At 33.3% G+C, this 72,089-nt stretch overlaps 1 pseudogene; it reads left to right on the top strand.

Annotated features, from left to right (window-relative positions):
- The first annotated feature begins 22,541 nt into the window (after positions 1 to 22,541).
- On the top strand, positions 22,542 to 66,018 carry LOC143389216 (protein O-mannosyl-transferase TMTC3-like; annotated as a pseudogene).
- Positions 66,019 to 72,089: the final 6,071 nt, after the last annotated feature.

Genomic DNA, 72,089 nt, shown 5'->3' with positions numbered 1-72,089 from the left:
CACCAAGGTTCCTTGCTCAATCTTTACATCACGGGGGACATTTTATCCAAAATTAATGAAAAGAAGGGTAAAAGCCCAAGGAAAAACAACAAAGCCCCAAAAACTACAACAAATGACTGCGCCCTCATAGGTGAGCTGCTGCTGCTGTCGCTGCTGCTGCTGCCGGTGTCCACGCAGCTCCGAGGCCCTTTGTGGGGAAGGCTGCCCACGGACAGAGGGCCCCCCAGCCGCCAAATAATAGGAGCAGCCAAAAGGCCCCGCAACTCGTGGACACCGGTGGCGGGGATGCCTGACTGGAACGTAGCTGCCCACACCCCAAGACCCCAGCTCCGCCGCCCTACCTTGCTGCCTGAGGGAAGCTGCTGCCGCCCCTACTGCCCCCCACGCGGACCCCACCGCCTTACCTCGAAGCGGGAATGAAGCAGAGCCGGCACCGCCCCGGCTGAAGCCCTCGCGGAACCATCCCTGCTGCCCTACTTCCTGGCGGGAACAAAGCAGCCGCCACCGCTACCACAGCCCTAGCTTCCCCCAAAGCCGACCTCAGTACCGCTACCTGAGAAAGATGAACGCTACCTGAGAAAGAGGAACGAGGCGGAGGCAGGAACGAACCAGGCGGAGGCCGGAACGAGGCGGCCACCTGAGGAGAAGGAACGAGGCGGCGGCCGGAACGAGGAAGGCAGCGGCGGCCGCCGGAGGAGGAGGAGGAGGAGGAGGAGGAAGGCGGCGGCGGCCGCGGCCACCGGAGGAGGAGGAGGAGGAGGAGGAAGGCGGCGGCGGCCGCGGCCGCCGGAGGAGGAGGAGGAGGAGGAGGAGGAAGGAGGCGGCGGCCGCGGCCGCCGGAGGAGGAGGAGGAGGAGGAGGAGGAAGGAGGCGGCGGCCGCGGCCGCCGGAGGAGGAGGAGGAGGAGGAGGAAGGAGGCGGCGGCCGCGGCCGCCGGAGGAGGAGGAGGAGGAGGAGGAAGGAGGCGGCGGCCGCGGCCGCCGGAGGAGGAGGAGGAAGGAGGCGGCGGCCGCGGCCGCCGGAGGAGGAGGAGGAGGAGGAGGAAGGAGGCGGCGGCCGCGGCCGCCGGAGGAGGAGGAGGAGGAAGGAGGCGGCGGCCGCGGCCGCCGGAGGAGGAGGAGGAAGGAGGCGGCGGCCGGAAGGAGGCGGCGGCCGGACCCCGGCGGCGGCCACCTGAGGAGGAGGAGGAACGAAGCGGCGGCCGCCGGAGGAGGAGGAAGGAGGCGGCGGCCGCGGCCGCCGGAGGAGGAGGAAGGAGGCGGCGGCCGCGGCCGCCGGAGGAGGAGGAAGGAGGCGGCGGCCGCGGCCGCCGGAGGAGGAGGCCGGAAGGAGGCGGCGGCCGGAAGGAGGCGGCGGCCGGAAGGAGGCGGCGGCCGGAAGGAGGCGGCCACTTGAGGAGGAGGAACCGGCGGCGGCCGGACCCCGGCGGCGGCCGGACCCCGGCGGCGGCCGGACCCCGGCGGCGGCCGGACCCCGGCGGCGGCCGGACCCCGGCGGCGGCCGGACCCCGGCGGCGGCCGGACCCCGGCGGCGGCCGGACCCCGGCGGCGGCCGGACCCCGGCGGCCACCTGAGGAGGAGGAGGAACGAAGCGGCGGCAGGAACGAGGAAGGCGGCCGCCGGAGGAGGAGGAAGGAGGCGGCGGCCGCGGCCGCCGGAGGAGGAGGAGGAAGGAGGCGGCGGCCGGAAGGAGGCGGCGGCCGGAAGGAGGCGGCGGCCGGAAGGAGGCGGCGGCCGGAAGGAGGCGGCGGCCGGAAGGAGGCGGCGGCCGGAAGGAGGCGGCGGCCGGAAGGAGGCGGCGGCCGGGCCCCGGCGGCGGCCACCTGAGGAGGAGGAGGAAGGAAGCGGCGGCAGGAACGAGGAAGGCGGCCGCTGGAGGAGGACGAACGAGGCGGCGGCCGGAACCAGGCGGCGCCTACCTGAGAAGGATGAGGAACGAGGCGGCGGCAGGAACCAGAACCAGGCGGCGGCCACCTGAGGAGGAGGAGGAACGAGGCGGCGGCAGAAACCAACCAGGCGGCGGCAGGAACGAGGCGACCACCTGAGGAGGAGGAAGGCGGCGGCGGCCGGAACCAGGCGGCGGCAGGAACCAACCAGGCGGCGGCAGGAACGAGGCGACTGTCTGAGGAGGAAGAACGAGGCAGCGGTGGCAGGAAGGCGGCGGCCTCCTGAGGAGGAACCAGGCGGCGGCCGGAACCAAGCGGCGGCCACCTGAGGAGGAGGAGGAGGAACGAGGTGGCGCCAGGAACCAACCAGGCGGACTTTGCCGGCGCCGACCCCCGCGCCCCCGTTGCCTTATCTCCTGGCAAGAAGGAAGCAGCCGCTTCCACCACCCACAGGAGCCCAGACCCGCTGCCTACCTCGAGGTGGAACGAAGCTGCTGCTGCCGCTGCCGCCCTTGCAGATTCCAGCCTCCTGCCTGACCTCGCCGGGTGAGTAGTTTTGCTTGTGTATAACTACCCCACAATAGACTTTTGTCATTTAAGAGGGCTGCAGGAAATCTTTGCGTGTTATATTTAGGAATACAATGACAAGGAAAGTGTTACTTAGAATTTTTATTTTATGTTTATGAAAGTGTGCTTTTTTTCCATGTAAGTTTTTATTAAAATTTTATTAAAACATTTTTATTAAAAATAAAATCTTTAGGTAGCTCATTAAAGTTATTACCACACTTTGAGTTCATTTCACATTGTAATAGGGTATATCAGGACTAAAATATTATATAATAAATCTTAATAACAGAGTAGTAAGATGTTTTTTAAAAGTTTTGAATAGTTTCTCTTTAATTCCTGACTAAAACAATGGCTATATTATCTACATCAACATAGAAAAATAAAAAAAAAAATGATTCTAACTTTAACCCTTACTCTAATTTTTTTCTTGAGCTGAAACAAGAAATTACAAGACTTTCTCATACACCTAGTAGTGGAAGTCACTAAATTAGACACAGGTGATAAAATAAACAAACGTTCACACTTTTAACTTTGATAAAAGGGATTAACAAATGAAAATCTGAGAAGGTTTCACCTGTTGTAGAGCCATAATATTACTTTTATCAGCATCAAGCTGGGCATTTTTAAGTTTTTCCTTCAGATTATGTAACATTTGCTGATATTCAATTATTTCATCATCTTTAGAAGACAATATTAACTAGAAATAAACAAAATATCTGTGACACAAAAGACAAACTATTCCTCACTTACGGTTAACACCATTAGCACATTTAAAAAAACATAGGAAATACAAATCTTTGAACAAGAAAGTATGACCTTAATTCTCTTTAATGTGAAGTTGAAATAAAAAAGATTTAAAAATGCACACTGTAATTTTTACATTTTCAGAATTCAAATTTTAAAAACTCAACTCATAATTCCTTCCTAAATCAGAACTTATATGTTCTTCCACATTATTACATAAGTTTTATACAACTTATCTATGAAATTAGCATTAAAATGCCACTGAGAAGAATAAAGTATCATAAAAGTGGTTTTTTTTCTTAGAGGGATTGAATATCATAAAAATGTTTACGCTAAATCAATCTATACCTTTTATACATACCCAATAAAAAAGTAAGATTTTTTAAAAGAACTGAACAAGCTACTTCTAAATTTCTTGTAAAAGTTGCTCATAAAAGTCTAAAAACAAAAAAACAATGAGAACAGCATTTACTTATACATGAAATAATTAAACAATAATTTTAGATAACAGGTGAAATTAATTTCATAAAAGAGAGTCCAAACAAATCTAAAAGTCAACAGGAGTTTTTGTATGGTAAAAAATGGAACTATATTTCAGTATGAAATGAAATATTCAAAAAATGATGTTTCAGTAATAGGTCTGTGGAATCCATATTACAATTTTTATACCAAAATGAATTATATATGCTTCAAAGACTTAAATTCGAACAAGGAAACCAAAAGACACTAGGAAAAAAAAAAGAAAAGAAATTCGAAAACAAGTACTTAGAAGCCTTTCTAATTATGACACAAAGGTCAAAAACCATTAGAAAAATCATAAATTTAACTAATTAATATTCAAAGAAATACCATTTCATTGAATAATTGTCACCACCTCAATAACATACTTGAGTAGTCTGTATATTCTAATCTTGCACCAAAGAAAGTTTAGTAATAAATTATTTCTAAGTAATACCAGCACATTTTTTGAAAGAAGCTTCACATATTGTTGCATCCCATTTTTTTTTTTACAAAAATAATTTGGCATAAAGTCTGTGAAAATATGCAGCAAAATATTGTACTTCATATTTAAAAAAATACTTAAGCCAATACATAAGCAACAAACTGGAGAAATATACCAGCAACAAATATCACAATTACATATGGCAATTTATTTTACCAACCATACATGTATATTTAAAAAATAAAATACATACAAGGATATTTATTAAAACACTGTTATTAACAGTAAAAATTGGAAACCACTTAAATGTTACACACAAAGGAATCAATTATAAATACACATATGACAAAGAAAATTTAAACAGCCATTAAAAACAACAAAGCAATACTATATATACTGAGATAAAATAATTATTTAAAGATGTAAGTCAAAAAATTATGTTACACATATTATCATATGATTTCCCCACCAAAAAATTTAATTTCGTAAAAAAACAAACTAGTTTTTCCAAGAATTGGTCAATTATAGCTCACAGATAAAATCTGATATGCCACTTGTTTTTGTAAAAAAGGTTTCACTGGAAAACAGTCTTATTCATTGATTTGTGTATTGTCTATGGTGGTTTTCACATGTTAACAGCAGTGTTCAGTTACAAACAGACTAGATGGACTTAAATATTTACTCTCTAGACCCTTACATAAAATTTAGTGACCCCTAATTGATTTTTCAGGCCTCACTTCCATTGCCACTGTTTTCATTTAAAATACTTAATTATATGAGTTTCCTAGATGATAACCAATTCCCATTGCCAACAACATTTACATGATCCCTATTAAAAGCAATGACTCAAGAAGAGAGTTTTTAAAATAAGAATTACTCATTCAGCCATCTCATGTTTTTCAAATATATAACTATCAAAAATCCAGCTTCTGACATGGAAAGGCTGCGGAATTGGTTGAGATTGGAGGGTGGTAAGGAGAAAGAGGTGAATTTTGAAAAGGCTTCCCAAGTGATTCTGATAGATCTCTTCTCCTACTCTTAATCCCACTGATTAACCCTGACTTGAAAGCACTCACTCAATAACAAATGAGCAAAGACTACAAAGCTTTTCTGAGACTTATAACACCATCAATTAAAAAATAAATAAGTAAAAAACTTGAAAATTTTATTAACTTATAAGTCCTTTATACAAAAATAAAACTTAAATTTAAAACCTAAAATAGAAAATGAAAATGCTATTATATAAGTTGAGAAAAGCACCTTCCATTCTTCTACTTTTGCATTGACAGCTACCATGATTGGATCATCTTCTTCATTTTTTTGCTTTCAGAAGATCTGTAAGTTCCTTCACCTAAAAGGTAATAATTATTTCAAGAAATGGTACTAATTGTTGTAACATAAATATATTTATTACATATGAATATTTATATATACTCAGATGTACCACATTACATAATCTATTACTAGAGTAGCCCGTAACATATGATGGTTTCTGTATCTTTATACAGGTTGAGCAATACTAATCCAAAATTCTGAAATTTAAAAGGCTCCAAAATTATACACTTTTTGGCAATGATGGAATGCCACAACTGGAAAATTCATGCTGAACCTCATGTGATATATGTCAATTGAAAGGCAAGTACACTAAAAATATTGCCTAACATTTTTGGGGTATGAAACATAAATAAACTTAATATTTATATGTGGATCTTGTCTCCAAGGTTTCTCTTTACACATATACATATATTTCAAAATCTGAAAAAATTCAAAATCTGAAACACTTCTGTTAACAACCATTTCAGATAAGGAATACTCAACCTATAGTTGCACAATTTTCTTTAATTACTAGAGAATTGTATTTTTTAAACATTATTCTACTTTTTTTAATAAGTTTATGCCCATATAAATAGTAAACAATGTATTGATTTCTAATACATTTATATATATTTATATTATATTCATTTTAAGATCTAAAGCTAAATGATATGACTTTCAAAAGTATCAAGGGAAAATTACCTATTAAGGTCTAAAATGCATAAACAGGACTTCCATCTATATGTTTATTAAAATGTCACTTACATATTCCTAGATGGCAAGAATTACAAGATGTTTGTGAGGGAAATTCAAAACACATATGGACAAGAATATCATGAGGACAACATATTACAATATTAAGAAGAGAGACAAAATTCACATCCTAGAAAGTTAAAGTGCTTCCAATAAACAGTAATGAAACAACATGAAGTTTTAAATAAACTATCTTGACAATAATTCTTACTTGAAGTCTATAATGATCATTTTCTTTTTTTAACTGGTCCATTATATTATCAGTCTGATGAACAATAGCTTTCATTCTGTTATATTCATCGGTCATCTTTTCCATTTCCTGTACAGACTCTTCTAGGTTTTTTCTCATTTCTTGATTCTGAACTTCAATTTTCTCATTAGCTTCTGTTAAAGTCTAAAAAAGTTTATGATTTTATTATGAGTTTATGATTATGATTTTATTTTTATTTTTTGGCAGTACTGGGGATCGAACCTAGGATCTTGCACATGCTGAGTAAGTGCTCTACCACTGAGCTAAACCCCCTGCCCTAAGAGACACTATAATTTTCAAAAAAGTTTTAAATAAAGTCAAACTTAATCTAAGTTAAAATTAAATGGAGACATTAATAACGCACTGCACAAAAGAAAATTCTTTATGTACCTTTAGGATAAATTGACATTAATCAATTAAATTACATTAAACATCAAGAATATTGTACACAGGATTTCAATTGTTCCCAAAATAGAAGATAGGCTTATACAAAAAGAATGAATGAAGAATTGGAACTTCAAAGATGCAATTTATTTCATGATTTATAAGTACATGATGGCCAATTTATAATGAAGAATTACATGGAGGGCTAAATACTAGATTTCATTATAGTGAAACTAAAGTTTATAAGAATAATTGCTTTAAATTGACTTTATTCATTTTACCTGAATTTCATCCAGATATTGGACAAGTTCATAGTTCTTTTTAGACAACTGTGATCGATAGTCACTGTCTTCTCCTCTTCTTGATAAAAGTGATTCTTTTTGTGAATCTATTTGTTTCTGGTAGTCAATAATATCCTGACGAAGCTGTTCATTCTGAAGGTAGATCAAAAACAACAGTCCTTTAAGAAATTATCCGAAACAACAAAACTATATCCTCTAAATATTGCTCTCAGAACATATCTTTAAATTTCCAAGGTTTTACCACCCTTAAAGCCTCACCTTTTTCTTTAGACGTTTGTTCTCCAGAAAAGGACAGAAAAAAGGTAATTAGGAATGAGAAAGGCAATATATAATTAAAAATAATAGACAGAAATTAAAGAAAGCAAAAATAAAGAAACTTTAGGAGATTTGAGTACATTATTTTGGATAATCAAAGAAAGTAAGAATATTAACTATCAAATGAAATGAAATATTTTGATTATGCTACTACATTAAGAATAAGCAATATACAAACATTATTTGGCTCCGAAGAACCAAATAATAATTAGAATTTACAAAACTTTGTGAGAACAAAAATTATTAAAAAATGCTGAATAAAATAAGAGCAATAAGAACAGAAATCCACTCCTATATTCAATTAGCAAATTAGCAAAGAATGGATTATTGAATAGAAAGCAGGATTTTCAACACAGATCTAAGAGATGAAAGACCTGACATTTTGATTTATCTTCTAGTTCCTTGACACAAAATGGTATCATAAGATCAACCAATTTAAAAGCATAAGTTACTTGGAAGATTCCATTTCTGTTTACAATATAAATTTATGTAAACTTTTTTTTAACAAGTATCTTTATTGAACCATCACAACTAAAATTTTTTACCAACCTCTCTTCTTAATTTGCTGTTTTCATTTTCTGCCTCCTCATTTCGAAGAGCCAACTAAAATGGTAAAAAAAAATAAATATGATAAAATTCAACAGCAATTTAATACAAAAACAAGTTTTTTTGGTTTGTCAATCTAAATTCTAAATCCTTTCAAATAAAGTAAAAAAAACAATTAACTATAAGGACTTCAAATCAACCTAACACAAATAAGACAAAAATCTATTCAAACTAAGGATTAGAAAGGACAAGGAAGACTCAGGTTAAAAGAGTTTTAAAAAACCCATGCAAACTTAAAAACTAACCAGAACAAACAAAAAAATATAAATTAGTAAATAAATTAAAAATTTTAAACAATTATTCTCCTTTTTTCTTCCCCATTCCCAAAAAATCTCTAATAAAATTAGTAGTTTTCTGCCAAAGATCATTATATTTTACTATTCTTCATGTCATTCATAGCTAGAAAACTCTTTGCTTCTAATTACTTAGAAATATATGTCAATGCATTAATAGTTAAATGAAGCAACCTGATATTAGACTGGCCTAGGCTAATATCTCTTGCCCATAGATTTCCAATAAAATGTACACAAGGCATTTAACCTCTTAAAATCAGTTTTTTTCATTTCATATGCTGACATAAAACTAAATAAGATAAAGTCCCTTAATATAATACTCAGTAAATAGAATTTTAAAATAATATGTATATATCTATAGAGTTTTCTTCTTCACATCCAAATGATTTTACTTTTGACTGTTTTGTTTTCTCAAATAAGCAAATATTATTATAATTGCCATGATAATTTTTATCACCTACTCTTCAATAAACAATCTGATACTTTACTTTTCTATTTTCTCCTTCTTGAGAAGACAGAATGATAACGTTGTACAACCACATTTGAAAATCTACAATAAATAATCAAATGCAGTGTGTGAAACTTAATGGAACCTTGGATACTGACAGGTAGGTGGGGGTGCTATGAGAGAGATATTATTGGTCAAAAGAGGAAATTTGATTATGTACTAAATTATAATACAGAATCAATATTAAATTTCCCAAGTATGATAATTATACTGTGGTTATGCAGAATATCCTTTTTAACAGAGACATGCTGAAATGTTTTAAGTGTGAAGTTTCTACAATTAACTCTCATATAGCTCAGTAGAAAAAAAAGGCAGTGAAAGAGAAGTATTTCTGTGTGTATAAAGACAATGAAAGAAAGATAAAGCTAATGTTCAGAGTTATCAACTGGTGAATCTATATGTGGGGACTATGGATGTTTATTGTTTTTCTTACAATCTTCATGAAGGTCTGACATTTTTCAAAATAAAAAATTTAAAGAAAGTTCATAATAAAATGCAAAGTACAATTCAGATCTTAGAAGTTTGCCTGTTATTATTATCCTTTTATTTTCATCTGAAAATTAAGAAATAAACTATTGTATTCTGAATTGGAAAATTTTAACAAGAGAGAAGTCAAGAACTTAATAATAAAGTATTAATGTTACTGATGTTTTTTCCCCCTCAGCCTCTCAAATGTCACACTCTTAATGGGATTTCCTTCAAAGTATCTATTCCTCTTTCATTGCTTTATTAGGCATTTCTGAAATCCATTCTATAATCACTTTTCTGGCTTTGTTAGTATCTGTACTGATGAAAATAAATCCTCATCATCTGCCAAATGTCTTTCATGAATTCCAGATCCACAAGTATCCTTTTTGAATATGAACTCAAACTTAATACATATAAAACTAAAATAATAATCTTGGCCAGGCAAGTGATGTACACTTGCAATCCCACAGAGGGATTACTTGAGAGGCTGAGGCAAGAGAATCAAATGTTACAGGTCAGCCTCAGTGACTTAGTGAGATACTGTCTGAAAACAAAAAAATAAAAAGGGTTTGGGATGTAGTTCATTGGAAAAGTATCCCTAGGGTCAATCTCCAGTAGAAAAAAAATCTCTAAACTCCTTTTGTGTCTCTTCTTAGTAAAAGGAACTATCTACCTACCTATCCAGTAGCCTAACACATAAAAACAGGCAGACTGTCCCATTTATCTGTCTTCTCCCACCATCATTCACCATGTGCAAATACATCTACTTCTCTCAAATATGTCTATGCATCTTAATCCCATCAGCCATTACCTTAATTAAGCCATAATTAGCATCTGCCTGAATTAACACAAATGTCTCCTTACTAGTTTTGGTAGTCTTCAATTTACTCTCCACAAAGCAGAGTAAACTTTAAAAATATAGACCTGATCTTGATATCGTGTTCAAAAATTTTCCTTCGAGTACTTTTAGAAAAGATAAACAAATTCCTTAGGAACTGGCCCTTACTTCTTCAGAGGACTCTTGAGTATTAAAATTAGGAAGGTCGGAAAATACAGTGGACAAAAGCACAGACACTTGAGTAGGACTGTCTAGATTCAAATCCTGGCTTTATCATTTATTGGCTCTGTAACCATGGGCAATTACTTAACCTTTATGTATCTCTTAATTTCTTTATTGGTAACGTGGTAGAAATGACATCATACGAGATAAATTTTCAAATGAAGAATAATGAATTAATGAATAATGCATAATATATATGAATTAACATAATAATTCATAATTAATGAATTGATGTATATAAAGTACATGGCACTGTTTTATCTATATTCAAGCAAAAATGAACAATAGTAGTTCCAGAACATACTACATACCTTATATCTAGATCTCAAAAAATGCTGTATTTTCTACCCCAGAATGCTTATTCCTGTTGCTACATTAATTCCTACTTCAGGTCTCATATCACTTCCCAAATCTCAACACTGAGTGACAAATCCCTCCAGAGAGTATCCCAGAGTATTTTTTTTAACTTTATATATTTCCCTATGGTATTTTTATTATTGATTGTGAAAATCTTTGAGAGTTAGATAATAGAAACTCACTGGACTCGAGTAATTAGCAGTCTTTGCTATGCTGTAAATACTTAATAAAACTGAATGAATGGTTAAGGGCAAAGTAGAAACTGCCAAAGAAACCCAGTGCCTATTAATTTTTCACACAAAACTTCAAGATCAAAGCATCCATTTCATAAATATAATTCTAATGTCCTCAGAAATATGTGCCTCCAAATATAAAGAATTAATCCTCAAAGTCACTAAAGTGCCTGGTGTGTATGTGTATGTATACATATACACACACTTTTTTTTTTTTCTTTTGGTACTGGGGATTTAATCCAGGAGCACTTGACCACTGGGCTACATGACCAGACCTATTTATTTGTTTGTTTGTTTATTTATTTTTGAGCCAGTGTCTTGTTAAGTTGCTGAGGCTGGCCTCAAATTTACAGTTATCTTGCCTCGGCTTCTGAAGGCTCTTGGATAACAGGGATGTATTACTGCACCCAGCTTCCATTACATGTTAAAGATACAATGACAAAATGAATAATGATATAAAACCTTAGAGACAATATTATCAATATTTTTAAAAAGCAAAACCAGATGTTCTACAGACATCTTAACTTGAACAGTTAAGATTCATTGAAAAAAACATGCCTTACTTGTTCATTAACTTTCTTCTCTTTTTCCAATTCCTTTTCCATGTCCTCCAATTCCCTATCTTTTTGTTCCAATTGTTTTTCAAGTTGCCGAATTTCATCACGTAAAAATCGAGTGTCCCGTCTACCTGCAGACGGCTGAGCCATCTTAAAGTAATAAACCAAATGCTTAAATTAATTGCATTATATTTGGGTGTTCAAGTCCATCAACAAGGAAATAATTATCCTGATTTACAATTTCCATTATGCTTCAGTACCATACATTTAGAATAACATTACTTAAAGAATAATTTTTTATTGTATTTTTAAAAATTTTTTATTCTAATTTGTTATATATATGAGAGCAGAATGCATTGCAATTCATATTATATATATAGAGCACAATTTTTCATATCTCTGGTTGTATACAAAGTATATTCATACCATTCATGTCTTCATGCATGTACTTAGGGTAATGATATCCATCTCATGCCACCATCTCTTTTACCCCAATTCCCCCTCCTACCTCTTTGCCCTATCTAGAGTTCTTCTAATACTCTCATGCTCTTGCTCCCAACCCCATTGTAAATCAGCCTCCTTATATCAGAGAAAACATTTGGCATTTGTTTTTTTGGGGATTAGCTTACTTCACTTAGCATTATATTCTCCAACTCCATCCATTTACCTGAAAATGCCAGGATTTTATTCTCTTTTATTGCTGAGTAATATACCATTGTGTATATGTACCACATTTTCTTTATCCATTCATCTACTGAAGGGCATCTAGGTTGGTTCCACAGTTTAGTTATTGTGAATTATGCTGCTATAAACATTGATGTGGCTGTGTCCCTACAGTATGCTGTTTTTAAGTCCTTTGGGTATAGACTGAGGAGTGGGATAGCTGAGTCAAATGACGGTTCCATTCCCAGCTTTCCAAGGAATCTCCATACTGCTTTCCATATTGGTTTTACCAATTTGCACTCCCACCAGCAATGTATGAGTGTGCCTTTTCCCCTTCATCCTCGCCAACACTTATTGTTGTTTAACTTCATAATAGCTGCCATTCTGACAGGAGTAAGATGAAATCTTAAGAGTAGTTTTGATTTGCATTTCTCTAATTGTTGGAGATATTGAACATTTTTTCATATATTTTTGATTGATTGTATATCTCCTTCTGAGAGGTGTCTGTTCAGTTCCTTAGCCCACTTACTGATTGGGCTATTTGTTTTTTTTTGGTGTTAGCTTTTTGAGTTCTTTATATTCCCTAGAGATTAGTGCACTATCTGATATGTGAATGGTAAAAATTTGCTCCCAAGATGTAGGCTCTTTATTCACCTCACTGACTGTTTCTTTTGCTGAAAAAAAGTTTTTTATTCTGAATCCATCCCATTAATTCTTTTTTTTTAATTCCATTTATTCTTAATTTTAATTCTTGCTCTAAGGAGTCTTATTAAGAAAGTTGGGGCCTAATCCAACATGATGGCGATACGGGTCTACTTTTTTTTCTAATAGGCGCAGTGTCTCTTATTTAATTCCTAGGTCTTGAGGACCATTTTTTAAAGTCACTAACTTATTTACTCTGTGGTTCATGGGCAGACAACACTTTAAGCACATCCTGAACCACTAAGCCACTGAGAAAGGACTCTTAATTTAATTACTTAGAGTCTGTTACAGCTACTAAAGCACAGGCACCAGACTAAACTACAAAGGCATAGAATGTAGGCAATGAATTATCAAGACATCTTCTAAGCCTTAGAGGTCTGAAACCAGGCTCCGATCCTCCTGCACATCTTAGTGCTCCTGACTTGCCCCCTCTCTCATACCTGGAGTATTTAGATCAGAACTGTTATCTGCACTGTCTAGTTCAGCAGTCTCTACCTACATTTGGCTAGTGAGCATTTGAAATTCAGCTGTGCACAACTAAAGAAATGAATTTTTAATTTTAAGTTTAACAAACATAAATGTAAATACATACAAGTGCTATATCCTAACGTACTGGACAACCAGATTTAGGTTAGCTTTAAAAACCTGCAGTAAACCAAATCTAGTTTGACTGATATTTCTATTAATTTTAGGTCTTGGCCCAAAACATCAAAATCACTGGTTATCTAGCCTGTCCCATTTTTGCATCTTCAACATACACTTTTGCCATCTCTCTCCCATCACCAAATTTTCTTTCTTCCTCTCCCTCAAAAAGTTTTCCACTAAGGTTTCACTCAAGAAAAATTAATATTTTACATCTTCTGTTTCTTTACAGAATCCTCTTTTCCACCTTTTTATCTTCTGTGATTTGCTTCTCTTAGGATATTAATTTCGTTGGAACTCTTCTCACAGGAAGTTGCTCTTTCTTTCAAGAACAGATGTTGGTATTTTCCTAAATTTATTCTATCCTGCAACTAATTTCCATGTTATCATCCCTAACATTCCTCCACCATCCTGTAAAAACTCCAGCTGCTTTAGATGTCACAAGATACTATTCCATCTCTACATACTCACAATAGCAGCAAACCATCAAGTTCCCAGTTGATCCTTAAAATTCACTGGAATTTTATGTATGAGTTAACTCATACTCTCCCATCAAAAGCTGACCTAAGCAATTTACATATTCACATAACTTCGACCAGTCTTTTCTTTTTTTTAAACTTGTTTCTTGAATTCAGTCTGCCATACCTACAACAAATCCTTGTCTAAGCAGGAACATTTTCTCAGTTATCCCCAACAGACCTGTCCTTTGACCTCAAAGGACTCTATACTATAATCCCTTGAATTTACTTCCCCTTTCCTATCTCTTGTCTTCTCATCTACAATCTCATCTACAATCTCTCAACTTCTAAATAAACCTACAAACATAAGACCTTCTGTGTACATTCACTCTTCCTTCCCTCCTAATACAAAGGAAGAGGGTCTTCCTCCTTTCCAAGTCAGTCCTTTGTACCTTCTCAGAAACCTTAACATATTTAGTTCTTCAACAATATGTTCATATTTTAGCACTTAGCTTTGTCAAAAGTGACTTCTACCATATCCTTTTGTCACTGTTCCTCAAACCTTCACATCCTCCCCTTTATTTCAATTACTAGTAATCTTCTGGAGTATTCTATAAACTAGAAGCTCCATCTAGCTCTTAAGTATATTTATATTATCATAATTGGGTATTTAATTCACAACACATAAGTATTTATTACACTGAACAAACAACTGAGTACAATGTCAACTTCTTGATTTTTCTTAAGAAATAATAATCAAAAAATATTGAAATAATACAGTTAATGACAACTACTCCTTAGGAAATAAAAAAGGACTTACCTCCAGTTCATTTTCCAGTTTCATTACTTTCGTTTTTAATTGATTTTCTATTAAAAAAAAAAGGCAAATGGTTCAACTGGTTAGATTTACCTCAAAACAAATTTTGAAATGCATTTCAATAAAACAATAAGATTATTTAAAAATATTACATTATAACAAGATTATGTAAAAGTAACCATTATATACCATATCCACAAAATAGATCTAGAAATGTCTTCAAAACAAATTTAATTTATTTATTTCCTAGAATATATTAAATTTGATTTTCTACTATTCAACAAATAAATAGAATGGTTAACACAATAAAGTTTTTCTCAAGACACTTACCAAATTTTGCTTGTTCTTCTCCAGCTTTTTCAACTTCTTCCAAAGCTAACTCTACTTCTTGAGCTTTCATCTAAATATTAAAAAAATAAAGTTACTTGAATATACTTTTATACTAAAATGTGTTAAAAATAAAAATTGTTTTATTTGCTGTTCTAATCCTTAGTGCCTGCAATGGCTGGCACATGGGAACAGTCAATAAATGTTATTTGAATGAATAAATGAATGATTTTCTATCCTAAGGTTATAATGCATAGAGCTGCAACAGTTTGAAGCGTTTTTGATTCTTCTTTTAACCTCAACTCTTAAATGCAAGATTGAAACTTCTTCCTTTGAGATATCTTCACAAATATTTTGTCTATTCAATTGTTTCTATTCTAGTTCACAAATTTATGTCTGAACTCCTTCAAGATGTTATAGCTGTTCAGTTCCAATTCCCTTCATTTTCTCCTATATAACAGCCAATTTTTTCTTTTCTAAGGCATATTTTTGTATCTTGTCAATTATGATTTAAAAGCCTTCCTTGCCAGTAGCATACAGTACACCTTTAAGACCCTTAATAACCTATCGCAACCTGTCCATACAACATCTGCTTTCTCTACAACCTGCTACAAACTTCCTGCACTTGTTTCCTCAAATAAAAACATATTTCCTATTCTAATATTTACTTATAACCTCCAGCTTTAGAATCCTCTTAGCATCTCACCACTGCCTTTCACTTATCTAAAACTACTCCTCAGTCTTCATCATTTTACCAAATCTTCTGATACAATTTAAATCACCATTCCTTCCAACAAATCCCTACAACACTCAATGTCTGCATTTCTCATTTGGACTTCAAGATGTATGTTCTTATGTTATTTTTAAACATTCCTATTCCATTTCCCTAACACATTCTTTTAGGAAATTTAGAGTAAAAAATTCTCTTTTATATAAAATTTTCAATTCACATTTGTTAACTTATTTTTGAGTGTTGCTCTAGACATTACTAAGTAATTTCATAGAGATTACCTTATGTAATAATAGACACTGAAATCTAAGAGTCAAAGTTACTATTAAAATATACTGCATACAAACCTTCATTAATGACTGAGTAATTCTGAAAAGATGGATCACATTTTCTTGATTTTCATTTTTTAGGTCACTTACTTCCACCTAAGCAAACAGAAAAGCAACTATTTTATAACCTTTAAGCAAAATATAAGAACTCTTCCAATTTTAGCATTCAATGATTTCAGAGGCAACTTAAATTTATCACAATTGTCTCTGTATCATTTATTTATTAACCACCTTGGATAAGGAAATCAATAAATTGTCTGCCAATTCTTCTTGACGAGGCAGGTCATCTGGGTCAATTTTTATTATTTCTTTCCAGTTTATATTAGGTGACATCTTGAATTCTTTTACTGTGCTCCACTACCTGTAACAAAACAGGTGCGAATTAGCATCTTCCAGGTAAAAGGCAATATTGTGTTTACGGTATAAATGTAACTCTACAATGCTTTAGCAAAAAGCTATAAGGCCCTTTCATCGTAAAACATACAAGTATGCAAAGCAGCCTTGACCAAAAAGATAGCTTTCCGCACCGGCTAAATGAAACATAACTTCTTTGATAAAGCTAATCTAGGTCAGAACAATCTGAGTCCTCTTCTCCACGACCCCAACACCGAAGCTTGTGAGCACCCGATGGTGTTTGGAAGGATGAAAATGATCCCTGATTCTGAGAAGCAGGAATCGAGGGTTTTAAAAGTGCTCAAATGCGCAAATAAACAACTGAAATGAGTGAAGCTGTGCCACAGAAACGAACTGAGGCAAGAAGGCTGGATTGCAAACCAGAGGATAGAAGGGGCAGGGTGGTGGCCAGGCTATTGCGTGGGATCTCAAGCTAAAGAAGTCGCTTGCAAAGAGACTACCGCTTAAGAGGCTCCACCCACCTAGACCAAGCTTGGCAACCAGGTATAGTTCCTCATCCACCGCACCCACCACGACGGGCCCCGCCGTGGCCCGTAATGGCTCCTTTTCGCCCTCCCACGACGACTTTAGGTCCCGCCAACTGGTCGTGAGCAAGATAACGCGGCGGCGGGGGCTAAGCGACACCAGTCCCCACCCACGCAAGGCCGGAACAAGGCCCCGGATGCCTGGAGAGCCTACATTTTACGACGGTGGATGATGCTTTACGCTTAGTCTTCACGCCCCGCTCCTGGACTCCGGGTTGAGGACGAGGAATTTGACCAGAGTGAGGACTCGAGCTTCCAGAGTGCAGGTCTACCTTGCGACAGTGCATGCTGGGAAGTGAAGTCACTGAGAGGAGAAGATAGGGAGTTCCCGGCGTGCAATGCGGAAGGCTGCGACGGTACTGGGGAGACGAGGGAAAGACCGGGAGGCGCGGTGGCTGAAGTGTGTCCTCGCCGGTGGCCTGAAGGAGATAGAACATGACTGTGTCTTCGATGGCGTCAATCGCTGGGCCACTCTTCTTGAGATTTCCCTAAGCTGTGCCCTGGTGGATCCGCTCCCAGGTGAGGTCGGGTTGTGGGTCAGTGGCTAGGGAGGAGTTGAGGGCTGCAATCCCGGTTTAGAGAAGCCCCAACCCTTGGGGCTGAAGGGCCTGACCCGGTTCTGGAGAGGTGGGAAGGCACCACCTTCTTTTTAAGCACGTGCAAGGGGCGCTCAGGGTAGTGTCTCCTGTAGAAAACGGGTGGGAAAAGTTTTAGCTTCATTTAATATGGGATTTGCCGTGATGCGTTGAAGTAGGGGCTGCACAGCGATCATGGTTTAGGGCGAGTGAAGAATTCAGAGGACGCTGCATCCTCGACTCCACCGGTCTTATCCCCCCAGAGTACCTTTGCCTTCAAGGATTGAGGGGCTTCACGGAATGAAGACTGAAAAGGTAGTACGAGTGAAGGTTCTAGAAAGGAAAGGCAGTACTTATTTGGGCCACTGTGGGAGCTGGAAAGAGAAAGGCCCCCAAGATTCACCAGTACTGCTGCTGTCTCTTGGCTTGGTTCTTGAGGATGATAGTGCCTTCTCAGGTGTTTAACAATCTTACTTGTCCAAATTTTGATCATCTTGCTGCTTTCAACTATCTGTAATATAATAAGTAGGCAACTTTTCTTAGGAAGCTGAAGGCATGAAATCTAAGTGGCATTTCTAACTGTGTCGACCAATGTTTTCCCTTTCCATGTTTTTTAAAGCACATTTTTATGCTATAAATGACAGTAAATATTCCTTTCAAAAGTGGATAATAGACTGTCTCTAAACCGCGTGTTTGGGTAAAACAAAAACAGCTCAGGAAAAAATAAAAACATACCAATTTTGTGAAATAAATTTTTAAAATATTTATCAGATTTGTAGGAATTATTATGTATTTACTTTTATGAAAGATTATGTCAAATATATCATTTATTCTTTGAACCAGTCCAGTAAAATTAATATTTACATTGTTCTCACTTTTCATTTAAATGAAGAAGTTGAAGCTTAGAAAGGTTATTTCTCTGCTGTGACTTAAAAAATGTAATTAAGTACAGATCTTTCTGGCTAGAGGAATGACATACCGAGGCCTCCTCAGACATTCTGGAGAGCAATATTTGTGTACTTGCTCTTTAGACTTGCTGCTTTATTAAATATTACTCTCATTTTTTAACTTTCTTGCTCAAGAAATTGAATTGAATTCTTGAAACTTAAATAAGTATCTTTGTAATTTGGCAGAGATCAAAGTCAATATTTATCGATCACATGTAATGTCATGTATGTATTTACTACTGCATATTTCATATTAGGAATTTGTTATTTTTACAGCAGCACTTTGCTTTTATTTTCATTTATTTTCTTTTTACTCATGTATTAGATTTGTTTGTATTGGTCTTTTCTATCCTGCTTCCCTCACTTTCTCCTTAGTATTTATGTTCTCAACAATTCATATTGCCTGGTCTAATGGTAAGTTTTATTCTTATTTTTTTAGAAATGAGAATAGGTTCAGAGAAATTCAGTAATTTCCTAATAATGAATGAAGCTAAGATTGTAAATCTCAATGGCATTCAACTAAGAGCAAAGTCTTATCTTAAGTTTAATTCTTTAACTCATCCTAATATTTTTGAGTTCGTACACTGCACTACAGGGATACAGCAGTAATTAATTTTTCTGTGGTCTAGGTTCTTATGCTTTGTAATGTGTATCTAACTGTAAATGAGGAAATTTAACTCAGGGACAGTATAGGAAAAGGCTTAAAACTCTCCATTAATTTTCATCACTTTTTCTGCATCAGTTTTTGCCAACAGATATATTTATGTGACAATTTTGTAAATAGCCTTGTTACAGGAACACTTGCCTGGACCTGCCTCTTTTTCCTAGGCTTTTATGAATAGTTTTATCTAGCCAAAATCACTTGACAAGAAAGCCTTGCCTTTTATAATTGCTAACCCGATTCTGTGTTCTAAACAACTTATGTTCCTTAGATGTTACTTCCTTTTTGCTGACTTAACAAAAATATAAATGATCTTTAGAAATTTTGTATACTATTGTATATAGCAAAGGCTTTGTTTTACCTTGTTTTCAGGGAGAGGAATAAGTTTTCAACAAGAAGCTACTTGTCTTCCTTCGGCATGAGTAGACTAGAAAGATTAATAGGGTTCAGTGTGAATAGTCATGGCCCACAGCACATGCCAGAAGAGTTTTTCAAAGTTTAAGATAATAATAAAACACAGTAGACTACTCTTATTGTTAGTGATGGTATAATAATGAAATTTGGGAGAATAACTCAATTTCCAAAAAGAAAAAAATGAACTGGGAGGACTTAATCCTTTGTGTTAAGTATTGCCAAATTCATATAAAATTTTCCTATAGATTCATCTCCCCCCACTATACTATTAGATTTTGACAGAAAATTAGCACCAATATATTGTTGTTGGAAAAATTGTATTTTGAATTTTTTTTATGTATCTCATGAGTGATTATTAATTACAGTTGGATCTTACGACATTTCAGTTTTGTAAGTAATCTTAAATCAGTCATCCATTTAAACTACATGCACTTACAAGTGTTCTTATATGCTAGTTAAAAAACACAAACACAAATTCCTACAACTAAAAGCAGTGGTCAATTACATTGTTATAGTATGGCCTCCAATGAATCATGTACATCTCTCCTCTATCCCCTTTGTAACCTCTTGCCATCACCTCAACCTTTATTTTGCAGATGATTCTTAGGGACTATATTGACTTCACAACTGAGCACATAACATACACTAAGAGGACCACCTCTCTCCCTTTTTCTCCTGTTCCCTTGGGGAATGTTTAAAAACAAGTTACAATTTCTCCCACATTCATTTTGGATTCTTTCCCACTTTGCTTTGCAGTTGTCTTTATCTTTACATATTTACACCTGCCCTTTTTAAAAATATCTTCACTGTCATTTGAGTGTGGGGTCGGACAGGAGATAAGGCAAATGCTTTTTCAATCTCTCCACATTCTTCAAACAAAAGCATCATCAACTTTTTTGTGTGGATTAGTGGTGGTGTACAAGTCCATACCTTGAAACATAGTTAAGCACTTCTGGATTCAAGATGAACCCTATGTAATTTCTCTTTTAGTTGAAAACTGTACTTGCCCAAAGGATACAGCTGACTTCCCTTCTACTTTGTCAAAGAGGATTTTGCATTTTTTTTAAGTCTAGTACATTCTAAGTTCTTACTATCTGATCACAAAAATCCTTTAATTCCTTCTCATGTATTATACATTCTTTGTGTTTATGTATCCTTTTAAAGTTTACATCTGATTTTAAATCAGCACCTACTCTTCCTATACAGGTAGAACTTTTACTGCCGAATGAAGTTTTGATTTTATTTCATATTCTTTCTCTGACCTGGCCAGAACTCCAAAGATATATCTCAAATTTTAGATGGTTTGGCTCTGTGGATGGTGTATTTGTTTCCTATTGCTGCTGTAAAAAAAATTATCAAAAAATGTAAGAGATTATTAAAACTCGTTTTATTATTTTGTATTTCTGGAGGTGAGATATTCAAAATGGGTCTCAGTAGACTAAGATTGTGGTATCAATAGGGTTGTTCTCCTTTTACAGGCTCTAATGAAGAATATGGGCTTTTTGTTGTTTCTTTGTTTGTTTTGACTTTTTCACTTTCTAGAACTGGACCGTTCATTGGTTTATGGCCCCTAACCAGAAATCATTTACTCTGAGCTCTGTTTTTTGACTTGTCCATCTCCCTCTTTGACTTGTTAAGGACTCTTGCCATTATATTGGGACCACTCAGATGGATGATCTTTTGAACTTAAAATCCTTAAGTGAGACTTTAACACCTGTAAAGTCTCTTTTGCCACCTAAAAGGTTCACAGGTTCAGAGGATTGGAACATGAATAATTTGGAGTGTCATTATTCTGCCTCCTTCAGGAAGTAACACTAAATTAATGGTAATGACACATCACAGGCCAGATAATCCTATTGTTGTTTGTTTTTTGAGAGTACTTTCCAACTTTATCTTGATTATGAAGCTGATTTTTTCCCCAGGTATCATCCAGTTAATATAGTTCTTTCTTCTCTAAACTATTCCTTCGTTGAATCCTTTCTAAGCATTTTATTTTTATTAATCTTTTCTTGTATTTTATGTTAATTTTTAAAAAATTGTCATCTGTGAAACCTATTCGCCAGACTAAAAACTTTTGTTGTAATGGGACAAAGAAAAAAGTGATAAAGATCTGTGTCATAATCTCATATGCCCAAAGGGCCAAGCAGATAATATAAGTAAATAAATCTGGGGAAAGACAGGAAGAAATAGTAGGACTGTAGTTAACCAACTACCATGTAACTGACTTAGAACATTCAGGACAAGTATTTTTACAAGATTTTTGCCCAACTAAACTAGGTTGCAGTACCTCTGATTTAGATTGGGTTTTAGATACAAAGTACTAAATTGAAAGTTTCATTGACACTTTGGAAAAACCAATTGCTCATTGTTTTTTCAAGTATTTGTTTTCCCACAAAAATTAGGCACATCTGGAAGATCCATTGCTAGTTGTTTATAATTACCTTACATATATCTGCTTTCCAGGTGTTTTGACCTATGACAATTGATAGAGTTCATTATCCAGTTAGCTAGAAACAGATCAAAGATTAAGTGGTATGATAAAGAACTATACTAGGGGTATGAAAGCACTCTTGAAGAAACATTTAATTTTGCCCTAGGTTAGAAATATAAAGAGATAATCAATTTATGCTTCTTAGGCATTTGAGTTGAGCTTTTCTCTAGAAGGATTAACATGCTTTATTAACACTCCTTACATATTATCCATCTACCAAATTGTGCTTACTTAAAAAATAAAAAGTGTTGCCTGTTTTATTTAATTTTCCCTGTTGTTGTTGTTTCCAGTTTTGCCCAAAAGTTCTTGTGGAAAAGATGGCTGATATTAATCTCAAAGAAGTAACCTTAATAGTAGGTGTGGTTACTGCATGCTATTGGAACAGCCTCTTCTGTGCTTTTGTTTTTGATGATGTTTCAGCAATATTGGATAATAAAGACCTGCATTCATCTACACCTTTAAAAACTTTATTTCAAAATGATTTCTGGGGAACTCCTATGTCTGAGGTAAGTAAATACTTATTATATGAGACATGATTTGTACTTGTATTAAATTGGGCAGGAAGTTGAAGATGTGATTACAGTGGTATTTGATTCTTTTCTTGGCTGTATACCTTCATTTACTTTTTAAAAATATAATATGTGTATGTGAAAACCAAATGTTTAAGGAGAACATTAAATACAAGTCTGTTTCTGGCTGAGTAGGTCTCTTTTTTTTCTGTCTTGTTAAGTCAGGCAGAAGAGATGATTTGTAATTGTGATATATTTAACCATTTTAAAATATAGTAACTTCAGTATAAATAGATTAGACTATAAGGGTAAAAATAATAAGTACATATGTTGCCGGTTTCACAAAATTATGTCATATCTCATATTTTGATTTTATATTCAGAACTTTAAAATTGTGTTCATTTTCCTGAAGATATTTTACTCTGCCTTTATTATGAAGGTCAGTGTTAGGCTATTCAGGATTAAACCCTTATCAGCTTGGGATCTTACAGATGATCTAATATTAGTTTTATTAAATACCTTGAGAAAAATAAATGAAATTATCTATCTAAAATGCCTATCATTTAGACTTTAAATAAATTGTTATTGAAACATATGTAATACTCTATTTGTTTCTTAGTCATTATTTGTAACCTCTTTTCTCATTCTCCAAATTTGAAAGCTTCTCAAAGGTGGGGCTGGGTACTTCATTACTTTAGTCATAAACATATAATAAATTTTTTATTACATAGGCTGACCTTATTTTCCTCCATCCTTCCTTAAAAATATTTTTGATATTAAGAGGAAAGTATGACCCTATTATGTCATAAATTATTTCTAGAGAATTTATTTTCCTCTATCCCTGCCCTTTATCCCCAAAGACTCTTAAAAATTTGTATCCATCTCCCCAACCTGTGCTGGTATATTTTATGATTTGAGTTGAGATTTTGTGGTTGAGATTTTGAACTGGAAGTTTAGCTGGCCAGATAAAGGAGTTCATAAAAAACTATCGTGTCATGGTGTTGATGCTGTTTTGTGGTTTTATTTTTTCAGCATTGCAAACTGAAAATTTGATTTTGTTCAGAGTGCCCAGAAGTAGGCAGACTATAAGAACTCATTAATATACTCAAACAGAATGATGAACAAACTAGAATAACAGTTTATTTATAATCAAGAATATAGTTTGAGGGCTGGGGATATGGCTCAGTGGTAGAGTGCTTGCTTTGTACGTATGAAACACTGGGTTCGATCCTCAGCACCACATAAAAGTAAATAAATAAAATAGATGTTTCTACAACTAAAAAAATATTTTAAAAAATAATATAGTTTATTTTATTTATTCCTTTATTTTGATGGACATATTCTCTCCTATCCTGTAGGTAAATGTGACACTACAGAAAATTTTTTCTACAGATTATTGAGTTGTTATATGAGGTTTCACAATAAGCCTGAAATTAGCACATCCAAATATCTAAAATGATTGATATTAAGTAATGATAGCTTGTAATGCCTGTGTACGTGTGTGTGTGTTCAGACTTAAAAAGAATTTTTTGCCAGGATACATTTAAAGACATATTTTGGGCTTAGGGCAATCTCTTGAGCCATATGAATACAACTACTACCTTATTAGGGACCTTTGGATCACTGTGGATTATCACTATGGAAGATCATTATGGTTCTTAATGATTGGATTATATCTTTAGTGGGTCCATTGTATGATTATGTAGTAGGATCCGTTTGATAATTCAGTGGATCACAACATTGTATCCTGGAATATGTTCAAAATATTTTAAAAATCATTACCAAGGCTATATGTAGTTACTTAGATATTTTTCAGATTTGGATGTGTACATATACATTGGTATTTTTTATCTTCTTTTGCTTGTACACATGTGTGATCTTTTGGTGATTGTTTTTGTATGGATTTGAGTAGTTTTTCAGTAAGTTATCCAGGATGTTCTATGGTGTAGCTACAGCTTGGAACCACTGAGCTAATGAGCCACATACTCTTTTGGCATTTGATCAATAAAGTACCTTATATTAAGATAACTTTTATTATGGTAACCTCTGCAGAACTTTTTTGCCATTCTACGTTGAGGAACAGGGAGCTTATTCATTCATTATATTCATGCTTGTTTCTGCTGTCAACTAAATATCAAAAGTAATTCAGTTTTTCTTTAATATACCTAAATTTAATAATGACCTGATTTGTTCATAGTGGCCTTAGCTATTTTGCATTTTCACAAAACCTGATGTCTAATAAGAAGATTATTATTTGTGATAGTGGAATCTTTAGTAGATTTCTAATGAATTATTTAAATAATTAGTTATATCAATTATAAACCTTTTAGTTGATCATTACCTGTAACATAATGTACATCTAATAGAACTAACCAAGCAATTATGTCTCCTGCAATTTAATTTATGTATATCTTTCTGCTTTCTGATTTCTTTCATGTGGCAAATAAGTTTTACATATTTGTCATACTAACACTATAGGTACTTAGAAGGTTTCTCTTGTCTTTTTCTGCTTTCTAGTAAAATTGTTAATTCAGCACAGTACCTTACAATTTTAGATGCCTCAGGTTAAGCTTGAAGTATGTACTGGAATAACTAAGCAACAAAGAATATTCTAAATAGGTGGCATATCATAGAATATGTATGATGTTAAATACATCAATACAGCGATGTTAAAAATGTTCCTAATTTCAAAATAGAGAATGTTTGTTCTTTGTATCTACTGATATTCCTTAGTAAGGAAGAGTAAGGTTGAGTCTATACCTTTGTGACAGAGAAAACAGAATATCAGATGTAGAAAAGAAGCTAAGTGGGCCCAGGGTTGAAGCTCAGTGGTAGAGTGCTTGCCTAGCACATGTGAGGTACTGGGTTCAATCCTCTGCATCACATAAAAATAAATAAATAAAATAAAGGTATTATGTCTATCTACAAATGGAAAAAAAAACACCTTTAATTTAAAAAAAAATAAAAGAAGCTAAATGTAAATATCCTTTACGTAAAACTAAAACCAAGTAAGTAGATAATATATATTTTTGAACTGTGTATTTTATTCTTAAATCTACTTTGATTTTGTCTTTTGATAAAAAGTGGTTTTGGTTGAATGTAACTTCTACCTTATAGAGAAACTAATTACTTGATTTCTTTTCAACAAAAATTCACCACAAAAGTTTTTATTCTTCTATTCCCCCCCAAAAAAAAAAACAGTTTTGCTGTTAATGTTACTCCCTGCATAATATTTGGATAATTTTACTTTAATATGCTCATATCTATCCATTATGGAAGTTTTTCATAAAATAACTTAAGTATCTTTTTGAATTATCATTATTCAAACTTAACTGGTAAACATTCTGATCTTACATTTCCTTTTGAAGATCTGGCAAGCAGTTGTATAACCTTTTGCATTGGTAATAGAAATGCAGGCTTTACAAAGAATCCCATATGACTAATGCCACCATTGTTCTACCTTTTTAAAAAATTTATGTTTTTAACAATCCACAGTCTGATAATCAATATATGAAAGGGAGGAATTCACCTTGTTTTTTGGAGTAAGGACATAGAAAAACAGAATATAAAACCGTCTTCTATATGTTTTACAATTTCTCAGCCAAATATGAATATCCATAATAGTACAAGAAATGATTAGGTTTTGTAACCTGAAAGACCAAAGAACTTTAATAATTAATGGTTGTTTTTCCTTTTAGGAAAGAAGCCACAAGTCTTACCGACCCTTAACCGTATTGACATTTCGCTTAAATTATCTATTCAGTGAACTAAAACTCATGTCGTATCATCTCTTAAATATGATTTTTCATGCTGTGGTCAGTGTGATATTCCTTAAAGTCTGCAAACTTTTTCTGGATAATCAGAGTAGCATGATTGCTGCTCTGCTTTTTGCAGTGCACCCAATACACACAGAAGCAGTAAGTAAAACTGTAAATTGATTTTATTTAACTGTAAATTGATTTTTAAAAATTATTTTATCCTACAAATCCCATATCATGATTATACTATCACATGTTTGCTGGGAGCCATTAGCCAAGTAGGTATGACAATTTCCTTGCCAGCATACCCCCATGTTTCTTTAGTGGAAGGACTCATGGAAATAGGACATTTTGCAGCGACATTGCATGTAAGGTGACCTTGCTCAAGGACCAGGGCGGATCAGTGTTTAGGGTGTTCCTGGGTTTAGGATAATCCGAGTTTAGGGCGTTCCCCATTTAGAATAGGGCGTATCCTGCTGCCTGAGTTCCCCTTGAGTTCTCAGGGGATTCAGAATATATTTGGGAGACAGAAGCCCAAGTGGTGTGGATTTGGGCAGAGAACGTGGATTTCCCCAGAGCGTGTTTGTAGACAGCCGGTGTGAGATCAGGAATAAAGAATTGCTATTTGAATCTACAAAGCTGTGAGTGGCTCGTGATTTGTGCCCAGCCAGACTATGGCACATGTTCAAGAAAAAAAATTAATCAGGATTTTAATCCAAGTATTTATAGACTGTTAAATTAGTATAGGTCTTAACTCCCTCAAGTACAAAATCTGCAAACTGCATCAACTTTTTACATTTAGAATAGTTTTGGAGCTATAACATTTATTCATTCAAGAATATATGATATGTCTAATCTCTTAACTTGAGTAATGTAGAGGTATAGTTCTTTTTCTTTGCTAATGGTTTTCTATCGATATTGATTTTAAATACAATTTGTCAACTTGTCAATTTTGTATTTTAAAGGTTAGAAAATAGTAAGGCAAATTCAAGGGCTGAGAATACATCAAAGTAGCTGAACAGGCATCCTAACAAATGATGATACTCAGGAGCTTTATATTGCTGTTGCCATGTGTTTCAAAATCATGAGCCATCTCTGCTATTGCCAGTATTATCCATCAGTCCCTTCCTACCAAGAAACACACAAGCTATTATTTCATTTTTCTTGGTTGCTTTAAAATTCCACATTTGCCTCCCAGCAAGAGCTAAGAATATTATGTTCAGTTGCTTTGTTACAAGTTTTCCTTCGAAGCAAAAGTTAATTTGTGTTTTAAAGGAAGATCATGTCTCTCCCATATAACTTCTTAAACCACATGGTATCTAGCCAAATAATTTTTCCATATGTTTACAAAAGGGATAGATTTGTTTTAAAATTTTATCGTGAGTTCAGAATGCTCCAAAGGAAAAGCTTTGAGAGTTTTATATACATTTTTTTAAAGGTCTTTTGAAAATTTATTGTCCTTTTATTTTGCAGATTTATTGACATATGGCTTACTAAGTTTATGATACCTTTACTTTTAAAATGTTCATATTTTAAGTAAATATATAAAAAGTACTTAGCTTTTTTAGAGAATTTTTCTGAATGTTGTCCTTAAATTTGTAAGATATTATCAGTAAAAATATGCAGCATCTCTATACTAGTTTTACAACTTTCTGGGAATCTATAATTATTTCAAAGCAAGTTAAAATAATCATAAAAGAACTGTTAAAAAGGGTCACTGATTTCCATATATGGAAAATACATAAATTCACCATCTGAGGGCACTCAAAGAATGTTTACAAAACAGAAACATGCTTTTGAAGTGTTATGGGACTTTAGTTTCCAGCTTAAATGTTTGTTACTATTATATACAGTAAATTTTCAAGATATATTTCATTAATACAAACCCAACTCTTTCCCTTTTTAGGTAACTGGTGTCGTAGGAAGAGCAGAACTACTGTCATCTATCTTTTTTCTTGCAGCATTTTTGTCATATACCAAATCAAAAGGACCAGATAATACCATAGGTAAGTGCCTGACATTTGATTTTTATTTCTGTCACTATAAAACTGTATCAGATAAGTTTTATTTACTGCAAGTGCTTCTTATAAAATATTATTGCCACATTGGGTTTATCCGTGTGTATTGTTCTGCCTTAGTACACATCGAAATACGAAGTATATAACATTGCAAATATTTTTTTTTAATTTATGTATATTTTGTATTTTATCATGAGCCATTAGGTTCTATATTATCTAATATTGAAAACCAAATTATATCCTATAAAACTAGGATATAATTAGAATCAGGCCAAATTGTTTTGTTATTTGTTAAGAACAAAACAAAACAAAAAGGTACCAATGCTTCAGTTAGGCAACATTAAAAGCCTGCTAGAGTTTGACTTTTATGTGTGTTGATTATACTTCAGTTATTTATTGAGCCCCTACCATGTGTTCTTCTTTGGAATGTATTTTGTATATATTAGCTCAGTAGTCTTAATGATGCTTGGCATCGTTAGAAAAAAAAGTTCAGGCAATAAAAATGATTTTTTTTTTTTAAGAGCGCAGAAACTGAGGGCACGAAAAGGACTTCATGTAGAGTTTTTTTTTTTTTAAGTTGTCAGTGGCCTTTATCTTATTTATTTATTTATTTATTTATTTATATGTGGTGCTTAGAATTGAACACAGTGCTTCACACATGCCAAGCAAGCGCTCTGCCACTGAGCCACAACCCCAACCCCTTCATATAGTTGTCTTAACCTTTATTTGATTAAAGTTTTTTTTCCTTAGTTCCTAGGGGATTTTCTCACTATTGTCCCAATATACTCATGATAAGCATCCTAATTTTGTGTGTTTGGAAAATAAGGTTAAAAAACAATTTAGCCAAACAACTTAGTAACTTTTAGATATGTGATATGAATAGATTTGCCTTTTACTGCTATGTATAATACCTTCTTGAAATAGCTTGAGTGACAGCATAGCATAGTGGTAAAAGTATGGACTTGAGAGTATGTTTTCAAATTCCAGTTTCACCATTTATTTACTAGCTCTATTTACTACCTTGGACAAATTACCTTTGTGCTTTATTTTTCTCATTTGTAAAATGTGGTTAATAATAACTTTACCTATGCAGTCCATCATCCAGTAAGAGGTAGTTCAGCAATTAATATGGAATTATAAAACAGTTTTATTAAGTGCCTCTAAAACAAAGCATGAATGATAGAAAAAATTCTGTGATCTTTAATACCATGATCAGGCTTTTGCCTACTTTTCTAACTATGTATCCTGCTGTTCTTTCTAATAATTTTACTCAGTTCTTTTACTGATTTTTTTATTCTTCATAATTCTATTATTTTTTTCTAGTTATTTTGCCTTGTGAGTTCAAGCCCCGTGTTCTCCTAAAGTTATCAACCACTTGGCCTATAGAAAATGCCAAGACTGCTGTGTTTCTATCCTGTGATTTTTGAAAAGTTGACAGGAATTAAAACCCAGGATGGAGAGTTCCAGGTTCTCCATACCACTGTTGGTACATATTACTAACAGTTCTATCAAATATTCCCTAAAGTCTCTTAAAAAGAATTAGCACAGAAAAGGACTAGTCAACCATCCCTCTGAATTTAAGAGGAACTACATGGAAGTTACTACCTAAGGGTAATTGGTCACTTTGCCTCTCCACTTTTTTTTTGTATACAAGTTGTATCCCTCATCTATCCTCAGTTTTACTTATTTTTATCTTTTTTTTCCCCTCTTTAAATTTGTTTTTAACTGATGTATAATAAAAAATTCAAAATATTAATGGAATACCATGTGCTATTTCAGTACACATATATATTGGGTGATTAGGTTAAACATACCTATATTGGGAAATGTTTATCATGTCTTTGTGGCTGAGCCACAACCCCAGCCCTGTACTTTTCTTGTTAGACAAAAATCCTTTTGTCTAGCTTGTTTAGATATGTGATACACATTGTTATCTGTAGGCACCCTACTGTGCAGTTTAACACAGTAGAACTTCTTGGGTCTATCTAACTGCTACACCTCCCCCGAGTCTCCTCAGCCATTAGTAACCACCATTTCTACTCTCAATTTCCATGAGACCAACTTTTTTATATTCCAGATATGAGTGATACTATGCAAAACTTGTCTTTCTCTGCCTGACTTATTTCATTTAGCATGATGATCTCAACTTCCATCCATGTTGTCACAAAATACAGAATTTCATTCTATGTATGGCTAAATAATTTCCATTTTTTTGCATATATGTACCATGTTTTATCCATTCCTTAGTTCATGGGCACTTAGTTTATTTCTACTTCTTGGCTCTTGTGAATAAACAGGGGAACACACGTGTTTCTTATACTTACTGATTTTATTTTCCTTGGATATATACCTAGTACTAGATTGCTGGATCATAAGGTAGTTCCTTTTTTTTCCATTTTATTTTCTTTTGATAATGTTATTTTTAATTTTTGAGGAGCCATCCATACTATTTTCCATAATGACTGTACTAATTTACATTTTTACCAATAGAGTGTAAGGTTCCCTTTGCTCCACCTTCTTGCTGGCACTCATTATCTTTTGTGTTTTTCATAAAGGCCATTCTTCTTACTGGAGTGAGGTGATATTTCATTGTGATTTTTATTTGCATTTGTGTGACAATTAGTGATGAACATCTTTTCATATGCTTGTTATCCATTTGTATGTCTTCTGAGAAATGTTTATTTAAAATCTGTCTTAAATGTTTTTTAGTGGGGCCTTTTTATTTCTGACTAAATTTAGAAATTCCTTATATATTCAATATATTATTCCCTTGTCAAGTTTGCAATGTGTAGTTTGCAAATGTTTATCTATTTTGCTTTTGTTACCTGTGTTTTTGGGTCTTGTCCAAAAAATCCTTACCCATTCCAATATCTTAATGCATTTCCCCATGTCTTCTTTTGGTAGTTTCATAATTTCAAGTCTTACATGTAATCTATTTTGATTTAATTTGGCTTTTGTAACTGATGAAAGAGAGGAGTTTAGTTTCATTCTTTTGCTTGTGTATACCAGTTTTCCTAGCACTGTTCACCATGCTTTTTGAAGACTTTTCTTTCTCGACTGTGACGTCTTAGCACCTTTGCTGAAAATCAGTAAACTGATGTAGAAGTGACCCATGACTTCTGGGCTCTATTTCGCTGCTGCACTGTCCTATGTTTCTTTTTTAATGCCAATATCATGCTGCTTTGATGATTATAGCTTTGTAGTATAAAGCCTCCTGCTTTGTTTTTGTTTGTTGTTGTTGTTTTAATCTACTCCTTACCACCATCAAGATTTCTGAAGTACAATATAATGAAAAGGAAAGGTGAAAGTAAACAAACAGATCTGTTAACCTCCTTTTTAGTTCACATTTTAAAACAATCCTCAACAGCTGTTTACCCAATTTAAATTAAACCATTTAAATCACGTGAAATATTAAAAAATTATTTGGGTCTATTTTTTCATGAGCGCTCATCATATGTGATATATGGACATACGTACATTCAAACATATAACACAAAACACAAGTGTGCACACATAATATAATACATACAACATATAACATAATAGTAAAGGCCTTATAACTTTTTACAGGTGAAATCTCCATTGCAATGTTTAAAAACTCTATAGTCAAAAAAATATAACTGATCAGCAAAACATTAACCTAGGTCTGTATGAGCTCAAAAAACAAAATAGAACTTCATGATATGGGAAAGGGCAATAATAAAATAGATATTGAAAAAAGCATTCTGGTTCTGTCGCAGATGTAAGAATAACCAAACTGGAGTTCTGGATATCAGCTGTTATTTATTTGAGATTTTATCTCTGCAATTCCCACTAACCAATGTAGCTGCAGATTTCTGTAATGAAGAAGCAGATAATGATCCACTCCAAGGAGTAAGGAGAGACTTGGAGACAAATTTTTAAAAATTTCTCTTACATTCTACTTTAAATGCAGTCCCTAGTAATACCCATACAAGCATACATATTGAAGATAACCCCAAAGGCCTGAGAGTTTTATTTTTTAAATATGAAAACCACCTTTCCCTCTACTGAATCTTTTCCTGGGGTTGATGTGGGAGACCAACCTTAGACGTAATTGAGTCACACTCCCCGGCTGGGTGCTGAGATGCTCAGTCAGAAATGTGGCAGAGCTTTCCCCACCCTTCTTGGGTTCGAGGGTCGGTGTCTCATGCATAGGTGTGTCTTGCTACCGCCTCCCATGGGTGAAGCTATGCTCACCTGTTCCTTTGTAATATAATCCCTTGTCCTGTTCAGGATAGAATCTTCCGTGGAAGTGCCTTGTGTGTGTCTCCTTCTCTTACTGTGCCCTTGGGTGTGGCCTACCCAGGTGTCAGTCAACCTGCTGACAGTGGACATCATAAAGATAGACTCAGCCCCCTGAAACCTGACCCCTTACCTCGTTTAAATGGCTTCTCAATAACCCATTTGACCAAAATGAAAACAAATTTGTGTTGCTTTCGATACCTTTGCCTTTCTTCCAGGTGGATGACACACACCTGTAATGCTAGCCACTTGGGAGGCTAAGACAGAAGGACTGAAGCCTGGGCAATTTAGAGAGACCCTGGCATAAAATTTTTAAAGATTTTAAAAGAGTTGGTGATGTACCTCAGATGTAGAGCATACCTGAATTCAGTCCCATTGCCAGAAAAAAAATTATATTAAGAAAATAAATAAGCAAAATTAGTATTCCTCATAATACCCATTTCTAATCTAAAAACATGTACTTTTTAAAAAATTTAATATTCTTATTAATTGTTGATGAATCTTTTATCTATTTATTTATATGTGGTGCTGACAATTCAACCTAGTGCCTCAAACATGCTAGGCAGATGGTCTACCACTGAGCCACATCCCCAGCCCTGTACTTTTCTTGTTATTGTTTGTTCTCTAACTATACAATGGTAAACTACTCCTTCTGAGTATGTAACTTTTTCCCCCAATTTTTACTATTTTCTAGAATAATGGCTCCTCATATGCAGTAGATCTTCTGTACATATTTGTTAAATAAATGAGCAAGTAGATGAATTATTTCAGATTCTAATTGAAAGGATACTAAAGCCTTCTTTGGACCTCTACCCTTTCAACTCCTTAGTTGGTACTTAGTACTCTGCAGTAAATAATTTAACTTCTGAGGCCACAGAAAGCTTCATTACCATATTTGTATTATGCATTCTGTCTAGTATACATTAAACCTGTGTAAAGGATTTCAATTTGTAGTAATTCAAATAACTTCAAATTCTAATTATTCATGTCCAACCCCTTTTTGTAAACACAAATCAGTCTCCGTGCCTTTGCATTTACTTTTCTTTTTTTCCTTTGCATTTACTTTTGAGGTTTTGGCTCAAATGTTTCATCAAACATTGTCAGTAGCATTACTCATCTTTTCCAGTCCTTTTTATTTCCCTTTACTGTTTTTTTCTCTTTACTTTCTTCTTTTCTCTGTAACAGTTTACTATATTGTTAATATGTGTGTTATGTATTATTCATGTCATTACTTTTGATTGTAATTTCTCTTACCTCATGCCCTGGAAATGTAATAGATATTTAAAATGAGTAATTTAATAGAGGATAGCTGAAGCTACGTATAAACTATTTAATATTTTTAAATACCTACTTTCAATGCCATTATTTTCCACAAATTTTTAATACATACATAGCCCTTCTGTCTTACCTGCTCTGCATCACTCATTGGCCAAGCTTATTCTTATTTCTACTCCTTTATTTATACATCCTCTTTACCAGTTTTTCTCTTTTATTTATATTCTTCAATATTCAGCTTTACGTTCATCTTTTTTATGAAAAATCTTCTATTGATTTCTTTCCTTTATGAATTTTGAGTTGAATGTAACGCTATACTTTAGACCTTGATATAATCAGTAACATTGGTATTGATGATTTTGGCCTAATGAGAATATGAGTTTGTCTTGTATTATAAATATTATACTTAGTGTCTTCAGGGTTTGGTTTGGTTTGGGTTTGGTTTGGGGAGGAGGGTGCCAGGGATTGAGCTCAGGGGCACTGGACCAATAAGCCACATCCCCAGCTCTATTTTGCATTTTATTTAGAGACAGGGTCTCCCTGAGCTTGCTTAGCACCTTGCTTTTGCTGAGAGCCTTGCTTTGAACTCTTGATCCTCCTGCCTCTACCTCCCAAGCCACTGGGATTAGAGGCATGCCCAGCCAATATCTTCAGTTTTGGGGGTTTCATTTGGTTTTTTGTTGTTTTCCCTTTGAATAATTGTAGTCTGTAGAGTACATTCAAGCTTAAAACAATTTCACAAATAGATATATTTCTGAATTACGTTCTATACCAAAAGAAAATATATTAGATTCATGAATTATGTTCCTGTTCATACCTGGAGTTAATGTTTTTTATGGGTAAAAACTGAAGTTATACAATCATACTAACACTTTCAAACTGGAAAATAGTGGCATGTCATGTTTTCATATAAGAAGACTGAAGTTTAGAAAAGTTGTTCAAAAAGCAGTTAATAGTTGATACAGAATTAACCTTCATAGTTCATTGCTCTTTAATCACATTATTACTAAATAGCACATTCACTTAAAGATGAAGTATGTTTTCTATTTAAACAAAACATAGGTATATTCTATTGTATATTTTTAAAGAATGGTATTGATTTAAATGTTTATTAACCTGCTTACATTTTTATAATCCTTTTTTTGTGAGACTGACCTGACAGTTTTTAAAGTTTTTATTAGATATAAAAAAGTATATAGATACTTTATTGTAATTCCCAGGAATTTGTATGTTTTTTATTTTTATTTATTTATTTATTTTTGAATCACATCGGTTACAAATCCACGTTTTTACATATTGCCATACTAGTAACTGTTGTATTCTGCTATCTTTCCTATCCTCTACTATCTCTCCCCTCCCCTCCCGTCTTCTCTCTCTACCCCATCTGCTGTCCCTGTTTAATGTTAATCTTTTTCTCATGCTCTTCCTCCCTGCTCTGTTTTTAGTTGCTCTCCTTATATCAAAGAAGACGTTTGGCATTTGTTTTTTAGGGATTGGCTAGCTTCACTTAGCATAATCTGCTCTACTGCCATCCATTTCCCTGCAAATTCCATGATTTTGTCATTTTTTAGTGCTGAGTAATACTCCATTGTGTATAAATGCCACATTTTTTAATCCATTCATCTATTGAAGGGCATCTGGGTTGGTTCCACAGTCTAGCTATTGTGAATTGTGCTGCTATGAACATTGATGTAGCGGTATCCTTATAGTACACTCTTTTAAGATCTTCAGGGAATAGTCCGAGAAGGGCAATAGCTGGGTCAAATGGTGGTTCCATTCCCAGCTTTCCAAGGAATCTCCATACTGCTTTCCAAATTGGCTGCACCAATTTGCAGTCCCACCAGCAATGTACAAGTGTACCCTTTTCCCCACATCCTTGCCAGCACTTGTTGTTGTTTGACTTCATAATGGCTGCCAATCTTACTGGAGTGAGATGGTATCTTAGGGTGGTTTTGATTTGCATTTCTCTGACTGCTAGAGATGGTGAGCATTTTTTTATGTACTTGTTGATTGATTATATGTCCTCCTCTGAGAAATGTCTGTTCAGGTCCTTGGCCCATTTGTTGATTGGGTTATTTGTTATCTTATTCTCTAATTTTTTGAGTTCTTTGTATACTCTGGATATTAGGGCTCTATCTGAAGTGTGAGGAGTAAAGATTTGTTCCCAGGATGTAGGCTTTCTATTTACCTCTCTTATTGTTTCTCTTGCCGAGAAAAAACTTTTTAGTTTGATCAACTCCCATTTGTTGATTCTTGTTATTAACTCTTGTGCTAAGGGTGTCTTGTTAAGGAATTTGGAGCCCGACCCCACAATATGTAGATCGGAGCCAACTTTTTCTTCTATCAGACGCAGAATCTCTGATTTGATATCAAGCTCCTTGATCCATTTTAAGTTAACTTTTGTGCATGGCGAGAGAAAGGGATTCAGTTTCAGTTTGTTGCATATGGATTTCCAGTTTTCCCAGCACCATTTGTTGAAGATGCTATCCTTCCTCCATTGCATGCTTTTAGTCCCTTTATTGAATATAAGATAGTTGTAATTTTGTGGATTGGTTTCTGTGTCCTCTGTTCTGTACCATTGGTCCACCCGCCTGTTTTGGTACCAGTACCATGCTGTTTTTGTTACTATTGCTCTGTAGTACAGTTTGAAATCTGGTATCACTATACCTCCTGATTCACACTTCCTGCTTAGAATTGCTTTTGCTATTCTGGGTCTTTTATTTTTCCATATGAATTTCATGATTGCTTTATCTATTTCTACAAGAAATGCTGTTGGGATTTTGATTGGCATTGCATTGAACCTATAGAGAATTTTGGTAATATCGCCATTTTGATGATATTAGTTCTGCCTATCCATGAACAGGGTATATTTTTCCATCTTCTAAGATCTTCTTCTATTTCTTTCTTTAGGGTTCTGTAGTTTTCATTGTATAAATCTTTCACCTCTTTTGTTAGGTTGATTCCCAAGTATTTTATTTTATTTTATTTAATGGGGTGGTTTTCTTCATTTCCAGTTCAGAAGTTTTGTCGCTGATATACAGGAATGCCTTTGATTTATGCGTGTTGATTTTATATCCTGCCACTTTGCTGAATTCATTTATTAGCTCTAGTAGTTTCTTTGTAGACCCTTTTGGACCTTCTAGGTATAGGATCATATCATCCGCAAATAGTGATAATTTAAGTTCTTCTTTTCCTATCTTAATGCCTTTAATTTCTTTTGTCTGTCTAATTGCTCTGGCCAGTATTTCGAGAACTATATTGAATAGAAGTGGTGAGAGAGGGCATCCCTGTCTTATTCCAGATTTTAGAGGCAATGCCTTCAGTTTTTCACCATTTAGAATGATGCTAGCCTGAGGCTTAGCATATATAGCTTTTACAGTATTGAGGTAAGTTCCTGTTATCCCTAGTTTTTCTAATGTTTTGAACATAAAGGGATGCTGTACTTTGTCGAATGCTTTTTCTGCGTCTTTCGAGATGATCATATGGTTCTTATCTTTAAGTCTCTTAATGTGGTGAATAACGTTTATTGATTTCCGTATATTGAACCAGCCTTGCATCCCAGGGATGAATCCTACTTGATCATTGTGCACAATCTTTTTGATATGTTTTTGTATCCGAGTTGCCAGAATTTTATTGAGGATTTTTGCATCTAAATTCATTAGGGATATTGGTCTGTAGTTTTCTTTCTTTGAGGTGTCTTTATCTGGTTTGGGAATCAGGGTAGTATTGGCCTCATAGAATGAATTTGGAAGTTCTCCCTCTTTTTCTATCTCCTGAAATAGATTGTAGAGTAATAAAGGTATTAGTTCTTCTTTAAACTTCTTGTAAAACTCTGCTGTATATCCATCCAGTCCTGGGCTTTTCTTGGTTGATAGTCTTTTGATGGCTTCTTCTATTTCCTCACTTGATATTGGTCTGTTTTGGTTGTTTATGTCATCCTGACTCAATCTAGGTACTTCATATATCCTAAGGAATTTATCGATGCCTTCACTATCTTCTATTTTATTAGAGTATAGGGTTTCAAAATAATTTTTAATTATCTTCTGTATTTCTGAATTGTCTGTTGTGATATTGCCTTTTTCATCCCGTAAGCTAGTAATTTGGGTTCTGTCTCTTCTTCTCTTTGTTAGCGTGGCTAGTGGTCTATCAATGTTATTTATTTTTTCAAAGAACTAACTTTTAGTTTTGTCAATTTTTTTGATTGTTTCTTTTGGTTCGATTTCATTGATTTCAGCTCTAATTTTAATTATTTCTTGCCTTCTACTGTATTTGCTGCTGATTTGTTCTTCTTTTTCTAAGGCTTCGAGGTGTAGTGTGAGGTCATTTATTTGTTGGCTTTTCCTTCTTTTAAAGAATGAACTCTATGAAATGAATTTTCCACTTAGTACTGCTTTCATAGTGTCCCAAAGATTTCGATATGTTGTGTCTGAGTTTTCGTCTTGAGTTTTCTTTCTTCTAATTGCTCTGGCCACTGTTTCGAGAACTATGTTGAACAGAAGTGGTGAGAGAGGGCATCCCTGTCTTGTTCCAGATTTTAGAGGGAATGTGCCAAGGATGTTTTGAAGAACTGGTTGTCTAGCTGCAAATTCTTTTAACTTTTGTTTTTCGTGGAAGATTTTTGTTTTATCTTCAATCCTGAAGCTTAATTTTGCTGGATACATGATTCTTGGTTGGAACCCTTTTTCTTTCAGCGTTTGAAATATGTTGTTCCAGGATCTTCTAGCTTTCAGAGTCTGTGTTGAAAGATCAGCAGTTATCCTGATTGGTTTACCCCTAAATGTAATCTGCTTCCTCTCTCTTGTGGCTTTTAAGATTCTCTCCTTATTCTGTATGTAGGGCATCTTCATTATTATGTGTCTTGGTGTGGATCTCTTATGATTTTGTACATTCGGTGTCCTGTAGGCTTCTAGTATTTGGATTTCTTTTTCATTCTTTAAGTCTGGGAAGTTTTCTAGTATTATTTCATTGAATAGATTGCTCATTCCCTTGGTTTGGACCTCTATACCCTCTTGTATCCCAATCACTCTTAGGTTTGGTTTCTTTATGTTATCCCCTAAATCTTGGGATGTTCTGCTCATGATTTTTTTCACATTCTGACTGCTGGACAGTTTCTCCATGGAAAGGGTAGCATTCCATTTTCTATGCTGCAGACACTAATAAAACTCATTGTCTTGATGTTCAGTACGTTATTGCTTGTTGTGATTAGAGTCCAGGTTATTCAGTCCCAACTTCCAGTGTTTACAAGGTATGAAATTCTGGTTCTTTTTTATTTTTAATCATTTTGCCTTTTTAACTTTGGACTTTAAGTGATCATAAATGTTTGGGAAAGTCTGATTTGCACTGAATTTTTTTAGCAGTTTTATTGAGGTATAGTCTATATATTTTTAAAACTGTAGATCATGTTTAAAATATACAAATTCATTAGTTCTGTCATACTTGTACATCCAAGAAACCACCACATCAAGGATAATGACCCACAAATTAGTTAAGTATTAGGGTTAAAGTGGAGTCTTCTCTATCCTTAGTGATTTTTGTTTAACAGTTGTTGAGAGAAGAATATTGAGATCTCTACTGTAATTGTAGATTTGTCTTATTGCAGTTTTTTCAATTTTGTTTCATGTGTTTTTTAAGCTCTGTTTTTAAGCGCATAAATGCTTAGGATTTCCACATCATCTTGATGAGTTAATATCTTTATCATTATTAAATGAGCTTCATTGCTAGTAATAGTCTTTACCTAAACATTCACTCTGTCTTATATTAGTTTGTCACAAAGGCACACACCTGTAATTGCAGCAACCTGGGAGACTCAGGCAGGAGGATGACAAGTTTCAGGCCCGCCTTGGCAATTTAGTGAGAAACTATTTCAACATAAAAAAAAAGTACTAAGGATGTATGTGGCTTAGTGGTAGAGCTACCTACTGAGGAAAAAAAATTCTCATGCCAGCTCTCCTTTATTAGTGTTATATAATACATATTTTTCCATCTTTTTTTCTTTTTATCTATCTCCCCCTCCCCTCGTATACATATGTTTTATATCTACACATATTTTGTGTGTGTGTGTGTTTTGCTTTTTGGGGGGGTTTGGATGTTTGAACCCAGGGACACTTTATTGCAATCTACATCTTCTGCCCTTTTTACCATTTATTTTGAGACAGGGTCTCACTAAGTTACTTAGTGAGTTGCTAAGGTTGGACCCAAATTTGCAAATCTCCTGCCTTAGCCTTCTGAGTCAGGAATTGCAGGCTTGTGCCACCAATCCTGGCTGCTTTTATATTTTAAAATAATTTCTTGTAGGTTATATATAATTGGGTCTTAATCATTGTTTTTTGTTTGATTAGATAATCTGAGGTGTTTAAAATGAAATATTTGGTCCATTTATATTTAATATAATTATCGATACATTGGATGTAAATCTTCTACCTTAAGTGTTTTCTCTTTTTCTCATCTGTTTGTTTCCTTTTTACTTTCCCATCTTCCTTAGAACTTTCCCTTTGTGCTGTTTGTATATATTTCCCTTGAGCATACATTTTAATGCATTGTTGTTACATTTGCTTTAGATGCTTATCCTTAAGCATTTCAGTGGTAAAAGTCTTTTATATTAACTCATGAAATTATTTTTTCCCAGGGCTCTGCATTCTGTTAGTGACATTTTTCCTTATCATGAAAGACTTGCACATTTCTTAGTATGCAGCAATAATTCTGTTAGCTTTTATATCTAAAGATGTATTCATTTTACCTTTTTTAAAAAATCTTTTTATTTTTTTAGTTGTAGATGGACACAATACCTTTACTTTATTCATTAATTTTATGTGGTGCTGAGAATTGAAACTGGTGCCTCACACGTGCTAGGCAAGCACTCTACCACTAAGCTACAACCCCAGCCTGAGTGGAGAATACTACACTTGCTATTTCTCATTCAGTATTCTAAAAATATTGCCCTACATCTTTTGGCTTACATTTTCAGTAAGAAATCCTTTCTCATCCTGTATCTTTAGCCTTCTGTAACATTTATTATTATTATGTCATGTTAGTGGGGGGGGTACGGCTGGAAGGTACACATACACGCGTGTGTATGTGTGTGTGTGTGTATCTGTTGTTAATTTCATCTAGTTATTTTTCATCTTAGAAACTGTTTTCATCTCTAGAAGGAAGTCTTGATTCAAATTTTTTTAATGTCTTTCATATGTCTACATAATCTATTTTGTTTTATTATCCTTCAATACTTTTTCTGTGATCCATGCCATTTTGATCAATTTATATTGAATAAATTTTCTTCTCATTGTGACTTTTATTTTTTTGCTTCTTTGCATGTCTGGTAAATTTTGAATAGATGCCATATATTAATTGTATCTTCATGTATTTCCATATAAATATTTTTGAGCTTTGTTCTGGGATACATGTAAGTTATAAAAAATGTTTTATCTTCTTGTCTTACTTTTAAACTCTTAGTGGGACCACAGCAGGCTTTAGAATCAGCTAAATTTGCGCATTAACATCTTTCTAACTTATACCAATGACTGAATTACGAAGATTTCACATGGGTGCTGAGGGCATTTCTTCCTCTGTATAATTTTATGGGACTTTCATTTCTCATCCTGTTTTTTATCCTTTTTCAAAATGTTCTTTCCCATTAGTTTTCCTAAGATCATTTTAACAGTCACAAAGTAAATGGCCTAAAACAATAGAAATGTATTCCCTCACAGTTCAGGAAGCCATACGTCCAAAATTAAGATGTTGGCACAATTGGTTTCTTGAGGAGGCACTGAGGAAGAATATATTTCATGCCTCTCTCCCACCTTCTGCTGATTGCTGACAAGCTTCAGCATTCCTTGATTTTGTAGCTGTATCACTCTAATCTATTCTGTCTTTACATGGCTTTCTTTCCCATGTATATCTATCCTCTCCTTTTTGTATAAGGTCATGGTCATTGGATTTAGGGCCTACTCTAATACGTCCTCATCTTAACTAATTACTTTGGCAAACTCCACACCCCAAAAAAAAGCCATAGTCTACAGTTTTAGATCGACATGCATTTGGGGGAGACATGATTCAGCGCACTAACCTTAGACACTTCTTCTCATCTATATTCAAGCAGGAACTCTTCAATACTGAAAGATAGTGGGGCCGCTCTGCAGTCTCTTAAGTTTTCTTATCATTTTTCTTCTCTCTGATATTCTACCCAACTAACTATAGACCCCTGAGCTCCTCAGGCTTCTGGTGTTTGAAGCTCCATCTTCTCAACTTCAGATATACCACTGGACTCAGCCTGAGTTCCATCATCTTCTTGCACCTACCTAGTGAAAATTTAATACCTAGATAGAGCTTTAAGTTGGTACAAGATGATGATTGAACTTAAGCTAAGTCCAGTGGTGTTCCAGCACATAGGCCAGGGTACTTTCCATGTCGTTGCATTGTGGGCAGTGAATAGAATAAATTTTTTTCAGATAATTTTCTAAGTCCAAAACTTTATAGTGTTTTCACATAATAAATTGACCTCAGTATTATTTTTTATTTAAAGAAGAATGACTTCAACTTGCAGAATTTTTAACTCGAGTCGAGCCATATAAAACTGAACTCATTCAGGTATAACAGTATTGGAAATGGATTAAATTGTAGATATATATTTTTATATATCCTTTAGCCCTTAGTTTCAATGTTTTTATTCTGATTATTACTCCATTTAGAGAATTTAAATGAACTGTTTTCTGTGTCTGTTTCTACAGTCTGAAATGTGGTTTATATTGTCTTTGTGGCTCTTTGTGTCTGGAACATGTACCATTAAATATATATTTTCTAAATATAAGCATTTAAAAATATGTACATGTGCATTTATATGAATTTGATTCTGTTACACTACCCTATGAAACTGATTTTAATGATTTGTTTTACGTTGATTATAATATGATTTGATCTATTTTAAAGTTAACTTTTTTTTTTCTATATCAGCTATCCTAAATATAGGAATAAATATAGGAAAAAAGCTTTGTATTCATTTATGCCAAATTTTTTGAAAGTTAAAGTACTAACAAAATTTATTATTCTTCATATGTATAGAGATTTCAAATATGAAAATTTAAAAAAAATTATTCAACATGTGCTTTTTCTCAGTTATTTAACATTTTAAGAAAATCAAGTCTAAGGGGTAAATGTTGTTTGTTTTTTTTAATTATTTAAAAATGACATTGGGTTTTTATTGTTATATTTTAACATTGCCAAAAGAATTGGAAGATAGATAAAAACATACAAATCAAAAGTTTTTCATTTGTAATGTACTATTTTAAAGTAATTTAATTTACATCAAATAGTCTATGCTAATAAAATACATAATTAACATATGATGAAGGGGTTAGGGAAATAGCTTAGTTAAAAGAGTGCCTTGCCTCACATGCACATGGCTCTGGATTCAATCCTTAGCAGCACAGGAAAAAAAAATCCAAAAAAAAAAAGTGTCAACTTTCAGAGAAACTTTCAGAGAAATAAACTAATATATATTTTATTAATATACTAGGAAAAAAGTTAGAACACAACTAGAATGTTACATAAACCTACACAATTACAACTCTCTACTAGAAATTTAGTTTTTAGTTTCCTAATAATCAAAGCAAGGATGGTTAAGTTAGGAGGTAATATAGTTTTCTCTGTCCATGAAAGAAAAAAAACAAATTTTGTGTAGAAAACTTAATTTTTTTTAATAAAAATTAGCATTTAGCTTTACTAACTACTAGCAGTTCTCTCTAAAATAAATGTCTTATGTAGGGAAACATTTAATGAGATTTAGTGAAAATAATTCTACCAAATGTCATATTGTAGTATGAATTATTCTAATAATAACTAGAAAGAGATGACCTGCTTATTCTTCAAGTAATTCTTCATAAATATCACTTCTCCCAACTAGACATTTTATATAATTCAGATAGTTTGAATTTTAGTAATGATTTTATGCAATATTCAATATTTTATTTATATATGTTGTAGAATAAAATTTGTGTTTAAAAAGTGTTTTCTTATAAGTACCTTTTATTTTTTTAAATTCTTTATACAGGTTTGATAACCCAGCTGCTGTAAGCCCAACTCCCACAAGGCAGCTAACTTTCAACTACCTCCTTCCTGTGAATGCTTGGCTTCTATTAAATCCTTCAGAGCTATGCTGTGATTGGACCATGGGAACAATACCACTTATAGAGTCATTTCTAGATATTCGAAATCTTGCTACTTTTGCTTTCTTTTGCTTTCTGGGGGCTTTGGGAATATTCAGTCTCCGATATCCTGGTGATTCCTCCAAGACGGTTTTAATGGTAAGAAACTTCTTTCACTTTTTCTGCAATGTTGCATCCAGTTGATTGACACTATCTTTAATTCATCAAAGACATCTTTTTAAAGCAGTGTCTTTCCTTGGTCAACAAATACGTTTAATTTATAAACTTATTTTAGTTTATCCTAAAATTATAAAGCAAGGCACGTAATTTTCCTAATTAGGTGGAAACTAAAATCAAGATGTGTCTTTTTTTTAAGTTCATTTTCCTCTCATAGAGAAGAGTGTCCTATGAAATATGCAGCTAGAGAAATATATGTTAAGTTCTCATTAGCAAAATATTCATTACTTCCTGAGATAGCTCTTGCTATCTTCAGAGAATCCTGTTTAGTTGGAAAGGTTTTGTTGTTGTCATTTTTCTGAACTGTTTATTTGTAATTTTCCCTCTCTGCCCTCAGTTCTTCCTCACTCTAGTTATTTTCCCTCTTCCTTTTAATTATTAAAGACAGTAATAATCTATAACATTTTCTTAGCATTTACTACAGATTAGAAAATATAGTGCTTCAAAAATATTTCATTTCTGGCTATAGCCACTAAATGCATACTAGGCAGCACTTTATACACAGAATATGATAATAAGAGGAAATATAAGGTCCCATTTCCAGGGAGCTTGTCTTCTAGAGAAATTTGAAGCCAGTGGCTGAGAGAATATAAGATTTGGGAGAGATCGTGTTTACATCATCCTTGGACATGTTGAATGTGAGGGTTATTTAAAGCATCCTAGTATAGATTTTGAACAGTACTTCATGTCAAAAAGAGTTGCCAAAGTTTAAAATAAAATTTTTATTCATTAGCATAGTGGTAATTAATTGAAACCAGAATGTAGGTAGGATTGCATTTAGAGAGATTATAGAGCAACCTTTGTCAACAAGGATTTTTTCAGTTCAAGAACAGTTGCTAGCTGGTAACATTGTAGATGCGTACAACAAAAGTTAATTCATGTTCATTATAGATGCCTTAAAGTATCTGATCTCATTTCACCCCTAGAATAGTTAAGGTGACTGAGTAGAGTGAAAAGAGAAGCCTACAACTAGATCTTAAGCAACTCCCATATTCAGATTTTGAATAGGAGACAGACCAAGGGAACAGAAAAGTAGGAAAGTATATTAGAAAAGACAGAATGTTTAACTCTTAACAGACACTGTTGAATACAAAAGTGAGCTCTGTTTGAAAAGTGATGTCTCTTGGATTTGACCTCTTATAGATCCATTAGTTAATTAAATGAAATTTATTTCTGTGGAGTGACTTGATTTGGAAATACAAAAGTAAAAATAATATTGGTGAAAAACTTGATTGGTTGATACTTAGAAACATTTTCATTTGAGTACTCAGCTATCTTTTAGAAGTTAGGAGATATCACTAATGAGTTGGCTTAAAAATAAAGTTGAAATGTTGATTAAATCAGTTTATACTAGCTACATGTTACTGTGGCTCCAAAGGTGGAGCTTAAAAGATATATTGTCACTGAGAAAATTTTTAAGGTTGGATAAGAAAGAGCATGTTTAAATTTTGCTACAGAGGATATAGGTGATTAGAAAAGGTTGAAACAAATGGTAGAAGGGAAAAGCAGGGAAATACCAAGCAAAAGTTTGACCTGAAATAGAAGGAGGAAACTCACAGGAAAAAGGGAAATGGGAATGAATATGGATGTTAGTAGGTTTAATAGCAAGAAATTAAAGGAACTTTTCTCTTATGGCTTTACCCCTCTCTGTAAATTAGTATGGTTGCCTGCTGAAAGTAAAATGGGTCAAAAGATTGAGAAGAGCAATCAAGATTCAAACATTCAGAGAGAATAGAATAACACCTGTCAGAAACCTAGAAATTCTAAGCAGTCTTAAGAATCAATTTGAGGCTGGGCCTGGTAGCACACCCTATAATCTCAGTGACTCAGTAGGCTGAGGCAGAAGGATCCGGCCTCAGCAACTTAGCAATTTAGAAAGACCCTGTCTCAAAAAATAAAAAGGCCTGGGGATGTAACTCAGTGGTTAAGGGCCCTGGGTTCAATCCCTGATACCGAAAAAAAAAAAAAAAAAAAAAAAGAATCAATTTGAAGTTGGTGGTCATGAATTTATGAGGATGTTAATCTAGTCAGCTTTGGGACTTACTCAAGCTGCTCAAATACAAACAGCATAGATAAATGTCAGAATTATTCAAAATTGGGGTTCTGATAAAAGAAAGATTGAAACAAAAAGGAGAGATTGAATTAAAGCTTGACAAATAAAATGATGGTATATGTAATATATGCTATTTTTTTTAAAAAGAGAATAATGCCAATGAAATAGATTTATCTAAATTATATATTATGTACATTTAAAAAGAACAGTTGTGACCTTAAGTATAACTGCTTTAAATGTGCTATTTTTTAAATGGTATTTTCTGAAAATCTCTACAAAGGAACAATAGAGCAAAGATATAATTTCAACAACAGATACCATGTTAACTCTTATTAAATAAGATATCATGTGTGTCACAACAATTTAAGTAGTTAGTCTTTTTTCACTTATGAAAAAATAGTCTCAAGGTGATAGAGTAGTTTACTTTCTATTACATAAGAAATAAGTGATAGGTTGATTTCAAACTCGTAGCTCTTTCTGTTGTCCTTCCTTTTCAAGACAGTGTATGTTATTAGAAGAAAATTAAAAATTATTCATAATTAACTAGATTGGCATACATTAGAAAAGAGCATTAAATAGAACTTGATAGAACTTATAAGTTTAGTCATTAGACTAACATTTACACATTTCTTATCCTAGAACCAATAAACTTTTCCTGAGAGATTTTTTTTTTGTAACTTATAAATCAGTCTAAGATGCATCTCTGAATGAATTTAACACTTTTAATTCCTACAAATGAAATTGCTTTAGAACAACCATGAATTAATGGGAAATTATTTTTGTCAAGCATATCTAGGAAGTGAAAAATTATGTGCACTCTAAATACTTTATGTTTTTATTTTAATAATACTGAAATTTCAGACATAAATTAGTGTGATACATAGCAGCTTGAGAATGGTACTTTTCCTCAGATTCAATATTACGTGAAGTCATAATATATGAAAGAATATTCATGCAGAAAGTATTCTTTTCTAAGTATATGCATCTCTATATCTATATTTTACTAATAAAGTTTGATAAGGAAGAGACAGTTCTTTGCATTAGAAAAGATGCAAACTTCTGAAGCTGGAGATTAACTTATTATTTATTTAGGTACTGTGAAACAAATCAGGGAAATAACATAGAAACAGATGCCCATAGAAAGATGTCCTGATGACAAACTTAAATCCTTTCACAAGTTTGCTAATTAATTTTTCACAATTGTACAAATTTTTGTGGCTTTATAATTAAAAAAAAAAACACATTTCATTCCATATTCACAAGGGCGATAAATCTGAGCATTTTTATGACATTTTATCTCAGTATATGTATTATAATTTTAGAAATTCTTGCATAGAATAAAAAGTCTTCAGTTTCCAGTATTATGTGGTTTCTTAGAGTAATAAAGTTACAAAAACATGTATGTTATCAACTTGTGTAATTTTGTTGAAAATTTTTTAACATATTTTCCTATCAGTTTATTTTGGCCATATGTAAAACAAGTTAGATGTGTAAACATTTTTTTAATTTTTAAAAAGTTTTTTATTCTGGTAAATTAAATTAAATTTTGTGTTCTGCACCATTTCCTCTTCCCCCAGCAATTATCATTCTACTCTCTTCTGACTGTGAGATTTTTTTAGATCTCATGTATAAGTGAAAGCATTTGTCTTTCTGTGCCTGTCTTTATTTCATTTAATATAATCTCCTCCAGGCTGGTGTATGTTGAAATAACAAGATTTCCTTCTTTTTAAGGCTGAATAATATTCCCATTATACATAAGTACTCTGATTTTTTAAATCTGTTTATCCATTCAATTCATTTGATTGAATGTGATTCCATTTCTTGCATATTGTAAATAATACCACAGTGAATATGGGAGTGTATATGTCTCTTCAACATAATAATTTCATTTCATCTAGATATATACCCAGTAAAGGGATTGCTGGATCATATGATATTTCCATTTTAAATGTTTTGAATAATCTCTGTACTCTTTTTCATAATGACTATGTTATATTTTACATGCCCACCATCAGTATGCAAAGTTTCCCTTCCCATCCCTACCTGTGTGTATTTTCTTTTTTTTATAACAATCATTCTAACTAGGCTGAGGTGATATCTCATTGTGATTTTAATCTGCATTTCTTATTTTGAGTATTTTTTCATATATCTCTGACCATATGAATATTTGCTTTTGAAAAATATATTCAATTCCTTTGCCCATTTTTTAATTGGTTTATTTGTTTTCTTACTATGAGTTGAATATGTCATTTTAGAAATATTTTCAAAAAAGTTTTTTTTTTAAAGAGAGAGTGGAGAGAGTGAGAGAGAATTTTTTAATATTTATTTTTTCAGTTTTTCGGCAGGCACAACATCTTTGTATGTGGTGCTGAGGATCGAACCAGGGCTGCACGCATGCCAGGCAAGTGCGCTACCGCTTGAGCCACATCCCCAGCCCCCAAAAAAGTTTTTTTTATTAACAGTATACACCTAGTTATTCAGTTTTCACATAAAGATGTAAATATTTACCATTGATCATTTTTTTTTATATATTTCACTAGGCAAGTATATTTCTCATAGAAAAAAGACAGTGAAAAAACAGTGTAGCTAAATATACTTTTCAAATTTAAAATGCTATTAAAGGTTCAGGTTTTAATTTCAAGAAAATAATCATTCCTAAACAATATACCTAGGAATATTATTTTCAAAGATATCCTCCAGTTATAAGTTCCAGAATTTAAGACTTCCATTGCATCTTGCTTACATACATCCTGATGTTTATACCACCCCTAAATTGTCTTCGTACTGTTTAAATTAGTATTCTTCATATTATCATTTTTAAATGGTCCACAAATGCATTCATCCAAATGAAATGATAAAATTTTGGATTTAGGTATTGAGTGTTTAGTTTTTTAATTTAATAAAATTAAACTATCTTTTTCTTTCTAGGCACTTTGTTTAATGGCATTGCCATTTATTCCAGCATCAAACCTTTTTTTTCCTGTTGGATTTGTTGTTGCTGAGCGTGTACTGTATGTTCCTAGCATGGGATTCTGTATTTTGGTAGTCCATGGGTGGCAGAAAATTTTAAACAAAAGGTAAATTAAAATGTTTGTTCATTTAATGCTTGCTAAATATAGAATTAAATGTGACATTAAAGTATTTTAAATCTGTATTTTGTTCAGTTTTGTAAATTATACTTTTTTAACCTTTTGGGTTTTTTCATCTTACTGTTTTCTTCTCATTGTCTATGATTCAAGTTAGGAAAGCTCCACAGTACCTACTCACTCTGTCTTCTTCCCAATATTTATGTAATTTTATTTTACAGCCTGAGGCAGAACAAACTTGAGTCAGACCCAATTGAAAACAAGGATATTATTGAAACTGAAGTCACAAATGACCATTTCCACTTCCATATGCAATGAACATATAGTCATCCTTCTTAAGTGAGTCTTATTGAGTTCTCAATATATATAAACTGCATATAATAGGCAATTCATAATTTCTTGCTATCACTATCTTCATCATAAGCTTAGTTTCCTAGTTGCCTTAAACTATTAAGGAACAGTATACTTAGAAATGATTATTGTAATAAGTTTTAACCCATTGTCTATATGTATCACTAAAATTGTCAAAACAAGCAAATTGTTAATGGTTAAAAACACTAATGTTAACAATATTAAATTTAGATCTGCAACTTGAAATAGAAATGCTTACTTCTCTCACTTTCATTTTCTAGTCACCTAACCCAAAAAATTCTGATTTCTCTTTTCATTATTTTTCTAGCAAATTATCTCCAAGTACTTACATCCAGTCAACATTTTTATTTTAAAAATTTTCCCTGGTTTCTCTAAAAGGTCTTCTGATTATCTTCACTATCCATTCACTTCTATCCAGTTACTCCTTGCTGTATGTGCTCTTTGAATATTTATATTTTTAAGAGTGATAGCCACTTTCATTTTACTGCACATCCTTCATAGGTAATTTCACCCGTATCTACAGTTTTCACCACCATCTTTCAAACCTTTTCTCTTACTTTCTACCCATATATCCAAGTATACTCATTACTGATTTTTGATTACCTACCATCTTCCAAGAGTCTACCCTTTAGATTTATTTTCTCATTTAATCTTAGTACTTCCTAACTTTATTTTACAGAAGTGCAAATTGAAGCTTATATAAGTTACTTGAATTATCCAAGATCACATAGCTAGTAAACAACAGTCTTGGTTCAGATTTACATCTTACTGCTTCCAATGACCATTTTCTAAATGATTCATACTTTTTAACTCTGGTTAAGTGAATCTTTCAAAATACAAGAAATTGAACCATGGTATGGGAGCAAAAACACAAACTCAGATAACATTAATACTAAATGGAATCATAGAGATTAATGATGTATAACCATCTTTGTATAAATGAGGAATTGAGTCTCAAATAGCCTGAAGTTGTATATTGTATAAATAATTTGTATCTATTTTATTAGGAGTTAATTTTACTATGCCCTTTAATAGACAGTTCAGATTTTAAAGTATAAAATTATTCTAAGAATGTTGTAATGGCCTATGGTATAATTTTTAAGCAAAACATACTTTAAATATAGCCAGGAGGTAAGATTGACCCTTTATAAACACAGCCAGTATTCAAGTTGTAGGTAATGGTACCAAGGATGCTAAATATATAAAGTCACAATTAAAACTAGATTTATCAATTTACTGTCATTCTGAAAAAAGCTTTTGAAAGAGTTAAATGTCAGTATGAAGTTGGTCCTCTATATCTCTAGGTTTTTCATTTTCAGATTCAACAAACCACAGATTTAATATATTTCAAAATAAAAGTCACATCATTATTGACATGTGGGGACTTTTTTCTTGACTCTTTATGTAGCATTTACCTTGTATAGGGTATTATAAGTAATCTAGTGATGATTTAAAGTACAAGGTAAGCATAGGTTATATTCAAGTACTAAACATTTTATATAAAAGACTTGAATGCCTCTGGAAAGCTGGGTAGGTAGAACTATTCCTGCACAGGAACAACTGTGTCATGTAATTTAACACTGAATTTCATATTCATAATACTTTTTTTTGTGTTGGTTCTCTACAAAGTTGGGTGAATGTTAGAATTATCTTTAGGAACATTATCTTTAGGAACATTTAGCATATGTTTACCTTTCCTATAAAGTTAAATGCTTTTGATGATATGATTTTTTTTTTGGTCTCTTAAACAGTGTATTTAAAAAACTGTCCTGGGTGTGTCTATCCATGGTATTACTTACTCATGCCTTAAAAACACTCCACAGAAATTGGGATTGGGAGTCTGAATATACATTGTTCATGTCAGCCTTAAAGGTAAAGTATGGTTCAGAATCACAGGAAAGTATGTCATCAGTGATATATATAGAGAGAGGTTTTTTGTTTGTTTGTTTTTTAGCCATTTCTTAGCTGTTTTTATTTTAATCAGACATTAACTGTCAATATTAAGTCATTTACCAAAAAGTTATTGAAAATAATTTGTTCTTTATATTATTTATGGCATAAACAAATTATCTACATAGTACATGGCTGTATATTCAAAGAGTATGTTAATATTTCTTTCAGTGCTACATACATGTTGGAGTTCCACATGATAAGTAGTACTGAATTTCATTGGTTCTAAGGGTACACATTTTTTCCTAACCTGAATACCTGGAACAAGCATAAATCTTACATTGAAAGTTATCTCTAAATTAATTATTGACTTTTTTTTTCTTAATGGTTCATTAAATAGTGGTGAGTTCTATAGTTGATGTGCCTTAGACTCAATGAAATAAAATAACACAACAAACAAAAATAGAATCCTGCTATCTAAAAGATAATCAATGGTTACTAATATGGAAAAGATCAGAACTGATAGAAAGTAGTGGTAAAGCATTTCTTATAGAATGGACAATAAATATCTTAAAAAAGTTCTTTTAAAACCACAAATTTGTTTTCTAAAAAAAGTTCTTTTAAAACCACAAATTTGTTTTCTATAAAGGTTATCAGCAAAGAATTATTTTAGCTCTTCCTTATCAATGCCCATCTTCAAATCTCATAATTCTTACTTTATTTTGTCTATTTCTTTATTCTCTTTTGCCTAGCTTTATGGAATTGCTGACTGTACATAACAGATGACTGTCCTCTGGACCACAATAGTAGTTCCAGTAATTCCACCTTCTCCCTGAGCTCTGCAGACAAGTGAACCTTGAGCCCATATTTTTTGAAAATTTCTTTATTCTCACTCTCAGAACAATGGTTAAAACCTATAGTCATGGTTATAGATCAGTGGTAGAGCACTTGTCTAGCATGTGTGACACACTGGGTTCGATATTCAGCACCACATTTAAAAAGTAAATAAAATAAAGGTATTGTGTCACTCTACAACTAAAAAAAATTAAAAAAAAATAAAACCTATAGTCATAATTGATAATTCCTTGGTTGGGTATCATCCTTTGCCTGCAAGAATACCTTGCACATCTGAGAACTCTAAAAGCACACATTGACTCAGAACTTAGGGTTCCTTTTACCATAATAGAGTACTTAAATAGCTTTAAACATGTTAAGAATAAAAATAGTCATCAATACAATGTTTTAAGAACATTCTCATATTCTAATACCTTCTTTCTTGAAGGAATATGAATAGAGTAGAAATTTTCACACAGCACTATGTTTTGATTATGTAAAATTATATGTACAATTCTAATAACATAAAATAGGTGAAATTAGACTTTTGTGGTTTTAGTATATCATTAGGGGAAGAAGAGTAAATATGGTGAAGCAGTCTTCATTTGACTTCATCTCCAGGAACATCTCTATGAAACAATCCATTCCTAATAATACACCACTCAAATATCTGTGTGATTTGGAGTCATTTTTTAATATGTAATTTACTTCATTTTAATTGTATTTAAGGTAAATAAAAATAATGCCAAATTATGGAATAATGTGGGTCATGCTCTGGAAAATGAAAAGAACTTTGAGAGAGTTTTGAAATACTTTCTACAGGCGACTCATGTTCAGCCAGGTAAGCATTATTAGTAAACTGATGAATGGTTTTTGTTTTTTGGGGTTTTTTTAGAAGGAAAACAACATTTTGGGGGGAAAACATTTATATTAGATATTTGAGAATTTTTTCTTTGTTAACATAGTTGTTGGATGACAGTGAAATGTGCTTTTTGATGGAGTGCAGGATGCACAAGCTTGGTAGAAGTGATTTTAAGAGAGTAGAAGAAGAATTAGAGAGAATTCGGAAATGGAAGAAAAAAAGTACCTTTGGGGCTAATCCAGTACAGTTGGGGAAAGTATTAATGCCACGTGGAAAGACAAATAACTAGATGATGATATTGAATAGATGAGAGGAAGGAGCAATAGGGACCCAGTATCCAGATAGGATCTGGTGCTAAAGATGAGGAATTTATTCAAATTGGTACTGATAGTAAATGTGGTAACAGAAGGCACAGTATATGGATGTGGAAAGAGGCTAGAGAGTAGATGACAAGGAGGAAGTTTCTGGAGTTTTCTTTTGTTTGTTTCGGTTTTCTCGGTGAAATAGAAGGTAAAATCATTAGTAGAGAATAAAAAGGAAGAAGTGTTTGGGATTTAAGAACAGGAAAAGATATGAAATAGTGATCCAAGAATTTGCTTCATAAACTTAATGTATGTATGAATCAGAGAGTTTGTTATAAAGTATATTCTGATGAAGAGTTAGATAGAGCCTAAAATTCTGCATTTCTCATAAGTTCCCATTGATGTTAGTCTACAAATCACACTTAGAAACAAAGATCAAGGAAACTAGGAAAATAGTTTCCTATTACGTAGATTAGGAAAATAGAGTATAATTACCAGGCAACTCTGACACCCTACTTTAGATTAGTATTAATTTAAAATTAAACCAGTTGGTGTAGTTACATGTTTTTTTCCTACTACTTTTTAGCTACAGTGGTAATGAAGAATTCGATTCAAAAGAGTTAAAATTTTGTCAGACATGTATAACTAAGCAAAAAAAAAAAAAAGAATAACGGAGTGATTATAATGATGAGTTGCAGAATTTAGATTGGTTTAGAGTAGATGAGAAAGTTGGTAAGTGGTAGTGAAATAGTTACAGGATCAGCAGATTACAGTTCTGAAGAATGGATGGTCTAAGTATCAGAGTGTAGCTACAGCAGCAATATTTTCAATAGGGACATGTTCAACAGTGTAGAACTTTATTATAGTATATGTACCAAATGTGATCCGTACCCACCAATGCCATTACTTTCAATTCAGAGTAACAACCAAAAATAACCCACCACCTTAAGTGTCCTCACAGAAGTACAGAGTGCTGGGTACTGCCCCCAGTTTTTTCTAGGAGGTATGATTGTGTCTGTTGGAGCAACCTAAACTGGTAGAAAGAGGTGAAAATCATGGGAAGAAAGGCATCAAGGCCACAATATTAAATCTGTATAGATTTTGAAATGGCTAAGAATTTTGACTGTCATGATGTTGGAGGGAGCAATAGGAACCCAGTATCTAGTATGTACACTATAATATGCACACAGGGACTAGTGACTGCAACTCTGAGGGATAATGTACAATAGAGTTCAATGGCCTGATGTTTAGACAAGAGTGATTTTTAAAAGGAGTGATAATTGTCTGCAAGTGGCATCAGGGATCAAGGAGAACATCTAATCTTCTTCCAGGCCCAGTGTTACAAAGGATAAGAAAAAGAACTCAGTCAACACTTGGAATAGGTAAAAGCAAGGTAACCTTGTCTCCAAGACAAAGCCAAGTTTCAATTAGAGAAAAATTAACACAAGATTATAGAAATGGAACAATTGGTCTTTCCCTCCAGTTTTATCTCCTATAACTCTTTCATCAAGATTAGTTTTTCTTGAAATATAGGGTACACATACTGTTCTTCTACTTTGGCTCTGTTTATATTCTTCTTATTTTTTTATTTTATATATGACTGTGGAATGCATTACAATTCATATTACACATATAGAGCACAATTTTTCATGTCTCTGCTTGTATACAAAGTATATTCACACCAATTTGTGTCTTCATACGTGTACTTTGGGTAATGATCTGTTTAGATTCTTCTTGAACCTTCTCTCCTTTCTCCCTTTCCTCCCATTTACTTTCCAGCATATCCCTGCTAGACATGAGTACTAATGATCTTTTATAACCCATTTTTTATAACCCTACAAAAAAATAGGCTCTTATTCTAAATTACCTTTCCATCTTTCCACCTAAAGAAAGTATTTCTCATTTAAAATCCCTTACAACTACTCTTTTTTTAAATATATTCTCTGTAGTGCCATATTTTATTATTGAAATGTTAATTTGCTCAAAATATTTATTAAATTGCATGTAAAACATTGGATTTATCTTTTTAACTCCTACATTATCTTGTAGCATCCTATACACAATCAAGAATCACTAAATGTGGTTGTTTTAATTCATTACTTTTGAAGTCTTTTAGATTCATTCTAGGAGTTTTTAGAGAAAATTTTGATGTCAGGTTACACAGACTTTGAGACTCTTATTTAGACCCCTTCAGCCAAAGTTTTTCTCATTTTTAAATTGGAATAATAATTTTTGTCTCAGCATTGTTCTGAAGACTAAATGTGTATGTTGATAAATGTGCATAAGTGCAGTTTAATCTAGTAAACAGTGTATTTAATCACAGAATGTTGCAAGTATGGGCACTTAGTTTTAAATAATTTTCTCCATCATTATCAGTTGTCACCTTTATAGTTTTTTTAGATATACTTGCTGAACCTCTCTATGTATGACATTAGTATCACACTTTCACAATTACTGTTTTAATAAGTCATAGACTTGGGAGGACAGGTAATCAAGTTTATTAGAAATATTTATGAATAAAAAAAGCTTATAATATAAGTTGAAAGTGATATTCAGAGGCTTCTTATTCTTTGTGTGGTTTGGTTTGTTTTTTGCTATGTTCATAGAAATTTTGACAGATGAAGTGACATTATTTCACTGTATTATGAATAGTTATTGGAGTTTGGGAGAATGTAACCAAGATAGAGCTAAAAAGAATGACTCAGATTTTGTCCCAAATGACTGAATAGTAACAAGTATAGAGATGATCATTTAAGCCCTGAAATAGCATTAAGTCACACAGAGTAGGAATCCATAACATCCTAAGGCTCTTTCAATTAAAAAAAAATGTGAAAGCTTTTGTTGCATACAATGGGAATAAATTACATGATAGTCTTTGATCAGACCACATGCATGTCATGTTAGATAACCAATTTATTTTTCTTGTTTTGGTAATTGCAAGTGTATTTTTAACAATCCCAGTTCACAGTTTTGTAAATAAAGTTACAGTTACTTGTAAATCCTTTTAAAAGTCAAGAATAATCTACCCTTAAGATACATCAGAATCCTCCAATTTTTTTGTTTTGTTTTGTATTGTTTTGCCGAGAGAGCATTGGTTTCATTTTTATCTAAGTAAAAATCTTTGAAACTGTTTAATCAGAAAAGATAGTGGACCTGTTCCTTAACTTTGATATCATCAGGATGGGAATAATTTTAAAAGAGTTTTAGGAGTTTCCATCTGCTTATAAATTTTATTTTTAATTGACAATTTTGTGGACAGGGAATACTGGGAAGCAAAATAGTTTGGACATCAGTGTGAGAATTCTTGATTGCATTCTTTTGGCTAAAGCATTAGCAGGCATACACAGTTGCCTGATAATTTGCCTTCTACATCACATGTAGACAGGATGACTGAGATCACATGCAAGCCCATGGTGCTTCTAATAACTTGTCATTTAAGAGGAATGGTAAATGAAAATTAAATTTCACAGTATCTACAATTGTAATGTCATATAAAAAATCTGTGGTTTCTAAATGACAAAGTCAAGGTATTGTTACTACTTATTAGGATTTGCCTATGTTTCAAATTGAAGGAAATTCTAATTTACTCATACATGTTAATGAAAATTAAAATGTAATTACATTCTCTTCCAAGTTCTTGGATGTCCTGAATTCTATCCATGAGTCACTTGGAAATGAAGAAGTACAAATAATTATACAAACAACTCTTTCAAAGAGATTTACTATATAAAAGAACAGAGATTTTAGCAGTATAAAGATAGTATGAGCAGAGTCACATGGAGAAAATGAACATGATTCAGTGTGTAAGTAGATTGGTTGGTCTTAGATCAGAGAGGAGGTATAGAAGGGAAAACTGAGTATGTATATTCACACAGATTGGTTGAGAGCATCGATAATGGGATGAGTCATAAATTCCTCTCTGTTCTCATTTCCCTGATGAAAATAAGTTATTCAAAATTTGAGGAGAAAGAAGGAATGAAATACTACCCAACTAGGGTTCTGAAAAAAAATGAGTTTATTAGAAAAACAGTTATTGACAGACTGAGAGTATTTTTAAGATTTATAATGTCCTCATTTACATTGATTTAAAAGCAGACTAACTTATGCTATGCTTGATTTGAATAATTTACTCAGATAAACAAATTTGTACTTTGATTTCTCTATAGCTCCTTAGTTATTTAAATATCTTTGATTTTTTTCATCTTCTTACCTTTTTTTGAATTTAAATTTACTTTAGAAATAATACTATTCCCAAAATCCTTTGGGATGTTTTAACTTTATAACTTATAAAATCTTCTCACAAATTATGTCATTTTTTAAGTCTTATTAAGTAGCCATTTTATTGCTAAAGGATATCTAATTGCTATCTTTTGTTCTTTGAGAAAATGGAGCTACTTTATTATAATATCTGAAGTCTGCATTGATGGCAATAACTTCTTAGTATTCCACCTAATTCCGGTGGGTTATAATTTGTTTTATTTTTTTTATCTTAAGTAAATAACCTCTTTCTTTTCTAAACCTGGTTGAGACTTATTTTAGTACAAGTACTCTGCTGACCTCATTATTTACATTTTCTTTTTATACATTTCCCATTTAACTTTTTGTTAGATTAAATTCATTACTGTATAACTTTTTCACGTTCTATATATCCTTCGTTTTTACTATACATGTTTCTTTATAACAAAAACTGTGGATTTAATTGATGTTAAAATTAAAAAACAAATCAGTTCTATAAAAGCAAAGATTACCTACTGTGTATTTTTATACACACTTGATAATTAGATAATTTTTCACTCCTGGCTCTAAAGCAGAATTCCCTTTGAAACTTTTTAAAAACAGGTATTCTAGTTTGCAAGTAGGATTGCAATGACTAGTCTGAAGTTTTTTTGTTTTGTTTTTGCTTTCTTAACCCTACTGACTCCATAAGACTGGGCAGTACATCTAAAATGAAAAACTCCCTTACCTCCAACTTTATCCCCCAGTTCTCAAACCAAATTTATACTACATCTGCCATTTTTTATACAGTACACACAGTTGACAACCTGAAGCATAATGTAGCAAGATCTTAGGACTGTTGCTCTCCTCCTAGGGGAATACCCAAAATGGATATGCCTTGGCCCCTATGTGTCCTGGGAGTTGCAGTCAGAGAATTATTCCACAATTGCAAAATCGTCGGTGTCACAGGCAAGTAGTATTCACCAATTGAAACCTTGTCATGTCTGTTAGATATTCTTGTTGAATAAAAATTGTCTAATTTAAGATCTCTCTTCCTTTTATCTTTGTTCCAAACCTTTGAAGTATTTACTGGGAAGTGTATCTTTTTAAAACTAATATGCATTGAGTCCTCATATTTTTCTTTTCCTGAAAAAAAATTGATTTTATTTTTCCATTTTGAAAAATGAGGCATAATTTCCTGGCATTCCAAAGTTAACATAATCTTTTTGTAAGTTTTTAATGAATTATATAGTGTTGTATCATCATTTAAGAGAGAAGGGCCACAGCATCTTATGTAATACTGTTTTCCTGTATTCCATTATTCTGTCATTACAGTCACATTCACACAAATTTTTAAAAAGCTTATCACAAAATCCTTTTAGTCTCTAACTTTTATACATATTTGTTAGCTATAACACTTGAGCTAATTCTAGGACTCATGATGATCCTTTTCACTTGCAGAATTGAACCATATGTTTTTATTGAATTCCAAAACTATGAGATTAAGGAAATAGAAATAAGCTTTAGTATAAGATAGTAAAATATAGTGAACAATGTAGTAAGGTAATGTCATCATGACCTATGTTGTCCTAACCCTTTAGAGAGTGATTGAAATAGATTTTTCATGTTAAATACATTTTCTGCATTCACATTGCTATACATGATTTTTTAGTATACCATTCATCATAAGTTATACCAAGTTATGTTAAAAGAAGTTCAGAGAACCAGGCATGGTGGCATCCTCTGCCTATAATCCCAGCTACTCAGGAGGCTGAGGCAAGAGGATCATAAGTGTGAGCCAGCCTCAGCAACTTAGTGAGGCCCTAAGCAATTTAGCAAGCCCCATGTCTCAAAAGTAAAAATAAAAAGGGCTGAGGATATGGCTCAGTGTTAGTGCCCCTGGGTTAAATCCCTACTACCAAAAAAAAGAAAAAGAAAAAAGTTCAGAGCAGAGAAAAAGCAAGATCTGTTTCCCTCTTTTGTATTTTTTACCTAATTTATTTCTAGAAGCATGTCTTCTCAGTAACCTTGAATACTATTATACCTCTCAATGAATGATTTTTTTTCTTTTTAGATGATATTGGAGCCCACATGAATGTTGGAAGAACTTACAAAAATTTAAATAGAACTAGAGAAGCTGAAGAATCTTACATGATGGCTAAATCACTAATGCCTCAAGTAAGTTGTCATAATTTAATCTATTGTTTCATGTCTCCTCTGTGTCCATGTTGAATAGTATTATTTGGATGGGAAATCTTTTTCTTCAGTTTGTTCATATAAAATGTAAGGTGTCTTACAGAATTTTCTATTTCTATAGAAAGTGTTATAAATGATTACATTTACTTTTCTAGCTAACTTGATGTTTAATTATTTTTATAGTCTATTTATAGTCTTTTATAATCTATATGAGGAGGATTTTGTATACTTTAAGCAATAAATTCAACATTTTTCCTATCCAAAAAATGAAAATGTGATAAAATAGAATGTCTCTGTTGCTAAATTGTTTTAATCACTTGTTAGAATGATACAAGCAGAAAATTCATCAGATATAACAATATAGTATCAAAGATGAAAGATCTGTTTAGAAAACAATTTGTGCTGCAGATTTCTCATTAAATAGCAATATTAATGATTGGATACTTTAATAAGTTTTCTAAAAATAAAGTTGGACCACATATCCTGAGGATTATTTCAATTCTGAAATGATATGTTAAATTTATACTTATAGGTTTTTTAATCAGATAATTTATTGTGTTCGTTAAAAAATTGGATCCATCTATATTATATGTAATGACCTTTATTTAACCTGAATAATCAACTGACTAGAACATGTATTTATCAAACAAGTTAGTTTTTAGTATAACTCTGAAATAAAATGAACTGTCCTCGGGAAATATTTTGCTGACAAAAAAAAAATGACAAAGTGTACAGTTGGACTGAGAGGCAGGAGATCTGGGTTTTTTCCTGTTCTGATGCCAGTTTTTTAAGAAATCTTTGTCCTCTAAAATATCTGATTTATCTGACTTTAGAAAAAGTAGATATGGGGGCTGGGAATGTGGCTCAAGCGGTAGCGCGCTCGCCTGGCATGCGTGCGGCCCGGGTTCGATCCTCAGCACCGCGTACAGACAAAGATGTTGTGTCCGCCAAATACTAAAAAATAAATGTTGAAGTTCTCTCTCTCTCTCCCTCTTTCTCACTCTCTCTCACTCTTTCTTTAAAAAAAAAAAAAAAAAGAAAAAGTAGATATGAATAAAAAGCTATCAATGGTTGCATTTAGCTGGCATGAATGAAAAATTGTCCTTTAATGCCACAAAATTTTACATTTTATGAATATTACACATGTTCACTTTCACATTTTTATATTTAATTTGATACATTAGTAAAACTGGCAGCATAATGTTACTGTTTTCTGTATTACTTTAAATAAGCCCCTAGGAAAACTTACTTTTTATCTTTATTTGGTACTGAAATATCAAATAATGAAAATGCCTTTTCTTCTAAACAGATTATTCCCGGTAAAAAGTATGCAGCTAGAATTGCTCCTAACCACATAAATGTTTATATCAATCTGGCCAACCTTATCTGAGCAAATGAGTCCCGGTTAGAAGAAGCAGATCAACTTTATCGACAAGCAATAAGTATGAGACCAGACTTCAAACAGGCCTACATTAGCAGGTATCATAGTTCACTTTAGAGCCATCAATGTAGAAGATTGAAGCTGTATCTGCATGTACATCTTGACTAAATTTGGCATGTTTTTCTTTTAGTTACTTGACTCCAAATACATAGAGAGATTATAGCTTATTTGAGAATGACAATCAAATTTGATTAATTTGAAATTGACAAGGGAATCCCTTGTTTTGAAATAGCTAACTTAAGTTTTATATGAAGGAAAGGGTAGAAAAAGCTCCTTCTGTTTCATTTTCTTATCATCACTGAAATCTTTTTCTTTTTTTCCCATCTAAAATATCTAGAACTTATATTTTCTATTAGCACCTTCTGTTATTCAACTCTCAGAAACTTTCTTAAGTAAATTTTGAGATTTAACTGGTTATTGATTTCTTTAACCACAAAGAAACCTTGGTAGTTTTCTAACATCACATGTTCAGTCTTATGTACTTTCTCATGTAGGTGTTATCATTTGTATACTTTGGGGAAAATGACTGTTAAACTCTGTTTTGCAGCCAGACTAGGAAAACTAACCACTGTTTTTATAGAAAAAGTGCATTCAGAATTTAACTTTTTGAGATATAATTTATTTTTAAATTGGAGGTTCTCTTTTTCAGCCTTATCCAGTATTCATTGTCATGTGTTCATCCATAAAGAATTATTCAATAATCTCTGCATTTAAAAAATAACATTTTAGATTAATTCTTAGAAGTTGTTTCAGTGAAAATATTAGTAAAAATATTTTTGAGCAAAACTAAATTTAAGTTCTCTAGCAGTAAATAAAACTAGATTAGAAAATTGATGCAATGATTTTATAACTGATCCCCAATTCTAGATGTGTTTCTTAGTTATCTGCAGGTGGCACTATTTCCCTTCTACCCTACAAGATCAACTTTTTTGAAATTCCTTTTTTCTTTTAATGTTCATTTTATAGTGTACTTTTAAGGATAGTAAGTTAATATAAGGAGTTACAAATTTCAAATGCTCTGTTCATTTGTATAGTGAGATTTGTATCATAGATTTGAAAACTGTATTATTTTTTTCTACAATCACATTTATTTTTCTTTTTCAAATGCTTTCTTCATTATCTGAAAAATTTACTGATCTCCCACACTTGATTATTATTACTTGATTAGACTCATTTTTCTAATGTAGTCAAGTCTGTTTCATTTTAAGATATATTCAAAGAATAGATTTTCTCTGTTCCCCTTTTTTGAGTGCCTCTCCACATCTAACCTAAAGTCAAGCATATGTTTTCTTTCTGTAATAATATTTGAAAATATATCCAGCCTAATTTGCCGAACTATGGAGTTCAGACTTGAGAGCAGCTTCAAAATGTTATTTTTGTTTTTGAAGAGAACTTTTAAGAGACTAAATTAAAAGAAGTAATGAAAGCTGTATGTGGAAAGGCTTCAAACTTGTAATAAATGGTGTCTACTAACTGACATATAATGTTTTACATAAACCTCATGTTTGATTTTTTTACATAGGGGAGAATTACTTTTAAAAATGAATAAACCTCTTAAAGCAAAGGAAGCATATCTTAAAGCACTAGAACTGGACAGAAATAATGTAGATCTTTGGTACAACCTGGCAATTGTATATATTGAACTTAAAGAACCAAATGAAGCCCTAAGAAACTTTAATCATGCTTTAGAACTAAATCCAAAGCACAAATTAGCATTATTCAATTCTGCTATACTAATGCAAGAATCAGGTATGTTTTCTCAATATTTCTATAATTATAATTTGATATACAGTAAAACATTAACTTAAACTTTATTACCCATAATAAACATTTTGTAGAGGTAGTTTATAACAAAATTGTATATAAATGGCATAGTAAGAATATTTAAAATACTTGAATTTTACTTTAGACTCTTTTTCAAGTAAAATGCACTGACATGAGAATACTAATTATTCATTTTCCAGTATGTGTTAAGACTAATTTTTAGGCAGTGTGTTAAACAATATCTAATTAATGTGTTTGTTAATTTATTCATGTAAGCATAATATAATGCCGCAGTCCGGCTGCAGCAAAATAACCAGGGGGTGAGGAGCAACTTGTGTGCATTGTTACAGCAGGAGTGTAGCCATTTATTGTAGGACAGGAGGGGTATATATACATTACACACAGCTTATCTAAATTAACATAAACTAGATACGGCGGTCAACCAATAAGGAATCTCCACACTTAATGGCTCGCTGGCATTACTTCACATTACTTCCCTCTGGCAAAATGCCAGGCGCCATCTTGACTTGTTTACAGATCCTAACAATATAACCTCTTTAACATAAATAACATTAGAGTTTACTTTGATTTACAAGATAAAATACTTATATTTTATATATCTAGTTTTGCTATTTTTGAGGTATTATTATAATTTCCTATATTTCCTACAATCCTGCAAAACTAAATTATTAATCACAATAATTTTCTATCTTTTACCCATATGTTGTATAGAAATGTTTGTTGTCCCTCTCAAGGCAGAATATATGATTATAATCTCTTTAAACTTTATGTTGGAAAGATCTTTTTATTTGTAATTGCTGTTTATTTCTTAAATGTTTTTCTTAAAACATTTACAAAAAGGAAAGAATCATAAAATTATAATATTTTTAATATGCTCACTTTGACCAACAGATTCTGTTTACTAAGTTATAAATAAAGCTACTCCCAACTTCATATAGCTATATTAGTAACTGAAATCTAGTGATTTATTTTCAAATTTTCCATATTCATCAATGTATAATTTTTAGTAAAACTAATGGTTTGTAAAATAATGATCATGAAGGCTGCTCATTATACAATATAAGATTGCACCCTAAAGTGTATAGTTGTAGAACTGAAAAAAATCTTATTTGCAATAGAAATTATCTCAGTAAGTATTTGTTTTTCAGATCCTAATTTTAAAGCCTAATAGATATTGTTTATTTTTGCCCTTGAAATTTCCTAAAAATTTTGAAATAATATGCCAGAAAACTGAGTTAATAATTCTGAAACATTTTTAACAATAAGTTACTTTTTGCTGGGCATTTTTACATATATATCATAGTAATTCTTGTAAAATTCAGTAAGTTAACCCAGAGACGTTAAGTAACTTGTTCAGTATATAAAATCATAATTTAAGAAAATCAAGAGTGATGTCTTTTTTTGGGAATTCATACACCTTTGTCCTCTTAATTCTGTATTCTTCCTTTGATATTTCCTTGTAGATTCTTAACTTTGAAAGGATTTTTTTCCCTTTTGGCTTCTGAAGCACTCTTACTACTTTAAAGGAAAGGAAATGATCTACCATTAAATATGTCAGTGTTTCAAGCATATTTATCTTTCCAATGAAGAGAGAGATTTTTTGCTTTTAGTTTTTTATTTAAGGTATAGAAATTAGTTGCTTTGGTGCTATCTTTTTTAATCTAATTAAATATTTGAAAATGACTGTGTTCTTTAGATGCAATTCATTTGATGATGATATTTTATTATCTTTTTTAAAAAAAATGATTCCTAGGTGAAGTTAAACTCAGACCTGAAGCTAGAAAAAGACTTTTAAACTACGTAAATGAAGAGCCACAAGATGCTAATGGCTATTTCAATTTGGTAATGCTTGCCATGGATGACAAAAAGGACACTGAGGCAGAGATTTGGATGAAGAAAGCTATAAAATTACAAGCTGATTTCAGAAGTGCTTTGTTTAATCTGGCTCTCCTGTATTCTCAGACTGCAAAAGAATTAAAGGCTTTGCCAATTTTAGAAGAGTTACTGAGATACTACCCTGATCATATCAAGGGTCTCATTTTAAAAGGAGACATTCTGATGAATCAAAAGAAAGATATACTTGGAGCAAAAAAATGTTTTGAAAAGATTTTGGAGATGGATCCAAGCAATGTGCAAGGAAAACACAATCTTTGTGTTGTTTATTTTGAAGAGAAGGATTTATTAAAAGCTGAAAAATGCTTGGTTGAAACATTGGCATTAGCACCACATGAAGAATATATTCAACGCCATTTGAGTATAGTTAGGGATAAAATTTCCTCATCTGGTTTTGTAGAACGGCCAGTATTCCCAGCTGATAAGACTTCAGGTGAAGAAGGAGACAAACTTCCAGCTGAAAATATAAAAGAAATCAGAAGTGAATCCAGACCAACACAGATAATGAAAACAATTGAATCTAAATCCAAAAAACAATTAGCAAAAAATGCAGACAAAGAGACCCCCCAAAAAACAACAAAAGACATCAAAGAAATTGAGAAGAAGAGAGTTGCTGCTTTAAAAAGACTAGAAGAAATTGAACGTATTTTAAATGGATAATAGCATTATTCTTTATAATGTGACATTGGTATCAAAAACATCAATCTATATCATGTGATTGCTTGTACTGGGAGCTTTGAAAAATATCAAGAATATGTAACAGTCCATCATGGGCTGCCTCTACATTGGATCAAAATAAGATTTTTCATTAAAGACCTGTCTTACCCTAAGATATGTGTCATATATGATATGGCAGAAGTTTTTAGTTTTGGTTAACAAATCAAAAATTTCAAATTATAGCTGATCAATTTGTGACTTTGATTATAGAAGGAAAATTTTTCTGGCAGAATAATCTTTACTACTCTGACTTAAAAATAGTTTGAGGCCTGAATGATTATGATTCTTCGAGGATAAGTTCATTCTATGAATTCCCATTTATTAGCCACTTCATTTTTCCTTTACCTGTTGAAAACTGGCATTGGGTTAAAAACATTTTTTGAACACATTTTTTTTTCTTCAATAATTCTTTTAAATCAAGAGATTTTTGCACTACGAAAGAACACTGGGTCTTTATGTTGTATTATTTGGTTGACTTTTAGAAAGAATGCTGGGTAAAACATTTTAGATGAATTATGACATGTTAGTTTAAGAATAGTTTTTCTTAATTTCATACTTGTTCTTCATTATACAATGCAGTTTTGAAGCAGCTGAAGTTTCTCTCTCTCTCTCTCTCTCTCTCTCTCTCTCTCTCTCTCTCTCTCTCTCTCTCCCCTGATGGTGCTCACATATACTGTATTTTTTTCCACATTGAGCCACTAAATGATGACTATTCTGCAGCTTTTAATCCCCAAACTGTTATGTTTCTTAACATTAATCATTAATCATATTGAGAAGCTCCGATAATTCTTAACTTTAGACTTCTGAGTAATAGTAGACTTCTCTTTCATCTTATTGTTAGCTCTCTAGTTTTATTGAATTTAATTTTCTGTTTTCAAAGTTACACCTTGATTATTCTTACTTTAAGCCACTAAATTCAGTTCCTTTTAACTGAAAACAATGTGACAAAGTTTATTTTTAAGCACTAAATTCTTGATATCTTGTGGTATATATATTATTAAATATTTATTTTAACTACTGAGTTTCATAAAAATGTTTTAAGCTGTCTTAATTCTATCAAATATGGAAAACAAATTGTTTTCAAAACAAAGCAATTTGTTTTCTAGTGTATTTGCATATATGAGCATTTATTATGGTTTAACTAAAATTGCATCATTTGGGCCAGTTGTCAATTACAAAATTATCCTACTAAATAATTAATAAATTTATCACCTTGGTTTTAGCAAATTTAAACCTGAAAAATGTGTTACATTAAAAGGTACAAATTAAAAGTTAAATATATTAATTGAAATCTAATCTTTTTTTAGTTAAAATACATTTTAAATGAGTTTTATAAAGTAAGTTATAATTTGAAATGTTAAAGCTCAAGAAAGCTGTCATTCTGGGATAGTAACTAATTTCTAATTATGTAGTATTTCAAAAACTATTTTTTAGTTCCTTTGAGAAAACTAATTTCTAATTATATATGTCTCAAAAATCATATTCCTGTAATGTTTTTAAGAAATGTTTTATAAATAGGTCACAAGAAACATAATCTGCATTAAAGACCCAGTCTTATTAGGTTCCCAGAGGATCTGGCATAGATTTTTCTAGGCAATTTAAAGCAAGCATGGATGCCAGTGGGTATTAATTCTTGACCCAGGAGATTCTATTAAACATTAAAGCGATATCTTATTTCAGTTTATAGATTATGATTTTGTGACTTCAAATAGAAGGTAGAGAATACCTCATGTAGTATGATTTGAAAAATGAAATTAAGTTATTACATTCTGTCCATTATATCTTGAGAATGTTTCTGAGGTGATCTCTTCAATGATAATTTTAAGTGGAGGACATTTCAGGAAAATAAAAGGAAATCTTTTGTGACAACAAAACAATTATATTAGCATTCAGAGCAAATGTCTGTCACACAGGAAATACTCATGTATTTGAATTTTAAATTATTTAAACAAAATCCATCCTGAGTAATTAATAATTATCAATTATTCCAAATCTGGTTTCAATATGGACCCCACCCCTTGTGACGGAGTCATGCTTCAGTTTTTTCAAAACTCCATTTGGTTCTAATTTGTAATTAGAGTTAAGGACTACTGTTCTTAATTAGTTCTGGAAAATCTTTTTGCCTCTCCTGTGTTAACTTTTTAATTTAGTTAACACTAAGGAATATGTTCTGATAAATAATTTGTTTTCTTTGAAAATTAAATCTTAAGTTTTATCATACTTGCTTATGTGTAAGATTATTATTTCTTACATATAAATTCAAAATAAAAATTCAAACTGTTCAGGTGAGAAAACATAATGGATTCTTCTTCCTCTAGAGCTTTCTTTTTGAAGAGTTGAGGGTGGGGACATTTAAGACCAGTTCACTAACCTGTGATTCAGAGTTGTGGACATTTGTTTGGAAGGGAAAGCTTATCACAAGCTGGTGTGCTGGTAAGTGGATGGAGTTTTAGTTCTACTATTTTATAAAATAATCTACACCCCAGGAGTTCTAGCAAAGCTTTGACAATCCCCAGAAGCAATACTGTGTTACTCCACTAATTTTCAGAAGATAAAATTCAGTTTCCCAAATTGCTCTTCTATGAGTTTCCTTATTAACATTTGGAATTGGGAATTTTGTAATGATTCCAGTGAAGTAGTTTTCTGAAGTTGATGATGTGGAGAAAAAGAATGATGTAATTTTGTTTTACAATTTTGTGTTTACTGTTCTGTAAGTATGTGAGTTACACAATTCTAAAAAACCTCATGCCTTTTCATTACATCTAAATTGAACTGTTTCATGTTATAGAATGCTTCTTTAATGAAAATATTAAGAAAATATATAGATTTGTATGTCAATTTATACTTCAGAAATCCATATATTGTCATATTTATTTTTTTAAAAAATCTAATTGCATGAATATATGTATTTTAAATAAACACACACCCCCCAAAAATCTGATAACATGGTCCAAAGTTATATGTCTGGGAAGCTGTCAGCCATCCATGCTAAGGGTTCAAATGAATGCAGTTTAAAATTGTATGTATTTTGTATTACTATTGTGTCTCTGTGTACCTTATTTCTAAATATAAGTATTAAATTGGTACTTTTTAAAACCTTAATCTGACTTGCATTTCAGTTTTGAAAAAAAAATAGAATATTGTGTATAGAGGTTTTTGCCCTGATGAAGAAAGTAGAGTTGATATTAATTTACTACCAATGATATGAGAAAACCACATGAAATTAGTTTCTTCCATAGTTAATTCTCATTCAAAGGGGACAGAAAGCAATCAAGAAAATGAAACAGTTAAACTTGGAATTTTGTACAAGTTTAAGTTCTGTGTCTGCATGGGTTCAAATTCTGCTATCACAATTTGGGGGAAGTTGTTTAACATGTATACACTCAACTTCCTCATCTGCAAGTTTGGAAAAACACTTCCCTTATAAAGTTAGTAAAGGGATTTATATAATTTATAAATTAATATATTCAGGAAACTTAGAACAGCTCCTGGTACCTAATTACTAGTATGAACACATGGCATAAATGTTCACATTTGATAATTTTTGAATTGATCAGTGCTAAAAGGAAATATCAAAAACACCAAGATACCAGGGATGGTCATGATCCCAAAAAGAGATTTAAAGATCTATTGCTTGTACATACATAGCCTAAAATAAATGTGGGATTAAGTTTAAGTGAATAAATGAGAACTAAGATACTTGAAATGTTGCTACCTTGCTCTTCTGCTCTTCACTGCCATCAGGGTACATAAGAGAATATTCAAGAAAACTACGTTTGGATTTCAGACAAATTCACATTCTTTGGAACCTAACTTTTTTCATCAATAGCATTTATCAGGCTGTCAAAGCAAAACATTTCCCATAAATAGCATTTACGTTGTAAAAGAATCTTGCATCATTCTGCTTAGAGTAAACTAGCCTTCAAAAATGATCCTAGTTTGCCCTTTCTAAAAGATTTTATTAATCAGAATGTATTTATTCCTGCCCTCTTTGTGGCTTTAGTCTCAGAACGAGAAAGTAGACATGTTAAATGAATCCATGCTGAAGTGTGAGTGATAGTTAGATCTTATTTGCCATTTTATAGACTATTTCAAGTAAACTTTATTTTGAACAGTTGCAGGCTGGAGAGTGGGAACTATTTTAATGATAGGGAGTTTCTCTGCCATTCTTTATTTCTAAGCAAAGAATCAGGCTCAAAAAGTTTTCTAACTGTAACAAGACCACTTCTGACCAGTCTTGTTTTGAATGGACCCTGATAGGCCTGGTAACTTATCTTTGAGAGTGGAATCAAAGTAACTCGACCATCAGCAGAGTCATTATATATAGTAATATGTATTTATTATATCCAATACAGATATCTGTAAATTCCTGGCATGTACATATATAATATGTGATCTCTTTATGACCATCTGTCTGTGAACCTAAAGTTTTTATAGGCTGGCTTCTTTTTCCTGCCTACCACTAATGTTTTCTCTCACCATTTTCCTCCCCCCCCCACCTTCTTTTTCTTCACAGAATAATAGGGGCAGCTATATATATTCCAAATGTTTAGCCCCAATTTTCTCCAAGCCCTAAAACCATGAATCCAATGGTCTACTGATCACATCCACAGTTATCTATTCCCTCCTTCCTCTTCCAGACCCACAGCCAGTGAACAAGTCTAAGAAAGAAGGAAAGAAACAGAAAATATATACAACATAAAGCAGAAAGGGGGATTAAGGGAGAGAAAGACCAAAGGGATCAGAAAGCTTGCTAATAATGTATCCACTCAAAACAAACTAAGTTAAACACATCATTGGAGTAAATAAACATGATTATGTGGCTTAGGTTGAAAAATACTACCAAAAAAATCAAAGAATATAGCTTTTAAACCATTAGAGGAAAACTATTTGGTGGCCTCACTAGTAGGGAGAAAGGCAAAACAATACTACAGTAGATGTTAGACAATTGCTAATACAGCAGCAATCACAAAGAACCTAAGTGAGTTAAAACTTCTTGGAAATGATTATATTTACATTATATTTAAACTATGATTAATATAATTATAAATGCAAGGTCCAACAATATGTATAAAATACACTTGAAAAGTATACAGAAGTTAATAAAAAATGTGACCACAAAGTATACCAGAAAAATATAAACCTAAAGCAAGCTAGGGCAGCAATTTTAATATATGAAGAATGAAATTTAAGGGATAAATGAAAAAATGATGTGTATTGGTGGAATAATAGAACAACAAAATTATGCCCATCTAAACATGCATGCCATCTACTAATACAACCTAAAAATAAAACAATGATAAATAATACTACAAGGAAATAGATAAACCAGAAAATGTTTAGATATTTTAACCAAATTAATGGATCAAGAAGAGGAGAAAAAAAAGCCACAAGCTGATATACTAAAGACTAAAACATAGTTAAATCATTATTAAATACATTTGAACCATAAATGTACAGAATTCCACATTTGACACAAAAGATGTATTCTTTCCTAATACATATGGAATATTTACAGAAATAAACTATGTATCAGTCACAAAGAAAACTTTAGCAAATTCATAGGAGTACTAATTTCTTTGACCATAAGCATCAACATTAGAAGTCAAAAAGAATGGATCAAGACTTGTACTTCAAAGTGGGATGTAGTAGGTGCTGGCAGGCCAACATACTCACTGCTGTGACCAGTGCAATGACTATTTTAAAACAGGAACAAAAAATTTAAAAAGATAAGTTTAAAGGCATATTTACAATATCTTGGAGAGCTGTGAATGAAAGTAATGATAATAAGAATCACAAAAATTAAAAGCCAACTGACGGAAGAGTCCTTTCTAGAAGAGGTATATCCAAGTACTTTCTTCCCTTGGAGCATTTGTAAATTCTGGATTAGAATGAAATCTTCACTAACTCATTACATAGGGAATCAACTCTGGGAAAGAGAAACTCAAAACCATCTAATCACATGGGAATAGAATTGTGTGTTGAAAACTAGAACAAGCCGGCACCATGGAGCA

The sequence above is a fragment of the Callospermophilus lateralis genome, unplaced genomic scaffold (assembly GCF_048772815.1).
Source record: "Callospermophilus lateralis isolate mCalLat2 unplaced genomic scaffold, mCalLat2.hap1 Scaffold_550, whole genome shotgun sequence".
In the NCBI taxonomy this organism is placed as follows: domain Eukaryota; kingdom Metazoa; phylum Chordata; class Mammalia; order Rodentia; family Sciuridae; genus Callospermophilus; species Callospermophilus lateralis.
Note: the sequence above shows the minus strand (reverse complement) of the source record. Positions and strands in the feature narration are given on the sequence as shown.